At 43.7% G+C, this 71696-nt stretch overlaps 3 protein-coding genes across 4 annotated transcripts in view; 1 reads left to right on the forward strand and 2 right to left on the reverse strand.

Moving 5' to 3' along the window:
* Positions 1–1082, reverse strand: part of Pm20d2 (peptidase M20 domain containing 2) — a 17600-nt gene extending 16518 nt beyond the window's left edge. The window contains exon 1 of the mRNA XM_052176207.1: positions 450–1082. Coding sequence (XP_052032167.1) covers positions 450–899 — 450 coding nt within the window. The 5' untranslated portion in view covers positions 900–1082. The remainder of the gene's footprint in view (positions 1–449) is intronic.
* Positions 1083–20312: 19230 nt separating this feature from the next.
* On the forward strand, positions 20313–43907 carry Srsf12 (serine and arginine rich splicing factor 12). 2 transcript variants are annotated; one of them, XM_052176215.1, is made up of 5 exons: positions 20313–20377; positions 34834–34938; positions 36895–36998; positions 37151–37292; positions 42003–43907. In XM_052176215.1, exons 1-5 carry the CDS (start codon positions 20313–20315, stop codon positions 42370–42372), a joined length of 786 nt encoding a protein of 261 aa, XP_052032175.1. In that variant the 3' UTR covers positions 42373–43907. The 2 variants fall into 2 exon arrangements, with proteins under 2 accessions (XP_052032175.1, XP_052032176.1); XM_052176216.1 differs by having other exon boundaries at positions 42063–43907.
* Positions 43908–55595: 11688 nt separating this feature from the next.
* On the reverse strand, positions 55596–58711 carry Pnrc1 (proline rich nuclear receptor coactivator 1). Its single transcript, XM_052176212.1, has 2 exons — positions 58141–58711; positions 55596–56661 (listed from the first exon to the last, which is right to left on the reverse strand). The coding sequence occupies exons 1-2, from the start codon at positions 58594–58596 to the stop codon at positions 56218–56220; spliced, it is 900 nt and encodes a 299-aa protein (XP_052032172.1). The 5' UTR covers positions 58597–58711; the 3' UTR covers positions 55596–56217.
* Positions 58712–71696: the final 12985 nt, after the last annotated feature.

The raw sequence follows: 71696 nt of genomic DNA on the forward strand, positions 1-71696 counted from the left end.
TACTGCCACTGGGGGGTGAGCCGGGCTGAGTGACAGATGGTTGGTTCTTGGCACAGAATTAAATATACCATCTGAAAGAGTAAACACAAGATCAGACTTGCCTAAGACAGACATGCACGGCATTCTCCTGCTTAAAGAACCGAGACGCCTGTTTAATATGAAATAAAAATGTACACTTAAATATGAACCCATCTACGTAGCAAATGTTTTGTTAGCTTCTCCGTTAGTTTTATTCTTAAAGAGGACTGACAGTCTAAACACTAAACTTACTATACAAATACCAATTACTCAAATCAAAATCTTTTGTTTGTTTGTTGAGTCTACAACATGTATGCCTTCCAGAGATCACACAACTGCTGCTGTTTGCCATCAAAAATAATTGGTACTCGGGCTGGTCTGGCTCTCCGGGGTGGACCCCGCACACGCCGCGCTGGCCGGGCATGGCTCACCTTGACCGGCGGCGGCGCAGCGATGCTCTCCAGCGCAGCCCTGAGGCCGAGCGCCGCAGCCACCCCAACCTCGGCGATGAGGTTGTGGCCGCAGGCGTGGCCCAGGGCTGGCAGCGCGTCGTACTCGCATAGGAAGGCCAGCTGCAGCGCGCGGGGTCCCGCCGCGGCCTCGGGCGGCGCCCACTCGGCACGGAAGGCGGTGGGGAGCCCGAAGTGCGGCTGCACCGCCCACGAGGCGGCCGGCGGCTCGCGCTCGAAGAAGCGCGTGAGCTCGCCGTGCGCGCGGTGCTCCTCGTAGGCCAGCTCGGGCGCGCTCCAGATGGCGCGGCTCAGCGCGCCCAGGCGCTCGGCCGCCTCGTCGATGCGCTCGGCCGCGCGCCGCTTCAGCAGCTCCAGCTCCACGGCGCCGCTCGTGCCCGGCTCGGCCGGCCGCTCCACCACCGGACCCATGGCGCGGGCGTGCTACGGTCTATCCGAGTCGGCCCTCGGCGGCGCTCGGCTGTCTTGCCAGTCTTCGGCAACGCTCGGCGCCGCTCGGCAGTCCCGGCCAGCCCTATGTAACGCTCGCCACCTTGGCAGCGCTTGGCTGCCCTTGGCAACGCTTAGCTGTCCTCGGCAGCCCTCGGCAAGTCTAGGCGCTTCGGCAGCGCTTGGCAATGGCCAGCGCTCGGCTGTCCTTGGCGGCCCTCGGCGGCCGGTGACCAGCGCCCCGCGCTCGCCCACCGTACAGCACAACCCTAACTCTAAACTAGGCCTCTCGGCTCGACGTGGAGCTGGGGCGCGTCAACTCCTCCTAAGAAGAGGAATTGTATATGACAAGTTTTATCCAAAATGTTGATTGACGATAAGCCTAAGTAACATGATTTGCACAGCTCGTGTTTGTATCATAACGGGTCTAAAGTTACCCGATGAAGAAATTCAAGAAGTCATACTCTCCTTTTCCTCCAGAGTGATACAAGTTCAAAAATTGTTATTGATGATACACCCAATAATTAGTGTTCTGAGGTTTTCTTGTATTAAAAGCTTCTGCGGGTTCTTATTCTACCCTCTCTTAAATTGCCACAACTAGGTGAAATAAGATACAGTATAAAATTTTTTAAAAAAGGAGTGCACGCCTCTAATCCCAAACACTTGGGAGGCAGAGGCAGGTCAGTTTGATCTACAGAGTGAGTTCCAGGACAGCCAAAGCTACACAGAGTAAATTCAAGGTGAAGGAGAGGGAGGGGGAGGGAGAGAAGGAGGGATGGTAATCAATTTTTACTAGTTTATACCCTAAAAATGCCAGAGTCCAGGTCATACTCTAACGTGAAAAAAAAAAAACTGTCCTTAGTTAACACCCTAATGGACCAAAACTCAGCCCTAAACACAACAAATGTGATAGAAATTCATGGATGGGCTCACTTCCCTTTTTTAAAACTTTTTTTTTTTTTTTTTACATTTTTTAATGTTATTTGTTTGAGTGCTTTGTCTGAATGTATGCATGTCTGGTGCCTGAAGAGGCCAGAAGAGGGCATCAGATCCCCTGAAACTGGAGTTACACATGATTGGGAGTCACTTTGTGGGTGAATGGGAACTGTAGCCAGGTCCCCTGGCAAGAGCAACAAAATACTCTTAAGGGCTGGAATGTCTTTCCAGCCCCACCCTCAATTTTTTTTAATAAACTTTACTCTTATTTTAAAAATCTATTTGTTATTTATCTGAGCACACCGTAGCTGTCTTCAGACACACCAGAAGAGGGCATCAGATCTCATTTGCAGATGGCTGTGAGTCACCATGTGGTTGCTGGGATTTGAACTCAGGATCTCTGGAAGAGCAGTCAGTGCTCTTAACCACTGAGCCATCTCTCCAGCCCAGTAAACTTTACTCTTGATAACCTTACAGGATTCCTCTAGCATCTATGAGATTCCAGATTATTTTGCTCAGTGAATTAGCTAAAAACCAGAATAACGCTAAAATATTAAGAGCACTTACTCTATACCAATTGTTCTCCCAGATGTTTTAATGTTAATACCTAGTTCTCATCCCAACCTATGAAGTTGTTAATGTGACCATTTATCATCAATTTACAGATGAGTATCCAAGATTACACAGCCCATTAAGTACTGGGCACAACATTCCACAGAAGATATTGTTTAACCATCACACTAGATTGTTTCTGACATCTGAAGTCATAAATGCATCAATTTACAACACAATGGACACAATCATTCTTCTTCAATAAATTTTACAGCAGAACTCTGCCAATAGCAGTGGAAATCCTGTTTGTTTTCATTAGGCAGCAGTAAACAGCTACAGACAGGCCTGTATACAAACTTTAGAGACAAGCCGCTATTTAGATTGCCTGATACAAAGTATTAGTGTTGTCATCTGAGGTGGTGGGAAGATAGGTAATTCTGGGCTGGGTTCCTTGTTGCAGGAAATATTAAAAACGACCCACGTGCTCTCCTGTCCCTGCTGGTGAATACCTCTCGCTTCCTCACAATGCCCCCCACACCCCACAATCTGCCAGCTCATCACCTAATTACCTGGTAGAATCAAGACTCTTAAGGCTTAATTAACCAATCAGATTTATGTATAAATAATATTACAATTTACAAGCGGTCAATACAATAATTTTAGAGCCAATTGATAATGATAAAAAGCTTTATCCCCACATTTCTTTTTTCTTCTTTTTTTTTTTTTTTTTTTTTTTTTTTTTTTTTTGGTTTTTTGGATTTGGTTTTTTCGAGACAGGGTTTCTCTGTGTAGCCCTGGCTGTCCTGGAACTCACTCTGTAGACCAGGCTGGCCTTGAACTCAGAAATCCGCCTGCCTCTGCCTCCCAGAGTGCTGGGACTACAGGCGTGCGCCACCACCGCCCGGCTATCCCCACATTTCTAACCTTATAAAACCATAGCTTCTTGTGGCTGGTAAATGCCACACAGGAACACATCTGAAGCCACCTCTGTTCTTCGTCCTTACCTTTGCACCCTCCCTCTCTTTCCTACTCTTATCTCCATCCTCTCTTCCCCTGTCCAATCACAGACCTTCTCTGCACTAATGTAATTGGACAGGAAAATCCTGCAACATATCACCCTTTCTGTTTAATTAAAGAAAACTTTCTCTCAAAATAAAATTTGAGCACAACTATTACCATTTTGTAAATTATATGGTATAAGTCAGACCTAACACCCAGTCCAACATTTTTGCCAATAAAATTGAACACTGTCCTCTATCCTAACTTAAAAGACTATAGTTCTGCACCTGGCTATGTCTTGGCTTTAGACTGAATGCCATCTGAAAAACATCCTCTCAAATCTGTTCCTCTCGAAGTAAAAGGCTTCAGTTGGCTAGGAGACTATGTAGTTTTTCAACCCCATCAGAAATCCAAGAATGAGTGATATTAATTGAAAATATATAGGAAGCTTAACACAGCTTCCAAAACTTAGCCAACTTATAGAGACCACTGATCACCTGGACAGTCCCTTGCTTCAACATGTTGGAGCATTGGTCTTCAGCCTTCAGGCCCAAGAACATCTGACAGGTGTCAGAGAAACAGGAATATTAAGGACTAACCTACTTTGTCTCCACAGAATCAAGCTGTCCTAAACCTGCAATTGTGTCCTTTCTTTGGACAGTGTTATGTCTGTACATGAAAAGAGGCAATTCTTGCCTCTCTCACCACAAATCCTGCAACAGTTCCTCCTGAGTATATATGCCCCCCATATATATATACATATATATGTGTATATATATATGTATATATATATACACATATATATATATATATATGTTCAGTTTCTACTTTTGACATCATGAATTTCTTGCGCATGGTAATTTATATTCTTGAATCTCTTTATAAATTGTGATGATGTGTTTGAATGGGTATCTTCTCTTCAGTCTTCATACTTTTTTGTTCAATTTTCTAGCACCTAACAGCATATATCATATATCCCTTGTGGTAGTTTGAATAAGAATGGTCACTGTAGACTCCTATATTTGAATGCTTGATCATCAGGGAGAGACACTACTTGTAAGGAATTAGGTATGGTCTTGTTGGTGGAAGTGTGTCACTGGGGGTGGGGTGGGGTGGTTTAAAAGCCAGGGCCAGTGTCTTTCTCTTCCTGCTTCTTGTGGATTGGATGTAAAACATTGAGGTACTTCTTTAGCATCATGTCTGCCTACATGATACTGTGTTTCCTGTCGTGATGATAATGGATTAAACCTATGAAACTGAAAGACAGTCCCAATAAATGCTTTTCTTTTATAAGATCTGCCATGGACACAGTGTCTTTTCATGGCAATAGAATACTGACTAAAACATCCTTCCTCTGTGACAGTAAATATTTTTGGCTAATTATTATTCTTGACTCTCATGGTAGTATTACACAGCCATACCCAGCTTTTTACATGGGCAGTGGGGATTTGAATTTATACTTGCAGAGCAGTGTTTTTACATTTTCAGCCATCTTCCCAGCTCAAGAATATCTTCCTAGAGCTGAGCTAGACGAGGCATTCTTGAACGACAGGCAACTCAGTGTCTATCTATCTATCTATCTATCTATCTATCTATCTATCTATCTATGTATCTATCTACCTTTCTTTCTTTCTTTCTTTCTTTCTTTCTTTCTTTCTTTCTTTCTTTCTTTCTTTCTTTCTTTCTTTCTAACTCAGTATCTTTTAACTATTTTATATACAACTGTCTGCACTATCTATGATGCCACTAAGGACACTGAAAAACCTCTCTTCCTTACCTGGGGCTGGAATTAAAAATACAAAATGTACTATTAAGTGGGATTTTTTTGTTGAAGGAGGCTGGTTGGGTTTTGTTTTTTTGTTTCCTTTTTGGAGGGAAGTAGTTCTACATGATGAATAGTTTTAAAGTATAAATATGTCTTTCTTCCCAGGTTACTCACAAAACAAGCTCCCATTACTGGGGATAATTACTTTGAAGCAGGAAATTCCTGATAAATGGATACTTTGTTGGAACAAAAGGGGGAAGCTTGGTTACTTCGGAAAACAGCTGAAATAGCACATCATACTACATATTATTTCAGCTTTCAGATTCAGACCTCCTTTTGACAAATGACAGGCTTCAGTAAGGTTTATATTTTTGGGGTAGGATAAAAATAATCCTGTAATGAGATCCCCAACACAGACCAACAAAACGTGACCTACATGAGATCAGAAACAGTGGAACAGAATGGGGCATTTAAAGGGAGAGTAAAGGAAACTAGAAATCCTGGTGGGGAAGAATGTGTAGGAGAGAAAAATATCTGGCTCATGGAGAAAATACAGTTGTGTCACCCAAAACAAAATAGGAAATAAAATGTTTCCAAATGTAAAAGGAACCTTCCATTGCAGTTACAATGTTTGAACCTGAACAATTCTGTCTAGCACAAAGCAGGACCATGGCATGATCTGGGGGCTGCTACTATCTGGATGCAGAAAGAGAAATACTGTGTCATTACAGAGTATTATCCGTAAAATCTTCCCAAGCAATCCTCAGAGCACATTGTTATCTCTAGAATGGCAAGCTGAAATAAGCCAGTAACATGCGAGTAAGAAACTCAGGTGGGCTGAGGTGTTGAAAGAGCTAGCTGCCACATAATAGAAAGGAAATGCCTAAGGGAGTAGGTCAGAAGAAAGGTGAACTTTGATTAGGGGTGGAAGGGTGTCTTAGGCACTGTTCTCATTCTGTGAAGAGACACTGTAGCCAAGGCAACTCTGAGAAAGTAATTAATTGGAGGCTTGCTTACAGTATTAGAGATTTAATCTACTATCATCATGGTAGAGAGCATGGTAGAATGCATGGTTCTGGAGCAGTAAGGAGAAACTACATCTCTACTGCTTGGGATCTTGTGTGGGAGTGGGGGCTTTGTAGAGGCAAGCAGATTAACAGAAGCTAAGATAAGCTGTTAGCTGAAAGGTGGCAAGAACATCTAAGAAGAGATGAGAAGGCACATTGGAAGTGCATTTTTCTGTACTGACTATGCAAAATGGTATACCCAGAGGGGAAGCAAAGAATCCAGGGAGTAAAAAAATCAGGAAGGAAAAACTTGAGCTGAGAAAGCAACCCTGGAAAATGCAAAATACCTCACAGACCCATGCTTATATGGGGCAGGGGGTCTGTGTCCTAATTAGGGCACTATGATAAAACAACATGACCAAAAGCAAGTTGAGAAAGAAAGGGTTTATTTGGTTTACACTTCTACATCATAATCCATCACTGAACAGAATCAAAGACAGAAATCCAGGTAGGGTGCTGCTTACTGGCTTGCTCATCATGGCTTGTTCAGCCTACTTTCTTATAGAATCCAGGACCACTTTCCCTGGATGGATGTCACCACTCATGATGGACTGGACTCTTTCAAGTCAATCACTAATTAAGAAAATGCCCTACAGGCAGATCTTATGGAGACATTTCCTCACTGAAGTCCCCTCCTTTCAGATAACACTAGCTTGTGTCAGGTTGACATAAAACTAGCCATTACAGGGCTGGAGAGATGGCTCAGTGGTTAAGAGTACTGACTGTTCTTCTAGAGGTCCTGAGTTCAATTCCCAGCAACCACATGGTGGCTCACAACCATCTGCAGTAGGATCAGATGCCCTCTTCTGGTGTGTCTGAAGAGAGCAATGGTGAATACATATTTTTTTTTTTTTTTAAAAAAAAGGTTTAAAAAGAAAAAAAACAAACAAACCCAGCCAATACAGTTTGTTACTGCTTGTTTTCAAGTCCTGTACAGATTTCCTCCAATGACCTACAAAAGGGAGGCAGCTATTTCAAATCCCTGGCTGACCCCATGCTCCATGACTTCCTTCTCTCCTGCCAAGTGAGATTAGCTGCTCTGCTTGCCACAGCCATTCCTGGAAATGAGGGCATCAAAGGCCTCTCTAGGGACAGGCCTCTCTATGCTGATCCTCCATGACCAACAAACAAACACTTGATTGTGGTAGATAAGCTTTCTCTGCTAAAGGTCAGGAGCAGAGAATGTCAGCTGCTCCTTGTCCCATTGATACAATGTAAAACCTGCCTGCAAACAGCACAGAAAGGACCTGTGACAGCTCTCAAACAATGTATAAGCCTTTAAACAACTCTTGCATTGGTTTATGGTGTGTGTGTGTGTGTGTGTGTGTTAGAAAGCACACGCATGCACATGCACATGCACATGATCATATAACTAAGTGCAGGCATGCACATGCTACAGTACATGTGGGCAGGTTAGAGGAAAAACTCTGGTGACTGGCTGTCCTTACCTTCTACTTTTCTTGAGACATCTGTTCACCGTGGCATCTGCTAGGCTATCTGGCCCATGAGCTATTCAGGGCCAGAAACATTCAGAGACTTGAAACATTCTAGCAGAAAGTTAGGAAGCCCACTGACACAATAGAGTCCTGGGAAGAGGAGTATCCTCTCTAAGAAGCTTCCAAGTAAAAGAACAAGTAACAACAGAAAGGTAATAGCATCACATTGGAGCTTATGAGCATTATGACCTTTAGGTCAGCAAGCTGAGTTTCCCATCCAGTGTCCCATCTGGTGAGGCTTCCAAGTTACAGAGCAAATGGCAGCAGACAGAAGCAGACAGCAGCCGACAGAGAATTCATCTACAAATCTAGTGCTCACTGGGCAGCTGAGACAGCTTAGTAGGTAGCATGCTGCCAAGCCTAACACCCGGAGCTTGATTGCTGGGTGGTAGAGGATGAAACATAGAACATGCGCACACCATACACTCATTCACATTCACATATACATACACATACATACATTCACATATAAACACATACACACTCACACCAAGTAGTTCCTATCTTAGCTTAAGCAATGGCTAAGAACATTTAAATATCAAGGGTTACAGGTATAAATTATACCTGAGTGTGATTCTTTTTTATCCTTCACTGCTGATATCAAAGGAAGAACATGCTCACTGTAGACAGGGGGAGGCCATGCACACAGTAGGCAGAGAGAGGCCATGCACACAGTGAGGGAGGGGAAGGCCTTGCATACAGTAGGCAGGGGGAAGGCCATGCACCTACCTAGTAGACAGACTACACTGCTGAGCTGCTTCCCAGTTCCCTTACGGCTGCATTTCCAAAACAAATTTCTAACTTGTGTATTCTCTATTAATATAGTAATAGGAGTTAGGAATCTTATTTTTGGTTTGGTTTGGTTTGGGGATTTTGGGAGGTTGTTTATTGTTTATGTTTTTTTGGTTTGACTTGGTTTTGGTTTGGGGACACGGATTCTCTGTGTAGCTCTGGCTGTCTGGAACTCACTATATAGACCATCAGGCCTCTAAATCAATCCTCCTGCCTCTGCCTCATAGGTGTCATCAATGTCCAGCTAGAGTTAAGAATCTTATCCTGGCCAGATACAGCCAGTACCTCCTCACCTAAGTTAGGTTCCCTTTTTTCTTTAATTTGAATTTGCACAGTAAATGTATAAAGATATGGAAAATTACATAAGATAAAGATAGGGATTTTAAAAAGTGTATTCTAGATTTGGTTTATGGTGTCCCTGTGTGTGCTTGTGAACAAGCTTCTCACCCACATTTTAACGCTTTGTTCTTTTTCTACCCTCTCAGTTATTTTTGTAATACTAGGAGTTGAATCTAGGGCTTTATGCTTGCTAGACAAGCGTGCCTTGGCTGCATACTCAGTTTCATTTTTTTCTCAATGTTTTCTTTTTTTAATTTTCTATTTTAAAAGATAATATTTCAAGACTTCCGGTTAAAATGGCAGACTTCCTCCATGTGGCCCACCATAGAAATGCCAGTATCAGAAAGAAAAAAATGGACTCTATTCCAAAAGGAAGAGGAGACAGAAAGCTTCAGGAAACCCACAAAAGTGAGAGGACAGTTGGCAAGTGTGACATTCAACCGGCAATGCACCAGCAAGGAGAAAACTGAACTGAACACAACAATCCCAGTGTGGCTCTCCAGGACAGGAGGGGAGCCTTATCCAAAAGATGCTCCAGGTGGTCCTGGTGGAAAGAGACTGCTGGATCCAGCTGTAAGACAAGGCTACAGCTCTCAGGAGCCAGAGGGGAGAATTGGCTTCTTAGCAGGATACAGATTTTGCTGGAGCCACGTTCTAACTACACAAAGAGCTCATAGGTACTCAGAGCCCTGCTGTGCAAAGAGACAGGCTTGCTGCTCAGAGGAAGGCAGAGAGAGGCAGACAATAGAAGCTGCCTGCCTCCCACAGTCAGATAAACAAAGGCACAGAGATAGAAGGGAGATTAAATGAAAAAAAAATGCTTTAAAGAAAAATTGAAAAGGTCTATGCCAGGGCAAATACTTGGATTCTTTGGAACATGGTCTACATGGGAATTCTGGGATTCTTCAGCCTGGCATGACAAAACCAGAGCCTGGATATAAACTTATACAATAAGTAAAAGGGAATTTAATTAAAATTAAATACATAGATGAATAAATAATCGAGGCTTTTGATCTTAAATTATAGGACAAAGAGCAGGAGATAAATGGAAAAAACTTAGATAAAGAAATGTATGTTAATTCAAATTATATAAAGAGAAGGGGATATATGTACCCACAGAGATATTAACCTCCATAGAAGGGAGGATTTAAATATACATAGACTGTCCTGACTTGCAGGACAGTCAACAGGGTCCCTGGACCACCTAAGAGAGGATGGGGACAAGAGTCACAAGAGACAGACAGCAAGACAGTATTCTGATCAAGCTGTCAAATTTTATTTTTTACACATGGCAATATAAAAGAAAGCAAGCAAGGTATAGGGAGGGGTAAAGGGGGCAAGACATTGTTTTGGGGGAACAATCTCAGGGGGCAAGCATTGTTTCTCGGGAACAGTATCTCAGAATTGTCTCTCAGCCAGGGAAAAGCTGGCTATCGCTGCAGAAAATTGACACAATAAATTGACCACGAGGAGGTGAGGTGGAAAGGAGTTGCTATGGTAACCTAACCACAGGTGAGCTCTGTTTGTTCTAGTCCACTCAGGAGAGCTCTGTATGTACTGACCATATGGCTACTTGGCTAATCTTAAAAGCTAATATTTTTTCCTTCTAAAAGCAGGCTTGAAATGGCTGAAAGGAAGTTGTGAGATCTATGTGAGAATGGCTCCTGGCAATAGACAAATAATTGAGACTTTTGATCTTAAATTATAGGTCTAAAGCAGGAGATCAGGAGTCTAACCTATTTCAGATAATAGAAACTTAGGCCTTGATCTCACTATTAAAAATTAATTGTGTAAGAACAAAACAGGAGATAGTGGGGGAGCACTATATTGACAGATAATATTTGTTGAGGTTGCTTTAATTGCTTTGAGTTGTTTTAATTATGAAAATGAAGATTATAAATTTGGTGGTATTTATGATATTAAAAATCCTCTGGGAAGAGGTCAAGATATTAATTTAATTCATTCTATACCTTTCCAGTTAATGGACCAAGGACGTGCTATTTTGGTAGACAAGCTCTGTATTTATGTTGACAGGAAAGGAAAAAAAAACTTTGGATCCCTTCCAGAATGAGATGGATCAGATATGACAGGGGAAAATCCCATGAAGATCTTAGCTACAGAAAAGACAAATTCGAGAAAAATCAAACAGGACTTAGTAACTTAATCTGCTGATTCCTTAACATGGAAACAGCCTAATAACTGGCTTAGACACAAAAGTGTCTGCAGCCAAAACTTCAGCTAAATGTAGACAATAAATCTTGTTGTTTATGGAATCCTTAAGATTCTTCGTGCCCTCCTTCATATGGAGGAGATTTATTATAATTGGTTATTGATCAAATTAACTCATAAAAGAATAATTGTCCTTCACCTGCTCAAAGAAGAAATAAAATTCATCCTTAACTGATCTGTGTACCTTGCACAATCCATATAAATATCTTAATAGTACTAAAATTTTGGTTGTGAGATTCATATATTACAGAATATACAGCTTTGGCAAGATTCATTCTCATGAATCTGAAATGACCTGTTGTTCCAGACCCTTGCTTCCTAATGCTATCTAGAGACTTGCTTCCAGAACAGCTTCAGGAATCACTGCTGATTTCTGATGGACTTGATTCATGTAACCTTTCAGAAGAATCCGGTCAGAACTTCTTTCAGTCAAGCCCTGAGCCTTCTAAGCATACAGAGACTGGATAACAGATACTAAAGCTAGCTTTCTTAAGTCTAACCAAATTTTATAATTTTCCTACCCCTCCCCACCCCTTTAAAGAATTTTTGTTGCCCCCAATCAGCAGGAAGAAATTATAGAGAGTCGTCATCTCAATCCTGTGGGTTTGGATGTCTGGTTATTGTTATTTTATAAATTTTAGATTGTTGTCATTTGAAGGGATAATTTGGAAATGGTCATAATTTTGAATAGGAAGAAAATAGATGGGATAGATTACTAAATTAATTCTTAAGTAGAGCATTATATAGCTACAATCTTACACTGATACAAATTGAAGTTATAATTTTACATCAGTACAGAATTTATAGATTAAGGAAGATTAAGGGTTTTTATTGATATAAATGTTTTATATTGATACAAAATTAATATTACTTTTAGATAGGCATTGTGCCTATTCAACTCAAATAAGAATACAAGACTTAGACCAGTCCTTCTAATAACCGCTATTATAAACTGTTTAGGATGATTAAATAATGTAAGTTAAGGGCCAGATAGTAAACTCATAGTTATATTATATTCTGATCTAATTATAGTAAAGTGCTTTCTATAATACTCAAATAGAAATAGCTAAGAGTAGCAAAGGCTTAACAATCAGATATACTTTATACAGATAGATAGTCTTCAAAAACATCAGAAATCCACAAAATATGACATTTAATATTAATTCACTATTAAAGATCATTTAACTAGAGACATGCCTGCTCTTGACAATTCCCCCTTCTTGGTTCAAAGAAGAGATTGAATATCAAAACTTCCATTTGTAGTTGCACCAGATTTGGCAAGATAGCCACTGGACAAAAATTGCCCTATTCATCTACAGACAAAAGTACTGTCCAGTAAAGGACACACAATATGGGATAGTCAACAGTTTAGCTCTGCCAAGACAAAGTAAACTAGTTCCTCCTTCATTTCAAGGTCTGCCAGATGGTTCTAGGCCAGAATGCTAAAGACAGATGCTCTGACATTTTGAGAAATAGGGGATTTCTGACAGGGTTGAAGACTAGTTATAGTTTCATAATCAAACTCAAGTTGTTTAGCATTGAGAGAGATGATACAGATTTGAAAGAATAGTTTTTAGATGATAATGCAAGCTAAAATCACAACATAATTCAGATATAGAATTGTAAATTCTTTAAGTCAGGATAGATGGTAGGGTACTTTATCTTATTGACAGATGTGATAGACTGGATGTTAAGTATATATCATGCTTTGTAATTTACAAAATTGTTATGGTTTTGCTCAATTTATATCTGACAGAAGAACATTTTTTGGTTTTTGTTTTGTTTTTTTTGTTTTTTCTTGTTTCATTTTGTTTGTGTTGTTTTGGGTTTGGACAGAAAGGTAATGTTAGAAGATGGTTGTAATGCTTTGTCTTAATTTGACTCCCAAAAATCTGTGCTTCCACATGTTGAGGGTCCCTGCCCCCAGCTGGCTTTGATTGGTGATAAAGAACTCCATACAGCCAATGGCTGGGCAGAAAGACGGAGGCGGGACTTTTAGGTTACTTGGACAAGGGACCAGAGGGGGAGAACAGAGGAGAATCGCCATGATGGGGGAACAAGGAAAGCAGACGTAAAGTCCCTTTGACATGTAAGATTCTGGGAAAGCGGCCATAGGGGACACTCCTGCGATTATGTCTGGGGTAGCAGGGATGTAATATAGATTTTAAAAGATGTTAACTCAGGAGCACCAGAGGGGACTGTGTGCTAGCCAAGGGGAGGTTTAGAAGTGCCCAGCCATTGAGCTAGTCAAGGCATATCAAAATTAGCTGTGTGTCTTTCATTTGGGAGTTCAGAGAACTCTGGTGGGTGGAGGTCTAATCACCCACTAGGAGGGAGCTCAAAGCCAGTTAACCAATTCACCTCTGCAGTCAGCCATGGAGAGGAGCTCCCAGACCTCTGAGGGCTGTGGCTGGCGCCGTAGTGACATGAAATCTACTGTTTGAAATGGGAGCTGGGAGCTGTGCTAGGGATTTGAGATCAGGGACGAGTCACCAGTCAGTCAGCCTGAATTCAACCTGCCTCAGACCCAGGGGGACAGAGGGCTCTGGGAGGAGGTTCTGATGAGCACATGAGCTGACATGTATGTACTTCTCACAAGCTAAGAAGTACAAGCAAGAAACAGCTAGGCCCAGGCAGAGACATTACAGGGGTAAGGGACCCCCAGCCTCAGTGTCCAAGAGCAGAGCTCATCAAAGGGCGTTAATGTGGAGCTTGATAATTCTGAGCCTGAGATGTGTCACTACTATGAGACTCACCTGACATACAACTGAAGAATTCTGAGGTTGCATGGTATCCTCAACCGCATGCGTCCAATACTTAGAAGGTATTGAAGGTATGGAACCTGGGGCTGGAGAGATGGCTCAGCAATTAAGAGCACTGGCTGCTCTTCCAGAGGTCCTGAGTTCAATTCCCAGCAACCACATGGTGGCTTACAACCATCTGTAATGGGATCTGATGCCCTCTTCTGGTATGTCTGAAGATAGGTACAGTGTACTTACATTAAGCAAATAGTAGTAGTAGTAGTAGTAGTAGTTAATAGTAGTAGTAGTAGTAGTTAATAGTAGTAGTAGTAGTAGTATGAAACCAAGTCCTCCTATTCAGATTTTGGAACCATGGCTGTTTTCCACATTCCCAACACACCTGAGAGGAACCCTCATGCTAATTCATTAGCTACCTCAGGAGGTATAAACTGGAGGATTAGGAATATGGGAGAATCTGCCGGGCCTACATGTTGCAATGATAAGTGAGGTCCGTAGAAGCTCTGTATCCAAGCTATCTCTGGTAGACATTGGACGCTTGGCCAATAGAGACTTAGCAACTGCATAAATCATAGGATGCACGAGAGTCCACAACATCAAATGGCCCTTTTCCCTGCATACGCCTAACACTCATCTTAAGGAAAAGCTATGATGTGTGGTGGCATACATCTTTAATGCCAACACTCAAAAGGCAGAAGCAGGAAGATCTCTGTCCTTTTGAGGTGAGACTGTTCTACGTAGTGAGTTCCAGGACAGCCAAGGCTAGTGAGACCTTGCCTCAAAAAATAAATAGAGAGCTGGAGAGATGGTTAAGCGGTTAAGAGCACTGACTGCTCTTTCAAAGGCCCTGAGCTCAATACCCAGCAACCACATGGTGGCTCACAACCATCTATAGTAGGATCTGAAACCCTCTTCTGGTATGTCTGAAGACAGTTAAAATGTAGTTATATAAATAAAATAAATAAATCTTTAAAAATATATTAGATAGATAGATAGGTATGAAATTCAGTAACATTTACTCAAAAACCAAAATAACACATAATTTAGCAAGATAGAATTTTACATAAAAGATGTCTCACATTAGCTACAAGTTTACTGCCATCAAGGATAAAGCAGTATTCAGTCCTGCTGTCACTGGTCTGTGTTTTCTTCCTCGAGGAACCCTTTTGAGTCCAAGACACTCACAGAATTCCAGCTACCAATCCAAACACCATGCAAAAAGCTGAATAAAATTGCTTCCAGGTGCTATTCTTCACCTGTTCTATTTCTGTTCACATGCATTTGGCCAGAATACAGTCAGTTTGACACCTCTGCAAGGGAGGCTGGGAGATGAAGTCTCTTAGGATAGGTAGTGTGGCTTCTACAACAGGCCTCCGTAAGCAAGTGGGCGAGTGGAGATGAAGTAGAAAATTGGAAGTTAAGCACTTCCAAACTACCAGGGGAAAAAAAGGGAAAGAAAGAAAACCTCTTGACAGCTAGAGCCACCTGTAATTTTGAATAAAGTAAATCAACCCTAAAGATTTGGCAAATCAAGAAGAAATGCCCACATCCAATTCATTCAAGAGCTCAGCTCACATTAGGCAATATAGTCATGGACTTCTGAAAGAGAGTGACTTAACTCTTCCTGCTTAGGTTATCATAGAATGGGACTTTACGTATTTCCTACCCACGGCATAAGTGTAAAGTTCATAATATATTCTCCATTCATATATTCTTAGCTGTATGTAATGGTGTCTTACAAACAATGTGTGTGTGTGCTGGGGAAGGATTTATAATTCATTCTGTATGCATCTCCTATCAGCTGAGGATATGGTCTGTGGGAGAGCATTTGACTGGCATCACAAGGCCTCAGGCTCAATCCTACTACCAAACACACCCAACAACTATACCAGCAAAAACAAAATCAGCAAACAAAACCAAGCTTCCCTACCATCTTCCACTTCACGGTTATGACCTGGTTAGTTTAGGGCTGCTCTCACTAGCGGAGGGTTACCGCCCTCTGCTGGGGAGCTGCAACATTAATCCTTCAAATTACCACATAAGCTTCAAGTCACATGCACAGGACCAAGCACAACGTAATCTTGCAATTAGTTTTAGTTCTCCTCTGACACTCAAAAAAGCCAGATAATTAATCTAGTTAACGTATGATAATTTGACGTGAGTGGTAACACACGTCTGTAGGTAGGTATTTGAAAGGCTGAGACAGGACAGTATCTGACAGTACTCTGGTACAGGGTCAGCCTGGATTATATAGCAAGTCAGTCTCTGTCTGTCTGTCTGTCTCTCTCTGAGTGTGTGTGTGTGTGTTCCTCCCTCCCTCTCTCTTTTCTTCTCCATTTCACCCCTTCTGTTTTATGATTTGACTTCTTGATAATACTAATTAGATTCATTGAAGAAATGGAAAAAAAGCTAGTTATCTTACACAGCCACATGCATTATTATTTTATTTCAGAATAATAAAAATGTACTACTCAGTCTTGTAAACACCCTTGGCACCTTTTAAAATCAGGACTACTCCCCGTGCTAAAGTGCTTCTAAGGAAGCATGAGGACTGAGTTCCAGTACTCAGTACCCACATAAATACCCATGCCACTCCAACACTGAAGATTCTTGGAGCTTGCTGACCCACAAACCTAGCTGAATCAGTGAGCTCCAGGTGCTCTACGAGACCATCTCTCGAAAAATAAGGCAGGAAATGATTGAGGAGGACACCTGATCTCTAGTCTCCACACACATGTGCACACATACGTGCTACAGACATGTAAAAACATATATCACACACACATACTCACATACTTTTAGATTTTAAACTTTACTAACAACCTAGAAAGAATTTTCTCCTCTCATGCTCTTCTTCCCAAAAGCTAGTGATGAGACTGAGACTCAGTTTGGCGTGGTCCTATGCCATCACCTCCTTCTAGATAAACCTCCATCTTAGAAGGAAGCTCCTTATTAAGACACAGTATGTTCCAAGAGGAGGTGAAATTCTGACCTGCAGAGAAGCTCCTTATGTTCAGGAAGTGGACAGCTCGAAGGCTTCCGGAAGTCCCTGAAACTGACCTGATATACAGAGACCCTCCTTCTCTTGCACATACAAGCTGTGAAGAGATCAGAGGGACACTATGGGACAACCTAAGCTGCCTGGAAGATGCTCAGACCAGCTGAGTTGTGGAAGATGCTCAGACCAGGCCACCTGAGTTGTCTGGAAGATGCTTTCCAATTTGTTGAGCTACTTGTAGGTTGCTCAGTGAGCTAGCCCCAGCTTTCCTGAGCTATTAAAGATGCCAGAGCGAGCCTGGGCAATGCCCGAGTTATTTCCACTCCTGTAAGTAACCAGTCATCCATATTCCTGTAAGAAACCCTAACAAAACTCAACCATTTACCAAGCTGAACTTTGGTGGTATCTGTACTTTGGTCTGTTATGAGTACATATTTGTTCATATACCCCTAAGAATAGTGTCACACCACACAAGGTGGCTTATAGATTATAACCCTAGTACTTGAAGAGGTTCTCTGGAGTGACAGAGTATAAGATGGGCAAACAGAATGAGCAGGAAAGTCTTAGGCAATCCTAGATTCCAAATAACAACCACTGCTCCTAGCTATTTTTCCAGAGATGAGTCTTAGGAGTCAATGCCCAAACATCAGATATCACTTCCTATATGCCTTTGCTTTCTTTTTTAATATTGTAATTATGGGTTACTGGTTTGTGCGTGTTTGTGCGTGTGGCATATATATGCCACTTTGTACATGTGAAGCTAAGAGAACAACCATTGGAGTCTGTTCTCTGCTTCCCCCATGTAGGTCCTTGGAATCTGTGTCTGGGTGTCAGGCTTGCTGGCAAGCACCTTTATCTACTGAACCCTCTCAACAGCCCATCTACTTGCAATGTAACATACATGATGATTTAAGAAGTTTGTCCAGGAAGACAAGCTTTAACAATTGAAAGGGATTCTGACCTTTGTCTTTTCCCAATATTCTTTATAGACCTGTAATTTATTTCTTCCTCTTCCTCTTCCTCTTCCTCCTCCTCTTCCTCCTCCTCCTCTTCTTCCTCTTCCTCCTCGTGGACTGTTACAGTGCTGGCACTCAAACCCAAGGCCTCACGCTCACTAGTGCCCTGCCCTGGAGCTACATCCCTGCTCTGTGGCAGAGATTTCAATTACAACTTTTTATAAGCATGGTAGTCCATGCCTGTAATTCCAGTGCTACAGAGGCAGATACAGGAGGATTACTGTAACTGCAAGCCTACCTGGGGCTACAACCAAGAGTAGTAAACCAGCCAATGCTACAAAATGAGACCCTGTCTCTAAGGGGAGAAAATGTAAAAATAAATAAACAAATAAACAAATAAATAAATAAATAAATAAAATTAAAGTATCTCAATGAGAAAAGATGCAAGGGTATCTTAAAATACTTTTAAGATAGAGGTCCTGTTTTGGGGAGAAAAATAAGAATCATGAGATAGAACAAAAACTTTCAGCAGATCTCGCTAGCCACGCTGTCACACTAGGCTAACTTTTTATTCTTTTAATTTAAAATGTTTCTAGTTTAAGGAAGAGGGGGAGGGAAGGGAGTCACGCTTGTGTGACATGTGCCGGAAGAAACTGCACGGTGACTTCCACTCCACAACTCCACAAGTATGTCTTCTCCCCAAGTGGAGAGACCAGAGACAGATTCTGAGGGCCTCCATGGGGGAAGGAGAGAACAGACTCCAACAGTTGTTCTCTTTGCTTCACATGTCCAAAGGGGTGCACTCATGCCACATGCACACACAGGCACAAACCACTAACCTGTAATTACAATATTAAAAAAGAAAGCAGAGGCATTCTCCCTCACTAAAACTGAAGATTTGGACCTCTCCATTTCTCCAGGGATTGCTGGCCAGTGGGCTTCTAGGATTCACCTGTCTCTGACCTCGCAATGCTGGGGTCACAGGTGTGTGGCTATGCCCAAGACTTACACATGGGTGCTGGGTACAGTGACTCAGGGACTCATGTTTGCACTGAAAGCACTCTTAAATACTGAGCCTTCTTCCCAGCCACTAGGCTCTTCACACGCCTCTGAACTCTGTGTAGTATCACCTGATGCTTTGAAGAAATGAGTCAAAAACCAGTACTTTTGGTTATAAAGCCTAGAACTTTGGATAAATATGATTTTTTTTAAATCTAGGACATGGAGGGCTTTTAGTCTGGACCCTTAGGAGTACCAGAAAAAAAAAATTCGAAGAGCAATAGTACATAGCTATATTAGTCACTGAACGTAGTTAAGACACTGGCCAAACTTAATGCAGTATTCCTCCCCCCCCCCAACTATTGTTTGCCTGCGGGTATGCATGTGCACTGCTTGTGTGTCTTGCAGCCCACAGAGGCCAGAAGAGGGTGTTGGACACCCTGGAACTGTAAGCCACCACGTGGACGCTGGGAAAGGAACCTTGGTCCACTGCAAGAACAGCCAGCGCTCTTGACTGCTGAGCCTTCGCTCCAGCCCCCACCTCGAACCTACCCCGGGTGTAATATTATTTAGTCACCTGCACTTGAAAATGTTCCTGCCTCGGGCCTTAGACAGAAAGCTGTTATACTAAAGGAAGTACTTAGCTGCTTCTAAACAGATCTGGAAATTTTAATTGTAGATGATCTATGTATGCACTATCAGTAATGACAGGTCTCACTTAGTTGGCTGACCTCCAGCTCCTCTATAGTAGATAACCTTTGATCTTCCTGGCATCACTCCCCAGTCCCCAGACGCTCTGGGATTACAGGTTCTGCCACAGTCTCTGCTCGGGTACTGGAACAGCGCACATCCTGCAGGCTAGACAACCACTCTTCCATTGAGCTACACCCCCAGTCTTTTTAAAGATAAATTCCATTAAGCCACCAAATGTGTGGCATTGTTCCAGCAGCCTCACTAACCAATACACAGTACTCTTGATTTTCCTATTATTAAACCCAAGCTGATGTGGAGCCCACTACAAAAGGAATTCTAGGCCTGAGCAAACTAGTAAGCAAACAAAAGACCCCAGCCTACTCTCCTGTCTGGGTTTCTTTGATGCTTACCCTCAAAGGCCTCAAGGCCTTTATGCCTAAGCTGCAGTACTGCAGCAGTTCTTCCCCTACACCCGTGTTCAGTCGTTCTTCCCTGAGCCTAGAGTTAATCTCTTTAGGGGGAAAGCTATGGCTAAGCTTGCATGGCCACAAGTGGCGCCCTGACCCTGCACATGGCTCTTTCGAAGCCCTGTCATGAGATCGTTTCTGGGGCTGTTTGGGAGAGGCACGTCTCCCTAGGAGCACCTAGCTGGCCTGCAGCGGTGGGGATCGGATCTATTCCCTAGAGGCCCGGGCAGTGGCCAGGTCTGTGCTCGCGCGGCCGCGCAGGCCCCGCGCCCCCCGCCCGCGTCTGCGGCTGCGCGGCCGGCCCGGGAGGGGGCGCGGCGGGCGGCTGGGAGCGGGGCCGCGAGCGGCATGTCTCGCTACACCAGGCCCCCCAACACCTCCCTGTTCGTCAGGAACGTCGCAGACGCCACCAGGTGAGAAAGGACGGGACCCCGCGGGTGTACCGGCCGGGGCGCCGGGTTGTCAGGGTGAGGGCTGGGCAGTGGGGGGCTGTCTGGATATCGATGCCGCCCGGGTGCCCTGGGTGCCGAGATGCAGGCTGTCGGGGTGCCATCCGGGTGTCGGGGTACCGGTCTTGTGTTGGGGTGCTGGGGCCGGGTGTTGGGAATGCTGGCCAGGTGTCATAGGGGTGTCACTGCGGGCTGTTGGGGTGTGTGGGTTTGGGGGTGCGGGTCAGGTGTTGGGGTGCGGTCGTGATATCAAAGTGTTGGCCGGGTGTCAAGGTGCGGGCTGCGTGGCTCGGCCGTGCTGGCAGTGCTGGCCCTGGCTCTGGTGTCCCTGCACGCTGCAGGCGCCGCCCACTAACCTTCCGGAGGAACTGGGGCTGTCTCCTCCTCAGGATGCGCACCTTAGGCCTTGCAATTTCCTCTGCACTGTTCAGACATTGCTTGTGGCCCAAATTTAATATACACAAGACCAGTCAGTTCGATTTATATGGTTTTCTTTGAGTCCTGGGAACAGTCTTAGGGTTCACCATGGTTAAGGAGTCAATTTCAAGGCTGGAAGTCTTTATTTCCTCCATCCCTCTTTGAAAATTCTGTCCAGATGGTTGCCAGGCATTAATCTGAAGAACCCACCCCCCCACCTTTTGTTTCATATAGCACGTTTTCCTTTAATAGAAGCCAGAGAGAATGGGAGGCGTGACATTAATAGACACCTTAATTTTCATCGGAATTTCTTAACCCCCCCTTCTAGTTCTGCGATCTTGTCCACCTAAGGAAAAGTTAAAGTTCAAGGGTTTTAAGGAGTTACCTGGACCTAAACAGGCACAAATGTACGCAGCTCCATCACTTGCTAGTTATCTGGAGTAATCATAATGTATGTTTTGTTTTGAGAGAGAGAGTGTGTATCTAGTCCAGGCTGGCTTCAAATTCCCTACACAGGCAAATGACCTTGAACTTCTGACCCTGTTACCTTCACCTCCCTCCCGAGTTCTGGGATTACAGGTGAGCCCCACCGCCAAGCTGATGATTTACTTTTAGGAGAACTAAGTACTTTAAATGTAATCACTGTAAATATATGTCACCAGTATAGATTGTGAATTAATAGAATTTTAAAAGATGCCTGGGTTTTAAGGTTCTTCTCTTAGCCTGTTTATCAAGACATTATTACATAGGAAGCAAAATTAATATTTGGGTACATTAAAAAAAATCAGTTAAACAACTTAAACAGTAAGCACAAGGTCTTTCGTGGCATGTTTACAAAAGAAACCCTAGAGATTCCCAACTCCAGTGGCCACAAGAGTGAGGCAGAGCAATACGGACAGTGGGGGTTCCAGCTTGTCAGACATAATAGAAGGGTGCGGCTGTGGCAGATGAGGTGTGCCGTCCAATGGGAAGCCAGGCTGCCACTCTTTTCAGTTCTACAGACTCAAACCCAGAGACTGTACATTCTGGGCTCCCTACAGAGCTGCAGCTACTGGGACATCGGCTCGATTTTGTAGCCTAACCAGGACTTGGCTTTTCTCTCTTCCTCCTTCAGCCTCCCCCATAGCTGCGATGATGAGCACATTCCACACCCACCAACCCCTGCCGCAACCTGCCTCAACTTACTTTCTTTTTTTTTTTTTTTAATTTTTATTTATTAATATGTAAGTACACTGTAGCTGACTTCAGACACACCTGAAGAGGGCGTCAGATCTCATTACGTACGAATGGTTGTGAGTCGCCATGTGTTTGCTGGGATTTGAACTTAGGACCTTCAGAAGAGCAGTCGGTGCTCTTAACACTGAGCCGTCTATCCAGCCCCTCAACTTACTTTCAAGAGAAGTCAAAAACCTGGATTTTCATGTACATTGAACGAATTTTAAAACATTAGCATGACTAGTTACGTAAGAGGCCAGCACGGTGTCTTCATGGGTAAAGATACAGGCCTGAGGGTCTGAGTTCTATCCCTGGGACCTACATGGTGGAAGAAGAGAATAACTCCCTCAGGTTGTCCTCTGACCTCACATAAGCCACATCCACACACACCATAACTAAATAAAGATGTATTAAGTTGGATAATGTGAATTTCCATTTTTGTAGATCTAGAAACTATAAAATATTGGCTGTTTCATAGTTTTCAGATGTTCAAACATTATGCATACTAAAAACATATCTGAGCATGTCGCTCAGTAGCAGATTGCTCTCCTTAAATGCAGGAGGCCTTGGCTTCCATAAAGTGAAACAAACAAATAAGAATGTGTCTTCGTGTGACTACCAACCTTGGGTCCAGGTAGTCCTCCACCAAGTGCAGAGACTGATAACTGAGAGTTTCTAATTCTATTTTCTGTTCTTTTGTCACTTTTTAGCTTGCCACTGGAGAGGTAATCAGAACTGAGACTACCTTGTATTAAGAGAATAATAGTTCCTAGAATTTATTAATAGTCACTGTGTGACAGGTCCTTTGTGAAGACCTTTGAATAAGCCAGGGAAGTGGTTCAGCAGGCTCAAATACTGTGGCCAAGCCGGACAACCTCAGCTTAATCCCTAAGGTAAAGAAGGCAGTAGAGTCCTTCATGTTGTCCTTGGAGCTCCACATGGGCATGTGACACGTGTGTACACACACACACACACACACAGAGACACACATGCATAAAATAAATGTAATTTTTAAAAACGTTGCATGTATTACCTTACTTAGTTTTTGACATCCTGTATGTCTTAGTTAGGGTTATCATTGCTGTAATAAAACACCATGACCAAAACAACTTGGGGAGGAAGGGTTTGTTTGGCTTATGCTTTCACACCACAGTCCATCATTGAAGGAAGTCAGGACAGGAACTCAAGCAGGGTGGGAACCTGGAGGCAGGAGCTGATGCAGAGGCTGTGGAGGGGTGCTGCTTACTGGCTTGCTCCACATGGCTTGCTCAGCCTGCTTTCTTATAGAACCCAGGACCACAGCCCAGGGGTGCCCTATCCACAATGGACTGGGCCCCCTCCCACATCAATCAGTGGTTGATTAAAATAAATGCCCTACAGCTTACCCACAGCCTGATCTTATTTTCTCAGTTGAGGTTCCCTCCTTTCTACTGGCTCTAGCTTGTCAACATAAAGCTAACCAATACACTGTATGTACATTTGAATTTTATTTCAGTTTTTGGAGATAGAATGCCGTCATGCGGTGTAGGCTACACTTAAACTCATGGCCATCCGTCAGCTGTAGTCTCCTGAGACTATATATGGTGTGAGTTTGTTCGCTTGCTTGTTTTCAAAAAAGGAGTCATGGAGCCTGGGTCTGCCTGGGACACTCTATATAGATAAGGATAATATTGAACTCCTGATCCTTCTGTCCTTCCTGAGTAGTGGAATGACACCCTCTGCCACTTAACCCAGTTTAGAATCTGTGTGTTCTTTATTAACCCCATTTACAGATATGAAACTAAGGCTTATGGGGTTGTTCTAGTTAGGATTTCCTTTGCTGTGAAGAGACACTGTGACCAAGGCAACTCTTATAAGAACATTAAATTGGGGCTGGCTTTACTGGTTCTGAGGTCCAGTCCATTATCGTCAAGGCAGGAAGCATGGCAGCGCCTAGGCAAGCATGGCACTTGAGGAGCTGAAAGATGTTCTGAAAGCAAACAGAAGACTGTCTTCCAGTGAGCTAGAAGGAGGGTCTCAAAGACCACCTCGACAGTGACACACTTCCTCCAAGAAGGCCACACCTACTTCAACAAGGCCACACCTTCTAATAGTGCTACTACCTGGGCCAAGCATTTTATAAACCACCACAGTAAGTAGCTTACCTAAAATTGTATAGGAGGTGAATGGTGTTGTAGCAGAACCGTCATAGAAAACCTGTATCAACAATTATATGTACAATGTTTATCTAAGTTAATTAACAATGTTACTTTGACAGTTTTGTTAGCTTTGAAATATCAGTATACCTATGAAGAAAATAATTATACATATAATATGATTTAAATGTAATATGATTTAAATTATACATATACATGTATATACATATGCACATATACATATGACTATATAATGACACTGGAAGCAGAGTGGAGGTCCATCCCAGCACTTGGGAAACAGTAGGATCCAGAGTTCAGTCCCATCTGGGCCACATGAGGCCCTGTCTTTTTTTTTTTTTTTTTTTGCTTGTTTGTTTTTTGTAGTTGGGGAGTGTGAGGGTAAGGCAGGGTCTTATTATAGATCCCCGATTGTTCTTATAGACACATGAAACCACACCTTTAAATATCTTGTCTCAAAATGAAAGAAAGAAGATAGGAGAAAGAGAAGAAAAATAAAATGAGATTGTAAAGAATTGTGTTTGGCTGGTTTTCTTTCTTCATATGTTTTTTTAAGTGTGTGTGTATGGGGGTCAGGTGTGTATGTATGGGGGTTGGGTATGTATATATAGCTAGGGGTAGGGGTCAGGGGTCTTCCTCTACTATTCTCTACCTTGTTTTTAAAGACAGGGTTTCTTACTGAACCCAAAGCTCACTAGTTCAGCTAGACTATCTGTTCAGCAAGCCCAGGGGTCCCATGTCCTGGAGCAGGACTATTTTGTTTATTGTCCTATTGCTATGAAGAAAAACAATGACCAGTGCATCTTATAAAAGAAAGCATTTAATTGGGAGCTTGTTTACAGTTTCAGAGGCTGGCTCATGATTATCTTCGTGGGGAGCATGGCAGCAGGCAGGGTGCTGAAGCAGTAGCCGAGAGCTCACATCCTGACCCACAGCACCAGGCACAGAGAGTGAGACTTGGCCTGGTGTGGGCTTAGGAAAACCCAAAGCTCACCCCCAGGGGCACACTTCCTCCAACAAAGCCTTGCCTCCTAACTCTTACTCAACAGCCCACCAAATGGGAACTAAGCATTCAAATATAGAAGCCTATGGGAGCCATTCTCGTTCAATTACAACGAGACCTTTATCCAACTTGTAAAAACATAGTTGGCTACATCTGTAACATTTCTGCCATGCCTTACCTCTGGGTGTACTGTTGCAGCCAGGTTGGTTCTAGAGCGTAACTAATGGCATGGCAGTGGCCTGTAATGCTTTATGTATGGGGTGGGTGTTTGGACTGTGAGATCCCATTGGCCAGTAACTCAGAAAGGGGTAACCTATTCTTGGTAGTGAGGGTTTTATTTAGTAGTTTATGGTGTCTGCTTGGCATATCTCCTCCCCTGTTATAGGGTAAATCCACTTAAACTCCTTTTGTGGATGTATACATTTTAGGAAATCCTACTGTAGCAGGTAGGTTTTCATGCCGCTTTGTCAGACAGCCTTTGGTGTTACTTATCCCCCCTCAGATTCTCTCCTGCCCCTGCCCCTCCCTTTCCCATCTAATCCTTCCTGGTCCATTTCCCCCTTTATTCCTTTATAAAATGATATTCTATTTCCCTTCCTTAAAATTCCCCTCGTCCCCCGCAGCCCCTGACTAATTGCATAGCCTCTGTTGGAATTCCAAGTGACTTACACATATCTAAAAATTCAAAGCTAATATCCATGTATGAGAGAAAACATTTAATGCTTACTTTCTGAGTCTGGATTACCTCACTCAGGATGATTGTTTCCCAGTTCATTTGTTTATGGGCAAATTGCTTTTATCTTTTTTTCTCTTGTTGAAAATACATTTCTTCACATTAATACATTCTGATTATGGTTTTCCCCTTCTCTATTCCTTCCAGCTCCTGCCTACCTTTTCCCCCATCCAGATCCATCCTTTATCTGTCTCTCACTGGAAAACAGATAGGCTTCTTTTCTTTTTTTGTTTTTGTTTTGTTTTTTGGATTTGGTTTTTCGAGACAGCGTTTCTCTGTATAGCCCTGGCTATCCTGGAACTCACTCTGTAGACCAGGCTGGCCTCGAACTCAGAACTCTGCCTGCCTCTGCCTCCCAGAGTGCTGGGATTACAGGCGTGCACCACCACCACCGGCTACAGATAGGTTTCTTACTAACAAGTGTAATAATAAAATCTCCTCTGCCTCTGGCTGTGCTCCCCCATATATCTGCCATAAACCTTCTCCTCCATCACACCTAGGAGCAGTCCTGTTTCTTTCCTTTCTATTTCTTTTTTTCATTCAGATGGAACCCGTTCCTGGTTTTAGAAGCTTCGTTTGGTGACAAGAGATGTCCAGCTGGAGCTCTGTCTCCATCAGTATTTGGCAGTTTCATTTAGATCTTCTTCCTCTCCCTCTCCCTCTCCCTCTCCCTCTCCCTCTCCCTCTCCCTCTCCCTCTCCCTCTCCCTCTCCCTCTCCCTCTACCTCTCCCTCTCCCTCTCTCTCTCTCTCCCTCTCTCCCTCTCTCTCTCTCTCTCTCTCTCTCTCTCTCTCTCTCTCTGTGTGTGTGTGTGTTAGAAGACTCTTCTGGTTTTATTTTTCTTAACGGCCAAATGATATTCATTATCCTTTCCTCGGTAAATGGACATCTAGGCTGCTTGCACTTCCTGGCCACTGTGACTAGAGCAGCACTGGACATGGGTCCTCTGTTATCTCCATAGTAGGATGCAGTCTTTTGTCTCTATGCCCAAGAGTGGTGCAGCTAGATGTTGAGACAGATCAATTCTCAGCTGCTTGACGAACCCCCACTGATCTCCACAGTGGCTGCGACAGTTTGCACTCCAGTCAGCCGTGACTAAGAGTTCCCCTTCCTCTGACTCCTCGCCAGCGTCTGCTGTCATTTTTTTTTTTCAATCTTAGCCGTTCTGACTGGTGTAACATAAAACCTCAGAGCCATTCTAATTTGCACTTCCCTGATGGCTAAGGGTGTTGAACATCTCTTAAACTGTTGCTCAGTAGTCTGTGTTTCATCTCTCAGCCACCCTCTGTTTAGTTCTGTACCCCAATTTTTAATTGGGTTATTTGTTTTCTTGATAGGTAGGGTTTTTTAGTTCTTTGCAAATCATAGATATTAACCATCTCTTAGATATGCGATTGGTAAATCTTTTTTTCCGTTTTGTTGGCTGCCTCTTCACTGGAATGATGGTGTCCTGTGCTGTACAGAAGCTTTTCTGTGTAATGAGGTCTCATTTGTCAGTAGTTGGGTCCTGTCCAGAAAGGCTCCTCCTGTGCCTATAAGATCAACCATATTGCAACTTTTTCCTCTAAAAGACTCAGGGTATCAGCTCTCTTGTTGAGACCCTTGATCTTTGAGTTGAGTTTTGTCTGCAAACTAGAGATCTAGTATCATTCTTCTACATGCAGTGAATCCAGTTTGACCAGGACCATTTGTTGAAGATATTGTCTTTATTTTCGTGTGTGTGTGTGTGTGTGTGTGTGTGTGTGTGTGTATGTTTGGCCTCTTTGTCAAAAATCAGGTATTTATAGTTAGGTGGGCTTAATATCTGAGTCCTCAATTCTGTTTATCTCCCTTGATGCCAATACCACACTACTTTTATTTCTATAGCTGTACAGTAAAAATTAAAATCAGAAATGGTGATGCAGTCGGGAGTTCTTTTATTGTTAAAGGTTGCTTTAGGAGTTTGGAGAAATGGCTTGGCATTTAAGAGTATAGTTACTCTTCCAGAAGACCCAAGTTCAATTCCTAGTACCCACTGACTGTTCACAAACATCTATAAGTACAGTTCTAGGAGATCCAATGCCCTCTTCTGACCTCTGCTGTCACCAGGGATGCACACGGCACACAGACAACATGCAGGTATAACATCCATACACATAAAATAATAATTTTAAAAAATGTTATAGGTTGCTCTAGTTTTTACAGATTTCCATATGAAGTTTGATACATGTTGTTCAGTCCTGTGAGGAATTGTGCTGGGATTGTGTGACTATGTAGATGGCTTTTGATAGGATAGCCATCTTACAATATTAATTTACCAATTTATAAACATAGAAGATATTTTCTCATAGTATCTTCTTCAATTTCTTAAAGTTTTAAAGTATTTCACTTCCTTAGATTTATCTGAGGATTTCTTTTAAGTTTTTGTTTTTATTTTATGTGTACAAGTGTTTTGCCTACATGTATGTCTGTGCACTGTGTGCATGCCTGGTGCCCAAGGAGATCAAAAGAGGGCATCAGATCCCCTGGAACTGAAGTCATGGACAATTGTGAGCTGCCACGTGGACCCGAGAATGAACCAAGGACCTCTATTAAAACAAGTGACCTTGACCCCTTCCCTGTCTCTCCAGCCCTCCCAAGACATTTTCCTTTATTTCCTATTTCCTTTATTTCTCCGTCAGTGTATTTGTTTGTAATAGGAAGGCTGCTGGTTTTCATGCAGTTTTGTACCCTGCTCCTTCACTAGATGTATTAGCTGTAGAAGGTTCCTGTGGATTATACTTAGGGTCCTTTATTTATAAAATTATTGGTAAAAAGGATATTTTGACTTCTTCCTTTTGTATTTGTATCCTGTTTATCATCTTCGTTTGCCTCAGAACAGTAATGGAGAGAGAATATAAGCTTACCTTGGTCCTGATTTTAGTGGAAATGCTTTGACTTTGAGTGTTGCTTGTGGCTTTTTCTAAACTTTATCATTACATTGTTAATATGTGAGCACTCCATCTTCTGGATGTAGGCACCTAATGTGATACACCTTCCTCTTAGGAAGACCTTCACTGTCTACAGATGCTGTATTATTTGCTTTCACTTAATTCTAGGAAGTTGTTTATTTCCTTGATTTCTCCCTTGACCCAGTTTTCATTAAGTAGTGTGTTGTTTAGTTTCCATGAGTTTGTGTCCTTTCTGCCATTCCTATTATTGTTGATATACTACAGCCTATTCTTTGGTGGGTTGATTGGACGGGGGATGTTATTTCAGTTTCCCTATAGTTGTTGAGACCTTGCCTTGTATCCTAATATGTGGTCAGTTTTGGAGAAATTTCCATGGGCTGCTGAGAAGAATGTGCATTCTTTAGTGTTTGGGTGAGTGTGCTGTAGATTATGCTAGATCTATTTACTCTGTGATGCCTTTAACTACAGAGTGTCTCCTTTTAGTTTTTGTCTAGATGGACTGTCTTTTGGTGACACTTGGGTACTAAAGTCACCCACTATTGCTGTGTGAGGGTCAGTATGTGACTTTAGACCTAATTTATGAAGCAGATTGCAGTGCATTTGGTACCTATATATTTAGGATTGGAATATTTGTTGGCAGATTTTCCTTGAGTGAACATAGAGTACCCCTCATTACCTCTTCTGACTAATTTTGGTTTGAAGTCAATTTGGTCAGATATTAAAATATCTGCACTTGGTTGCTTCTTGGTCCCCTCTACTTGTGAATATCTTTTATCCTTTTACCATAAGGTGGTATCTGTTCTAGTTGGTGTGGTGTTTTTGGAGGTAGTACAAAGATGGATCATGTTAGTTTGTAACCTTTTACTGGAAAACTGAGAACATTAACATTGAGAACTGTTATTGAGCAATGTTTATTAATTCTTGTTATCATGGTGCTGTTTTCTTAGACTTCTTAGATTTCGTGCCTTCTTGGGAGCGTTCGATCGTCTTTTCATGCTAAAGCATTCCTTCTGTTATCCTTTGTAGAGCGGGTTTACCTCTAGATTTAAGGTAAATGCCTCAAATCTGTTTTTATCGTGAAATAGTTTTCTTTCTCCATTAAGTACAACTCATGTTTTGCTGAGTTTAGAGGGCTGGGTCTTTCAGACCTTGTAGAGCATCAGTTCAGGGCCTTCTTGATTTTGTGGTCTCCATGGAATAGTCAAGTGCTGGTGGCTAGCGAGATGGTTCAGCAGTTAAGAGTTCTCGATGCTTTTCCAGATGGCCTGCGTTCAATTCCCAGCATCCATGTGACGGCTCACAGTTGTCTCTAACTCCACTTTCAGGGGATCTGAAGCCCTCTGCTGGCTTCACTGAGAACTAGACACACAAGCAACGCACCTACAGGCAAAACACTTCTACACAGAAAGTCAAAGTAAATTAAAAAAAAAAAAAATCCCTCCGGAGGCAGAGGCAGGTGGGTCTCTCTGAGTTCAAGGCCATCCTGGTCTACAAACTGAGATCCAGGACAGCCAGGATGACTAAGCAAAGAAACCCTGTCTCCAACAAACAAACAAACAAGCGGAAAGAGAAAATCTTAAAAACGTACTGTAATTCTGATGTAATTCTTTATATGTGACTTGATCTTTCTCTCTTGAAGCTGTTGGTGCCCCCTTTAAAAACCCTTTACATTTAGTGTTTTAATTATTATATGTTGAGGGGAGGGTCTTATCTGATCCTATTTGGCGTTCTGTATGCTTCTTGTACCTAGATAGGCCCCTCCTTTTTTAGATTGAGGAGGTTTTCATCTGTGGTTTCATGGAAAATACTTCCTGAGCCCTTGACCTGCTTTCTCCCCCCTCTTTTACATCTGCACTTTGTAGGTTTGGTCTTTCCATAGTGTCCCAGATTTCCTGGGTATTGTGCTCTTAGTTGGTTTGTTTTAGATTTAGTGTTTTCTTGGCTGAGCAATCCGTTTCTTTACCTTCTCTTCTGCTTGATCAAATCTCTTGGTGATATTTTTCTGTTCGACTTCTTGAGATTTTTTTTTTTTTTTTACTTATTTTCTTTGGCCTTTCTTCAAAGATTTTTTTCTCCCTATTAGCTTCTGTTTCATATCTGGAATTGTGCTTATTTTTTCCAACTAGTCTCTTTTTTTCTTTTTTAAGACTAATTTACTTGTTTTATGTAAGTACACTGTAGCTGTCTTCAGACACACCAGAAGAGGGCATTGGATCCCATTACAGATGGCTGTGAGCCACCATGTGGTTGCTGGGAATTGAACTCAGGACCTCTGGAAGAGCAGTCAGTGCTCTTAACCACTGAACCACCTCTCCAGCCCCTATATATAATCTTTTGAGTACCTCAAACATATTTATAACTGCCATGTAAGTCCTTATCTTATGGACAAGCTAAGTGCCTTTCCTCAGTGAACACTGCAGTGGGGTGCTGGCTTCTGGAGGAGACGTGCTGTCATGGCTGACGTGCTGTCATGGCTGACGTGCTGTCCGTGGTGTCGGTGCTTTGCACCGGGATGGAGGCATGCAGGGGAAGGTTGTTTGTGGTGTTTCTTGGCATGCATCTCTGGTCTCACTTTTGTAGAGCAGGTGTTTGGAACCTGGCTTGCTGTCACCACACCTTGTAGAGCAGCTGAACAAGGCTTGGTTTTTAGACTTGGGGCCACTCTAGGTTTCACGGTGGCGATCCCCATGGTCTGTGGGAGAGCATCGGGCGAGATACACAGGTACACAGGAGCCATATTTTTTTTAGAAGACCCATTTCTTCTGAGTTATTGAATGAAGAAAGGAAAAGGACATTGTCACGCTAATAGAGGATTTGAGAAGACAGCCAAACGACATTAAATAAAGTGTGCCATAAAATAGGCACTGCCTGGGGCATAGAGTGATGCCTAGTAATGTCAGATCGATCTTTATGTCAGTACAGAAGCCGCTAGCCTTAGTTACTGATAGACTGGGCTATCAAGATGGCGCGTCAGAAAAAGGCACTCGGATCCAACCGTGAAAGAGGAGAACTAACTCTTTTTTTTTTTTTTTTTCCATTTTCGAGACAGGGTTTCTCTGTGTAGCCCTGGCCATCCTAGAACACTCTCTGTAGACCAGGCTTGCCTCAAAATCAGAAATCCACCTGCCTCTGCCTCCCAAGTGCTGGGATTAAAGGTATGCAGCCACTACTGTCTGGTGTGAACTAACTCTTTTTTTTTTTTCAAGACTAATTTTTTAAAAGATTTATTTATTTATTTTCTGTATATGAGTACCCTGTAGCTGTACAGATGGTTGTGAGCCATCATGTAGTTGCTGGGAATTGAACTCAGGACCTCTGCTCGCTCCAGCGCAAAGATTTATTATTATATGTAAGTACACTGTAGCTGTCTTCAGACACCCCAGAAGAGGGTGTCAGATCTCATTATGGATGGTTGTGAGCCACCATGTGGTTGTTGGGATTTGAACTCAGGACCTTCAGAAGAGGAGCTGGTGCTCTTAACCGCTCTTAACCACCGAGCCATGTCTCCAGCACCCCCCCCCCCCCAACTAACTGTTAAAAGCTGTCTACTGACCTCCACATGATGCCTTGGCAGGTGCATGCCCAGATTCACAAACTCACATCATATACACAAACATCCAATAATATTAAATTAAAATTGTCAAATTTAATTAAAAATCAGACATACTATTGTGTAGTCTTAAGAGAAATTGGTTAATAGCGCTCGCATACCCCCAGGCTTTCTGAATGCTGCCTTATATCTCACTCCTTGTCCCTGCGCCAGGAAGCATGTCCGTCCGTCTGTTCGTCCGTCCATCTCTCTGTCTTTCGCCAAGCTCTTTTCTAATGTCTAACTCCTGTTACTGACAGCAGCCTCCTTCCGTTTGCTGGAGGCGGAGCAGACCTTTGAGCCTTCCTCTGCTGCGCTGTTCTGATACACTCTTCTTTCTTCTGAGCCGTGCTTTGACCTGTGAGCTCCCTGAGGCTGTATGCTACAGAGATTAATAAGAGACTAGTGATTGATCCCATCGCCATCACTTGCTAGCTCAGTGACCTCACAGACAGAATAATCTGTCTACAAGCAACCACAGAGTTAGATTAAATCGGCTGCAGATGAGCACTCCTTGTGTGTATGACTGCCGCCCAGCCCTGCTAAACTTGTTGCACTTCAGCTAAATTGTAGCTCTGCAAAGACAGATGCTGCTATTGTCGGGTACAAAGGAAACTCCAAAGGCAGTCTAAATAAGCATCTGGAAACCAGTGGGTTCCCCACCCCAAAAAATTCCCTCCAGCTCACAGCCCCCCCACCACCAACAGCTACCCATTCTCCCTATAACCCTGCTATCCTATCTATGTGCTCTCTCTCTCTCTCTCTCTCTCTCTCTCTCTCTCTCTCTCTCGCTCTCTTTCTCTCTCTCCTATCTTTTCTTTAGGTAAAGTCCCATGCTATAATGGTAGAAGATATACTGGAGGCTCAAAATACCATCAAATATAAGAATAAAGTAGTTACTTTGCTTTTGGTTATATGGAGAAACACATTTTTCTTTTGTTAGAGACTAAGAAATAATTTTGAGACTCCTGTAGATTCTAATCCTTCCTTTCTGAAAACAAAATTAGAATAAGCATGAAGTTATAGAGAGGCAAGTGAGTGTGTTCTTAAATGAAACCATCAAGTCTTGTGATAGAAGTAACTTTTAAAGGTAGAATGCACTGGGTCAGGCTTTTTGAGCTTGAGCAAATTTAACAACCACCTGGAGTGTCTATAAAAAGTATGGACTCCCAGGTCACTAATCCAAACTCCCTGAACCAGGGTCTCCAAGATCAAGAGGACTGAGAGTGGTCTTGTTTTGATGTTCTTTTCCTTTCAAAACTGCATATGAAGTAGGCACGAGGTACAACCTGCAATCCTAGCACTTGGAGGGCTGAGGCTGAACTGTGAGTTCGATGCTAACCTGGTCTACATAGCTAGACTTAGTTCCTGTACTCTACCATACCCCCCAAAAGAAACAAATGTAGATAATTGTTATGAGAGACAGTTTTAGATAAGGGAAGTTTAGATAATACACTTCCTTTTTAATTTTTTAACATTCATTTGTGTGTGTCTCTGTGTTCCTCCTCCTCCTCTTCCTATGACTTGGTGCTTGAAGATTAAAGGACAACTTGTAAAAGATGGTTCTCTCTTTCCACCATGGGATGCAGGTTTTGAACTCAGGTCTTTAGGCTTAGCCTCATGTAGTGACAATTTTAGAATTTTTGTTTCTTTAAAACACACACACACACACACACACACACACACACAGAGAGAGAGAGAGAGAGAGAGAGAGAGAGAGAGAAATATTATAAGAAGATGTTTCCGTTTTAATCCCAGGTATAGAATATGGGAATCCTTCAGACTGTCCACAGCAGCTGACTAGGATTTGCCTCATGCTCTAGCAGGGGCATGATTTTTACGAGCTGCAGATGGCTTCTGCAATTGTGTGACATTTGGAATTCTGGGACTTTTCAGAGGACTCATAAATCCTAGGGCCCTGAGAAGTATGGTGGGATGTGGGCTGTTTGTTGTTGGTCGAAGTTTGTTAAATAGTTGTGCACTATTTAACAAGAATAAGAAGCAATCACATAACCTGATAGCAAAGACCAAATTTATCCCCAGGAACCGGATGTTTCTAATCAACAGGAAGTAGTCTAGCGATAATGTCGCCCCCTTTCTGACACCTGACTTTACTCAGGGATCTCTTCTCTTTCCTCTCTATCCTTTCTTCTCTCTTATCTAGTGTTAGAGGATCGAAGGGTAAGGGGTGAAGAAGAGTGGAAGAGAACCCATCTAGAAGCCGAAGCCCAGTTACAGCCTCATACACCCTCACCCACTGAGCTGAGCCCCTCACTGACCCAGCAATACACTATTTTGGACATTTCAATTGGATTTCTGTAGACAAAGTGTTTATTCCAAATTTTTTATATTTCTTTGCCTTATTTCTATAACACTCCAGGCCCGAGGACTTGCGTCGTGAGTTTGGCCGATATGGGCCCATAGTAGACGTTTATATCCCACTGGACTTCTACAGTCGCCGCCCCCGAGGATTTGCTTATGTTCAATATCCTTCATTTTATGTGTGCACGCAAATACACTACAGACTGGGCTTATATACATGTACTTAGGAACAAATGAGCTCAACATTGTCTAATTAAACATGTTTGTTTCTTTATCTCAGAAAATCTGAGGCAGTCCACAGCACCTGGTGAGCGCCTCCCTAGCTAGCTAAATGTAAGGCAAGCAGTCAAAGCAAAAGGTGCCTGCGTTCAGCAGCAAGGAGTGAAGAGGCCGGGTGGGCACCATGGACGACCCCGAAGAAGGAAGCCTTTATCAAGCAAAGAACAAAGCAATCTTTGAGACCGGCTTTCTTACGCTGATACACAGTTCTGGAGTCAAACCCAAGTCTGATTTTTATTGGATTTATAAAGTCCACTTTACAAGTCCTAATGGGAAAAGATCGAGGTTCAAGAGGTTGTTGCCAGTCTCCTTTTATACGATATGCATTTTTTGAGCTTCCTTGTTTGTTTATTCGCTACTTTAAGAAAACTAGTAAACAGAGCCCAGCATGGTGGCTCATACCTTCAATCCAAACTTATGGAAAGCAGAGGGATCTCTGTGAGTTCAGTGACAGCCTGGTCCACATAAGGAGCGTGGCCAGCCAGAGCTACAAAACAAGACCCTGTCCGAGAGAGAGAGAGAGAGAGAGAGAGAGAGAGAGAGAGAGAGAGAGAGAGCTGGTCAACAGCCTCTTGAAATACCGATATTTACATTTTCACACAGCTACTATCCATTATAGTAAGGCTTGCGGTCAAATGCTTTGGATTACGAAGTTCCGTGGAGCATTTCAAACCAGTGGACGTGATTCCAGATGTTTGCAGATTCTTTTTGAATGAAAAATGAGGACATAACTGTTCCTAGGTATGGTTGAGGACAAGTTTTGTTGTAGATATGATAAGAAAACAGACAACAGGCATCCTCAAGAGTTCAGATTGAAATAGGCCATGGTAGGAGGTGGGGTGGGGTGGGGTGGGGGTGGGGATGGACTAGGAGCCAAGAGGTCAAGAGCATCAAGACAGCATGGAGTCAAAATGGCTGGAATATATAGGGAAGGAAGCCTGGGTAAGGGAAGGGAAGGGACACCAGCCACCTCCGGGACTGATTAGGGTAGGGTGTCCCAGTGGTCAGCCAGGATGACTCTGCAGCAGATCCTTGCAACACTGAGAGACTGGTGTCAGCAGCCTCCACTTTGATATGTTAATTAAAAAAAGGACATTTATAATAGGCACCTCAGCCATTTGTCTCCAGTTTCTTTGAGCCCCTAACGGTTAGTTTTCCTGTTTGAAAGGAAACAGCAGGACAGTTTTCCTGTTTGAAGCAGAAGAAAAGATTCCTCTGCTTTCCAAATGTTTGGATTGAAGGTATGAGCCACCATGCTGGGCTCTGTTTACTAGTTTTCTTAAAGTAGCAAATAAACAAACAAGGAAGCTCAAAAAATGCATATTGTATAAAAGGAGACCAGCATACATACATCCCAAGTAGTAACCCACACCTTCCTTAAACGACCAAAGTAGCCTGCCGTCTTACCTTACTTTTACTGTTGAGGTTTTGTTTGAGTCATTTCTCCTAAATTTCATAACTAAAAAATGACAGAGTACTTTTACTTGCAGAATAAAAGCTTCTGCATGCTGATATTTCTAGGGAGAACGTGATGGATCCTTACTCTGAAAAGCAAGAGCAGGCCCTCAAAGTTTATCTTATAATGCTGGCCAATTTGGGATTAATTGTTTTCTCATGCTTCAAATTATTCTGCTACATTGTATCTACTGATTATCTTATATTCACGTTTCTAATCACAAGAGGGTATTGTTTCCATAATAAAATACAAGAGCTTTTTTGGCTATTCATATTAAAGCCACAACTTGGTTTTTCTTGTTGACTTAATTTCACATGTAAATAATATCCCAGAAATGTTTTCATTTCCTGTCTGATGTCCGAAGTGCCCTTAACAACTGGTCATGTTTGAAGATGTTCGGGACGCTGAAGATGCGCTTTACAACCTCAACAGGAAGTGGGTATGTGGCCGGCAAATTGAAATACAGTTTGCACAAGGCGACCGAAAAAGTAAGTGTGAGCGACCCAACCGTTAGCCCTTGCCTACCTAGCAGAGTGAGCTTCAGCTGCGAGATCTTTGACTTAGAGTCCTTCAGAAAATGATATGGACCCAGTGGCAGCTACCGCGGGTTTCAGGTAGCGAACTGTTCTTCATATTCCAGCACCAGGCCAAATGAAGTCAAAAGAACGTCACCTGTGCTCCCCCAGCGACCACAGGCGATCCCGAAGCCCCAGCCAGAGGAGATCGCGGAGCCGGAGTTCTTCGTGGGGAAGAGACCGGAGGCGCTCGGACAGCCTGAAGGAGTAAGTACAGAAAGAACCGGTGGGCGACCTCATTTTCTACGGTTTCTGGCAAGCATTTTAAAGAATTACTGCGGACGTGTAGGGGCAGGGTGCTTGGGTGATTTTGTTTACTATGCATAAAGTAACTTTTGCAGAAAGATAAGTTCTTCTCTATCATATATTGTTTTTCCGGACACTGGGCTTGAACTCAGGACTGGGCACATGCTAACAGCACTCTACTCTAACCCTACTATATACCCCTCCCCTTTAAACTTTTTTATCTTTAGACAGGGTCTTGTTATTGTCATTTAGATTGTGTGCATTATAAGAACATGTTCGTTTGTGCACATGTATTCATGTGCATGCATGTGTGTGGTTAGAGGTTCATATCAGGTCTTGATCACTCTGTACCTTAGTGTTTGGTAACAGGGCCTTTCACTTAAACTGAAGCGCTATCATTTAAGCCAGTCTGACTGGCCAGTGACCTGAGCTCTACCATTCTCCAGTCCACCACACCCCTCAGTGCTGGGTTTACAGAAGTACCACTGACCCCTAAAGAATCCAGGCTGGCCTTGAACACAGGATTTAACCCAAGTCAGGCTCAAATTTGAAAAGATCCTTCATCCTCAGCCTCCCAAGTACTGGGATTACAGGCATATACCACCATACCTAGCCCATACATTGTTATTCAATCTGGATTTGTTTGGCTATGTGCCAGTGCCTTTAATTGGTTGTTTTAAGTCTCAGGGGACTATGACTTAACTTTAACTTGTTAAGTAGATGGATACCTTGTAGCTGGTCATACTGGCACACACCCGTAATCCCTGTAATTGGGAGGCAGAAACTGTCTCAGCCTCTTCTCCCCAAAAGAAAAGACTTACACATAAAAAAGATAATATATACCTCCCCGCCCCAAGTGCGGGCTGCACAGTACGCTTCTACCCCCTAAAGAAACACACAAAATAATATATGCTAAACAACCAAGCTTAGGAGTTTTAGATAAGTGAAATTTTCCTAAAGGAACCCAATCATTCAGAATCTCGACTTCTGCAAGGGAGTAAACTTGAAAGAACTGATCTCGTGGTTTATGAAAGGGGGGGGATGGTGAAATTAAATCAATTTGCTTGTCTATTTTGCATTTCAAGACAGGGTTGCTCTGTGAAGCTTTGGGTGTCCTGGAACTTGCTTTGTAGACCAGGTTGGCCTTGAACTCAGAGATCCACGTGCCTCGGCCTTTTATTCTGCAATATATTCTTATAAGTTGATGATGTATTATTATTAAGGACCATTTACACCTGTGCTCATATTATATAGAAAGGAGACAAAAAATAGTACATTTGTTAAGAAAAGACCTTTGCAAGATGTCTATTTTTCTACTTAGGAATTGGTATTTATTTTATTAGAGAATACTAAATCACAGTGGAAATTAGATGGTGATACTATTGAAACAGTCATTGAAACCGAATTGTCCTGCCCAGATTCACTTAAATATTTATGGTTTAGTGCTTTAACTTTTTCATAGGCATGTGGAGTTTTAAAGTGAATTCTGATCTTAAAGAATGATCTGAATAGCTGAATGTGGTGGTGATGAAGAAAAGGTAGAGGGAGAAGGTTCAGGAATTTGAGGTCACCATCAGCAACATGTAGAGTTCAAGACCAGCCAGGGCCACATATGTCCCAGGCTGAAAAATCAAACAAAAAGAAGAAAGGGGGAAAAAAAAGAAAAACACAACAATTATAGAGTCAGGTAGGTGGTTCCCCCACACCATGCCAAAGCCGGGCACGCTGCCTGGTGCCTCAAACCCCAGCACAGAGGACGAAGAGACTGGCACATATCCCTGTAGCTTGCTGGTCAGCCGGCCTAGCCAGTTACTGAGATCTGAATTCAGAGAGAAACCCTGGCTCAAGGAAAAAAGTGGAAAGCCATCGAGTAAGACCCTCAGTGTCTCCATCTGGCCCCATGCACATGAGCCCTATAATCTTAGCTATTCAGGACGATAAGGCAGGAGATCAAGAGTTCAAGGCCTGTCTTGGCAACTTAGTGAGACCCTGTTTAAAAATAAAAGAAACACAAAGAAAAAAAAAGCTGCTGATAAAGATCGGTGGCCAAGTACTTGCCTAGTGTATACAGATCCCTTGTTTCGATCCCCAGTACCACGGAAAAAAAGAAAAGGGAAAATGAAAAACACGTAGGCTGTTACCTTTATTTATTTACCTCACTTATTCACCTTTATTTAGAACGTTTCTTAACCTTTTAGAAGGTTAAAATTTAGAAGCCAGAACCCCGGTTTCTGTCCCTAGCACTGTGTCTTTTAAATTTTAAGTTCAGTGCTTGAATTTTTCAATTGCTGTTCTCTTTTTACTGATCTCTTGGAGTCTTATCCGATGCACTGACAATTTAAAGAAAGTTAATCATCACTGAGCAGTAGACAAAGACACCTGATGTCCTCCATTAGCCTCTGCATGCCAGCACATGAGTGCAACCCCTGCCTCTAACGTCATATTCATATACACATGCACATACATATACACATACACATACATATACATCTCTCCCTCTTCACACACACACACACACACAGAGAGAGAGAGAGAGAGAGAGAGAGAGAGAGAGAGAGAGAGAGAGAGAGAGAGAGAGAGTTAAATATAAAGACAGCCAATCACTTCAGGAGAATAGGAGAATTTGTAGTCATATTTTAGGAATTGGTCTACAATACCATAAGTCCCTGCTGTTTTGGTATCTTTGAACTTTGAGGATTTTAACTCAGGTTCTGCTTATGTTGATTGATTTCTAATGCCTTCAGATTATAAACGCTGTGAGGAAGGCTTTGTTTTTCTCTTGATAGATAGATTTGTAGGCCTGGGTCTTAAGATCATCCTGCTTCAGCCTCTCAGAATGCTGGGACTATAGGCATTCGCTGTCATACCACGTCATAAGCTGCCACTGCTCTTACAAGTATTATTTATGAACTGTAAACAATTTGTTTTTCTGTTCCTATGTATAAGTTTAATTTCTTCTGATTTTTATACTTGTTAACAGCTGTTTAACCCAGCTGGGTGTTGGGTGCATTCCCATAATTCCAGCACTTGAGAGGTTGAACAGAATAATTACAAATTAGACCTGGTCTCAAAAAGACAAGTGTGTGTGTGTGTGTGTGTGTGTGTTGTGTGTGTGTGTGTTGTGTGTGTGTGTGTGTGTGAGAGAGAGAGAGAGAGAGAGAATATGAATGCAAATGCTTAATCTAGTCTAAGTATACAGAACTTTGTGCAGAACTAAGGTGTACAATATAGAATCGTTCTGAACATATGTTCTAGTATAATAGATATTACGTATGTGCTACTTATCTTTGAACCAGAAGCATGAATGATAAAGTTAAAGGTATAGGTTGGTGGTAGGACATTCATCTAGTTAGCACACAGGCCTGGGTTCCAGCCCCAGTGCTGCAAAAAAAAAAAAAAAAAAAAAAAAGGGAAAAAAGTGTCTTGTCATTAATAACTCATTAATTAAAACACGTCCTGCTAATCAGACATCCCATCATATGATAAACATGCACAAGAAGAACTTAGGGAGGAAAGACTGCTCAGCTCCATGAGAGGCTGCACCCATCGCTGTGGGCCTGAGGTGAGGCACACTATCTATCACGCCCGGGGAGTTCATGGTAAGGTCACTCAGTTCATGGCAGACAGTAAGCTGGGAGAGAACAGGTGATAGGAAACAAAAACAAACACAAAGACAGTTCCTTCCTTCTGTCCCTCCTTTCGCTCCTCTTCTTTCTTTTTTTATTTTTTCTTTTTTTTTATAATATTTATTTATCTTATATATGTAAGTACACTGTCGCTGTGTTCAGACACTCCAGAAGAGGGCATCAGATCTCATTATGGATGGTTATGAGGCACCATGTGGTTGCTGGGATTTGAACTCAGGACCTTTGGAAGAGCAGTCAGTTCTCTTAACCACTGAGCTGTCTCTCCAGGCCCCCTTTTTCTTTCTTTTCTTTTTTCTTTCCTTTCTTTCTTTCTTTCTTTCTTTCTTTCTTTCTTTCTTTCTTTCTTTCTTTCTTTCTTTCTTTCTTTCTTTCTTTCTTTCTTTCTTTCTTTCTCAGTTTTCTTTGACAGGGTTTCTCTGTGTAGCCTTTACTGTCCTGGAACTTGCTCTATAGATCAGGCTGGCCTTGAACTCAGAGATCTCTTGCCTCTGCCTCCTGAGCCAGGATTAAAGACATGCACCACCACCAGCCTGATGAAAGAAAGCGCTTTCAAAGCAGCCCAGTGACCCACTTCCTCTAAGAAGGTCTCACCTCCCACCTTTCACCTTCACCTGATAATGCCATATACAATGAGCCCATCAAGGGGTCAATCGACTGGTTAGGTCAAAGCCCTCAGAATCTAGTACCGCCCCTAAGACCCTCAGACTTGAATCTGAGGAGGATTTTTTTTCCATTTTATCAGTATGGGTCTTTTACCTGTGTGTGTGTCATTGACTCAAGTGTGTGCAGGACTTTCAGAGGCCAGAAGGTGCCAGAGTCTCTGGAACTGTGTGACCTACCATGTGGGTGCTAGGATCCTCTGGAAACCCAGATCCTCTGGAAAAACAGCAAATGCCCTGGGGGTATGTTTCACATTCAAACCATAGCACAGGTTTAGTGTCATATAGAGCAAACCGTCAGGGAGTGCTGTCTTAACCCGCTGTTCTGTGTAAAGCTCATGTTCTAATGGTGTGCGTGCTTTCAGGTCTCGTCACAGGCGATCTTCTTACAGTCAGTCTAAATCTCGTTCCAAATCACTACCCAGGCAGTCTACCTCCACGAGGCAGTCAAGAACGCCGAGAAGGAATTCCGGATCTAGAGGACGGTCGAGATCCAAGTCCTTACCCAAGAGGTCCAAGTCGATAGAAAAATCACAGTCACGCTCACCTCAAAGGCAGACTGGCTCCGGAGCGAAATCCAGATCCCACGGACGACACTGTGACTCCATAGCGAGATCCCCGTGCAAGTCTCCCAGAGGGTACGCCAGCTCCGGATCGAAGTCACAGACAGCAAAACATTCCCATTTCCAGTCACACTCCAGGTCTCGGAGTTACCATCATAAAAACAGTTGGTGAAAAGCAGCGTACAGCAGAGCCACAAAGGCCTGCTACAAGTTCTCACACCTCACTGTGGTTGAAGTTCTTCAAGGCCTGTAGAAATGCGACCCGGCATTAGTTACTTCGGGCATGTGGAAGGAATAAAATCACCCTAGCTTTGGTTAATAAATGATTTTATCTCGAATTAAGGGCTCATCCACAACTCACTCACTGTGTGCATTGTCGCCATCGCAGAGCCCGTACCTGGTTCACACGGCAGCGAGGGGTACGTTCCGAAAGAGATTGGTAAAATGGAACCAACACAAAAATTCTACTTAGGTATTCAATATTGTTAATAATATCCTCTACCAAAATATTTTTTATTCTAAAGTACTTTTCACATAAAAAATAATCGTGACTATATGTAATTGAATAGGCCAGACTTAAACCGTTTTGACATCTGTGTCTTTCTTGTGACTTCTGTTTAAGCTTGAACAGAAGTATCCCGGTTGATACCGGTTCAAATTGCAGCATTCTGAAATCTCAAAAGGTAAAATTTATATGGAGATTTCATAGCCGCTTAAAAGATAGCTAAAAGGTGTTTAAAAGATAACTCAAAGAACATTTCATTGTTTTTTAACACAACAGCACAGACCAGTTGACATGAAATTGTTATCCATGTTTGCTTAAACTGCTTATACAAAGCCAGGTGTGGTGGCCCACGCCTGTGACCCCAGTCCTTGGGAGGTGAGGTAGAAGAGGTAAAACCAGCATGGACTGGGCTACATGAGACCCTGTCTAAGGAAACTAAATGAATGCTTTTAAAAAAAAAAAAGTGAAACCATCTTAGAAGTTCTAGATTTTTGAATGGCTTGAGACTATAAAAATCATGGTGTGGGACACTCGGAATCCACAAAAACTCATGTTAAGCCTTACATATTTGAAGTATAGTACATTTTGTATAAATTCATATTTATACCATTATTTCTATATAGCTATTTTCATCTGCATTTTTTTCTTTTTAGAGCTCTAGTTCAATATCCTTATTATATAAAAGTCTTTTAAAAAATAAACACAGTACATTATATCAAGAAGTTCTAGCTAACAAGATGGCCTGGTGGGTAAACCTACTCACCATCCAAACCTGGCAACTGAGAGCTAGCTGGGCAGTCTGAGAACAAACCCTGGAACCTGCAAGGGGCCCGCAGGTTCCCTCTGACTTCTACAATTGTGCTATGGCATGTGTGCACATGCAGACACACACACACACACACACATGCAGACACACACACATACACACACACACACACACACACACACACACACACACACACACACGCATGCACGCACGCACACATGTGCACATTAAATGTATGCAAAACATTTCAGGTCAGAACTACATCTTCAAGCCTGATAGGCAGCATGTGCTTGCCAGCCCAGAAGCACTCGGGAAGCTGAGGCAGGAATTTGAGGCCAGCCTGGGAAATTTTGAGACCCATCACACTTGCACACGTGCGTGCATACATACACACACACAGACTAGAAAGAGAGGGGTGGAAGGAAAGAGAGAAAAGAGAAAGAAAGAAAGAAAGAAAGAAAGAAAGAAAGAAAGAAAGAAAGAAAGAAAGAAAGAAAGAAAAAGAGAGAGAAAAAGAGAGAAAGAAAGGTCTTCATAAAACAGCTTTAAGATGTTTGACTTTTACTCTACATTTTTAAGCCAAATAACTTTGTTGACAATTGTTGCTTTTGTATTGTAACTTAGAATTTCTTTTACAATGTGTTTTGAGGTTTACATTCAGAGAGTTTTAGTAGATCTGTGATTAAAAAAATGGTTTGCATATAACTGTCAAAGAGATATGTTTACAGATTTACTCTGTTAGATCTCATTACTGAAACACACTGTTGGTCCTTACAGCTAATATTTATGCCTGGAATACCTAAGAAACCTGTCTTACATTTTCAGTATTTGGAGCCATGTTGCTTCTATTAATTTCTAATACAAAGTTCCATTTTTCTTTGCATTTTAAAATCCTTTATGCGAGAAGCAACTTTACAAAATGATTTGTACATTGGTGATATTTGGAGAAGTACCACAAATTAATGTATATGATACTCACTGAATATATTTTCTCTATTTAACCATAGCAAAAGTTATTTATTTCAAAAGTTCACTTTGGTGTTCCTCTGTAATAAAGCAATTATACTGGAGAGTTTGGCGTGCTGTCCTGACAAGTGCATGTGTGTATGCAGTGATCTTCAGTGATGACTGCATACGTGAAGACTTGGGTTCTTCCGTCCAGCACCGTAGGAGCAGGGGCTTGGGGGGGGGCAAGGAATTAACTGTACTTTTACAGCATCTTTACACTTATAGATCTTTTCCTCACGGGATCATTATCCCAAAGGTGTATGACTTTTCCTGGGGAATTTGAATAAACTTCTAATCGCCACAGAAAGGATGCTAACAACAAACCAAAAAATATTGTTCTACCTGAGTCTAGCTTGCTGAAAAGACAAGTTCAATTAGGCTTACTTTCAGAAGAATGGGCAGCTTGAAGGCTGCTATACTATGGAAGAAAAGCCTCCCTTAACAAGTATGTAGTATGTTCTATGTTCTATGTTGTATGTTGTATGTCCTGTCTCACGAGGCCGCCTCCCCTTTCTCCAGGGAATGTTAGTGGCCTCTGAGCAGTTCATGAGGGTCCTATGGCATAACCATGCCTTCTCTGATTTCAACATGGCTCTGGCCACATCATGCCCAGATAACAGCATTCCATTAACACTTAGGGGAAACGTTCATATATTCCTAAACATTTTTAAAATGTTCACTTAGTTTTGTCATGGTTTTTCATTATAATACTGTCTCCTAAAGATTTGAGGAGAAAGACCACTGACCCAAATCATCATGGCCAATTAAAGCAAGCAATTAATTAAAGCAAGGCTTTTTTTCTTTCATGTACATGTACTGTCTCCACCTGAAAGTGGGCTTTAAGAGATCATTTCTGGGCATGAGGAAGACAAGGCTTTTAAAGCTCAAGGGTAGGGGTTTTGCAAAGGGGGGATTTGACAGGCAAACAGGGTTATAGAAGCAGAACATAAGCCTGCCAAATTACTCATAACAACCTCCTGAAACAAAGCATGGTTGCAAGGTGTTTGTAACAAGGTAGTTACAACAACAGGTAGTGGTTACAAGGTAGTTCTAGGTGGTCAAAATAACCTTTTGAAACAAAGGCACAGTTGCCATTTCCTGGAACAGACAGTACAGAGCCATTTGTGTTAAGGATACACGTGGGGCACAGCCCAATCTTTGAGAAACAAGAGGTTTAATCATAAATAGAATTAAATCTCGTTTGTCTTCTTTAAGATGGCTTTTAAATCCAAGATGGAGGCAGGATGACTTATCAGTACCTAATGCTGGGGAGAATCCTGTTCATTTTGGTGGAAATGTAGAATGATCGTAGCTTAAATAATTTTTTATTATATGTGTCTTAGTCAGGGTTTCTATTTATCCCTGCACAAAACATTATGACCAAGAAGCAAGTTGGGGAGGAAAGGGTTTATTCAGATTACACTTCTTCATGGCTGTTCATCACCAAAGGAAGTCAGGACAGGAACTCACACAGGGCAGGAGCTGATGCAGAAGCCATGGAGAAGTGCTGCTTACTGGCTTGCTTCTCCTGACTTGCTCAGCTTGCTTTCTTATAGAACCCAAGACTACCAGTTCAGGGATGGCACCACCCACAGTGGGCCCTCATACCCTTGATCACTAATTCAGAAAATGCCTTACAGCTGGATCTCATGGAGGCATTTCCTCAAGGGAGGCTCCTTTCTTTGTGATAACTCTATCTTGTGTCAAGTTGACAAACAAAACCAGCTAGTACAATATGTATGAGTATTTTGCCTGCATGTATGTCTGTGTCCCTTGTGTACCAGGTGACCACAGATGTCAGAAGAGGGTGTTGGATCCCTGAAGCTTGAGTTATATATGGTTGTAAGCCACCATGTGGGTGCTGGGAATTGAATCTGAGTTCCCAAGAAGAGCATTCCATGCAGATAACCACTGAACCATCTCTCTAGTCTCTTAAATTATTGTTATTATTTTTTTAAGAGGTGGGGTTTACCAAGACACAGTCCGTCATGGTAGGGAAATCATGGAGGCAGAAGCTTGAAGCTCCTTGTTAACACGGCACTCAAAGTCAAGAAGTAGAAGGAAATGAATGACTGCTCATGATCAGCTAGTTTTCTCGGTTTTTTTATAGAGTCTAAACCCAAGACTAGGGGATGGAACCACACACTGCTAGTGCTGGCCTTTGTCTTAGGTAAGGTTCCTACTGCACTAACAAAACACATGACCAAGGCAACTTTTTGTTTGAAACAGTGACTCTCTGTGTAGTTCTGGCTGTCCTGAAGCCTGCTGTGTAGACCATGCTGGCCTCCAAAAGAGATCTGCCTACTTCTGCCTGCCAAGTGCTAGAATTAAAGCCATGTGCCACTAGGCCTTAACCATAGACACTTTTAAAAGAAGGAATTTAAATGGGGGCTTGCTTACAGTTTCAGAGGGTTAGTCCATAATCATAACGGTGGGTAGCATGGTGGCAGGCAGGCAGCAGGCAGCAGGAAGCAGGAAGGCAGGCAGCAGGCAGGCAGGCAGCAGGCAGCAGGCAGCAGGCAAGCAGGCAGGCAGGCAGGCAGCAGGCAGCAGGCAGCAGGCAGCAGGCAGGCAGGCACCAGGTAGCAGGCAGGCAGCAGGTAGCAGGCAGGCAGCAGGCAGAAGGCTGGCAGGCAGGCAGCAGGCAAACAATGGAGCAGCAGCAGTTCATGACTCATGTGAAAGTTGCAGGCAGAGAGGGGGTGCAAAGACTGGACCTAGCTTGGGCTTTCTAAACCTCAAAGCTCACCCTCAGCAACACACTTCAGGAAAGGCCACACCTAATTCTTCCTATGAACTAGTCCACCAGTTGGGAACCAAACATTCAAATATATGAGCCTTTGAATGATTTTCATTCAGACCACCACATCCCACTCCCCGACCCTCATTGACTCTTGGCCATATCATAGTGAAAAATGTATTTAGTTCAACTTCAAAAGTCCCCATAGTCCTTCACAGTCTCAACACTGCTTAAAAGTTCAAGATCTCTTCCTAGTCCCAAGACAATCTCTTAAGTGTAAGCCCCTGTAAAATAAAAAAGCAGATTACATGCTCCTATCATACAATGGCACACAGTATGTATTACCCTTCCAAAAGGGACAAAAAGTGCAGAATAAGGAAACATTGTGCCAAAGCAAAACTAAAGCCCAGCAGGGCAAACTCCAAATCTAGCTCGTCCATGACCCAATGTCGAAAACCTTATTAGATGTTCCTTCATCTCTCCCATTCCTTTCAGCTTTGCTGAGTACAACACACCTCACCCTCTAGGACTGGTTCCCTGATCCTCCTGCATCCAACTCCTGCCACCATAGTCCCTGCTACGCTGGCATGGACTCACCCTCTGAAACTGAAGCAAGCCCCCAGTTAAGTGCTGTCTTCTAAAAGTTGCCTTGTCATGGTGCTTTGTCACAGCTAGAATAATCCTCCCTGAGACAGAAGTGGCAGCTTACCCTGCGGCCTGCATTTCCCTGATTCCATGTAGCCCTAGGCTTTCCTTTAAATTTCTCATCTACTTGAACACAGGACTTGGTCCTAACACATTTCCTGGTGTTATTTTCTCTTCAACCTGTACCTTTTGTTTATCGTTTTGCTCTACTTGATCTTTTCATTGTAGAGCTGCGTAAGCGTAACCACCAATAACCACATGCATAGTCAATACTAGGCTGTCTTGAAATGTCCCCTGCCAATGACATCAGTCCAAAACTTTAGGCAGATTTGTTTTTGGGGACAAGGGCAAAAAAAAGCAGACATAGTCTTTGCCAAAATGTGACAAGAATGGTCTCTAATATCCTTCTCTCAAGCCTTCACCTTGCTCTCAGCACTATTCTCTTTCATGCTCCAACTAGGGTAGCCCAGTAAGCCCTGCTTACGATGCTCAACCACTTTTCCAGTCCACTGTCCCAAGGTTTTCTGTATTCCCCCAATATGAGCTTACACAGTAATACCCTACTCCTGGTACCAACTTCTGTCTTAGTTACTGTTAATTATCACTGTGACAAAACACTTTCAAAAGTGTTTTGAAAAATTAGCATTTAATTGGGGACTTGCTTACCATTTCAGAGGGTAAGTCCATGACCACAATGGTGAGGAGCAAGATGGCAGGCGGGCAGGCGGGCAGGCAGGCAGGCATGGCACTGGAGCAGTGACTGAGAGCTCACGTCTAGTCTGAAAGTTACACGTAGAGAAGTAAGACTGAGCCTGGCTTGGGTTTTTGAAATCCCAAAGCCTACTCCCAGTGACACACCTCCTCTCACAAGGCCACACCTCCTAATCCTTCCCAAATAGTCTACCAACTGGGAATCAAACATTCAAATATGAGCTAGTGGGCAAGGGGACATTCTAATCCAAACCACTACACTCTCCCCACCTCAACCTAATAAACACCATTCTGGACTGATGTGTCACCAGCTAAATAATCCCTAATAGATATGCTAAGAGGATTTTCTCCTAAGAGATTCCTTCAATTATGTTTTGACCGTTACTGTGTGCTTGGAACTGTTCTCTTTGAGTTTTAATGTATTCATTCATGTATTTAACCATGTCTACATGATAAAATGACACGATTCCAAATAAAGAGGCTAAGATGCAAAAGGATTGGTTATGAGGCACACAGTCACAACTAGAGAGCTGAGGGGAGGTTTGCTTAGAATTCTTTCCCTGAGCACTGTGCCATGTCCTTTGCAAAAGCATCATTTGTGAGTTCCAGGACAGGCAGGGCTACACAGTAAAAGTCTTATCTCAAGATGAGACAAAATAACAATGAAAAAATAACCTTAAAACTGGGACCCATGTCATCCCTCTGGGTTACAGCTGAGTCAGAACCCCCAGCACCCAGAGGTACCCAATTCCAGATGCCTTTCCCAATATGAAAATAAACTGGTACCAAAGGTATGGGGGGGGAGGGGGGAGGGGGAAGATATAACCTTAAAACTAAGATAATGTCTAGAGGAAACTAAAGAACTGAATTGGGAAAAATATGGGGGGGGGGGGTCACAACAGGATGGTTCAGTGGGCAAAGTACTTGTGCATGACTGGTGACCTGAGTTCAGTACTTGGGACCCATATAAAGAAAACTGTCTCCAAAAATTCGTCCTCTGACCTCCAGAAACACATTGTGATGTACCTGTACATAAATAAACAATTTTAAACATTTCTGAGCTTCAGTGGGGGCACGGCCTTGGGTGAAAGTTGGTGGTGTATCATGGAGAGTTGCCTCCTAGGAATAACTTTACACTTCATTATAGATTGTATCTTAGGGTGAAGCATGGTGGCTGTATCAGTCAGAATTCTATTGCTGTGAAGAGACACCATGACCAAAGCAACTCTTATAAGGGAAAGCATTTAACTGAGGCTTGCTTACAGTCTCAGAGGTTTTGTCCATGGTCATCTAGACAGGAAGGATTATTATCCTGATGAGGAGTATGGAATCATGCAGGCAGACTCAGGACTGATCTGAAAGGTAGCTGAGAGTTCTGCATCTGGATCGGCATCAGGAAGAGACACTTGGACTGGCTTGGCCTTTTGAAACCCCAATGCCCACCCCAGTGACACACTTTCTCCAAGAACACCAGACTTACTCAAATAAGGCCACACCTCCCAATCCTTCTCAAGTAGTGCCATTCCCTGATAACCAAGCATTCAAATATATGATCCTATAGTAGTTATTTTTATTTAAAGCACCACAGTGGTTCATGCCTATAATCCAAGCACTTGAGAGGTAGAAGCAGTTCACAGTTATCTTCAGCCACCTTCAGAGTTTTAGGTTATCCTGGGTAACATGAAACTCAATTAAAATCAAAACCAAAAGAGAAGTAAAATATATACAAGCTTAAGGATACTGGTGTGAATGCACAATGGCTCTAAGCCATGGAAGGTGGAGGAAGGGACAACTCTTTCTCTTTGAGACTGGTCTCTGCTGTCATTTAAAAGCAGCGCAATATTTGAAGACTAAGGTTAATTTGTTCACCTTTGTATGGAACCAGTGCGAGTCCTTGTTTCATAACAAGAAAACCCTAACTGTAACTTGCCCAAGGTTTTGGGGAGGGGGAGTGTGTTAGTTTGATTTGTGTAATGCTAAAGAATAAACCTAGGGCCTTGTATAAGTTAGAAAACAATTATACCACGGAGCATATTTTTTTGTTTATTTCTAATTCTAGTCAGTTATGTCATCTAGGGAGGCCCTGATCTCCTGCCTCGTCCTCCAGAGGATACAGGGTTACAGAAATAAGCGGCCACATCCAGCCTTGACAGGATCAAGACCAAAGCCCTCTATGATTTCATGTTTTCAAGTAAATGCCAAAATATCTTCCTGCTCATGTGGGTGTGGTGGTCTATAATACCCACTTGGGGTGCACAGCAATACTCTATCACAAAAATTAAAACAAAACAAAAACCCAAACCAAACCAAACAAAGAACATCAAAAAAAAAAAACCACCATCACCAACCCCACCCCCAAATGTACTGTTTGAATACCTTGGGCCCCTCCCATGGGCTTGGGGGGTGAGAGGCGTGTGTAGAGGACACTGCAGGGATTAACCTCGGGCCTTGCACAGGCTAGGGAAGCACCCTACAGCTGAACTGTGTTGGAGAGAACCAAGAATCACGAAAGTGTTCGTGAAAGGGAAAAACCAAGCACTGTGGTTCACGCCAGCAAGCCTAGTACCTGAGAGGCAGGGGCAGAAGGATCATGAGTTGGAGGCCAGTGTTGGCTACAGGAGCCCCTGTCAATAAAGAAATAAATGAACAAATAAGAAAAAAGCTGTAAAACACAAATCTGATTACTTTTTAAAAAAATCTGAAAACAAAAATGCAAGGGTAGAAGCTTTTGTTACTTAGAAAAACAAAAATAAAACTGAAAATAACCAGGCATGGGGACATGCCTGTAATCCAGAAATCAGAAAGTGGGGGTAGGAGGTCCACCACTTCCAAGCCAACTTGGACAATGAGAACCTGTTAAACACCACTACCGACAGACATACATTCTCACAGACACACACTCACACACACACAGATACATATATACACACACAAACACACATACATATGCATACACATATACACATACATATGTATACACATACACACACATACTCTCTCACAAACACGTATACATACATACACACATGCACACATAAACAAACACACACATATGAATACACATACTCAAATACATATACGCACATATATACAAGTGCGCGCACGCACACACATACACACACACATACACACACACACACACACACACACACACACATACACGCAGGAGCACAGGCACACACATCAAACAAACAAAAAACCCCAGGGGCTGGAGAGATGGTCCAGTGGTTAGGGCTCCTCCTCCTCCGGAGCAGATTCTATTCCTAGCATCCACCTGGCAGCTCACTGACATCTGGAACTGTAGTTCCAGGGTGATCTGACTCCCTTTTCTGGCCTCTGTGGGCAACAGGCATACACACGGTACACAGACATTAGATATAGACAAACCCATACACAAAAACTAAGAGTTTTTAAAAACTGAAAAAAAAAGATTCTGAAGATGAAAGGAAACTATTTTTGACCCACTATCTTTTCTCGCCAATCAGAAGACTGCCAAGAACACACCTGTAACTCATTTTTTGACAGTCAGGTTAGCGAGTTCCAATCTTGGGGTATTCTCTGTAACTTGAAATACCTGTGGACACACACACAGAAGCAGCTCTGGAGGACTGCCTGTAGCATTTGCAGGCACTTTTTCATTAGTGATGGGAGTCTGACCTGATAAACCCATTTTAAACAGAAAATGTAAGTTGAAAATTCATAGTGTGTATGTGTAAGAGGGAAGAGGTTAAGACAGGTCTGGAGAAGGAGCCCCAGTTGGCGTCAAATCATGGAGATGAAAGCACACATCACTTCGAATGGCAAAGAATTCAGTGGTTCTTACATTTTTTTCAGTATGAGAAATTGAAACTAGAGCCTCTTGTTTGCAAGGTAGGCAGGAACTCTAGCATTGAACTATATTCCCAGCCCTGATAATCTACTTAATACATCCCAACATTTGGGAGGCAGGAGGACCACACACTCAAGGCTGTCCGGTCTTGGTAGAAAGACATGTCTCAAACTGAAAAATCACAGTGGGGGTTGGCATATAACTCAATAGCAGCACGCCTGCTTTCATGCCAAAGTCCAGCATGCACTCTTCATTCAGTACCACATACACAGCCCCCAAAGGATTGTCTTTTAGAGCTGGGCATGGTGATGCATGCCCAATCCCAACATTCATGAGGCTGAGGCAGGCATCATCCTTAACTCCTGGGATACAGTAATGTGGGAGATCATGGCTTAAAACCAAACAAAAATAGTGACTTTGTGTGTGAGGGCTGTGTGCAGAAGACATTAATAATGACACGTGACAAAGCAGGCAGCCAAAGTCCTTCTCCACCTTCCAGAGGTCAGAGATGGAAACTTGAGGAAATTCTGTTTAGGCTGAGTTGGAGCAGGGTCTGCATCATAGCAGCTGCCGGAGGTTGACTGAAAGAGTCTCAACTGAGGGCCTTGTGGCTAGTCTGTGAGAGATTATCTTGATTGATAAGATAGAGCCCAGCCCACTGTCAATATCAGTCCTAAGCAGGTGATCTTGGTTGTGTAAGAACGGGAACTAAGCAAGTTACGGGCAGCAAGCAGGAAACTGTGCTCCCAAAGGGTCTCTGCCTCAGTTCCTGCCTCAGGTGGCTTGCCTTGAATTCCCTCAGAGACTGATTGTCACTGTGGATTTTAAGATTAAAATGAATCCCTCCCCAAGTGACTTTTGAGACATGCATTCCTGCCTGGCCTAAAACTTGCTATGTAGACCATGTTGGCCTTAAAACCCACCAAGATCCACCTGCCTCCTGATTGCTGGCAAAGTTTGTGCCGCCAAGCCTAGCCCCAAGTTATTTTTTTGGTCATGGTATTTATTACAGCCACAGAAGCTAACTCCCCACTTGGCTGGCAAAGCTGGTCTCCCTTTCTGTAATCTCACATTAATTACCCTGCTTCTCACCAATGCTGCATTTTCAATTAGGAACAGGGCTGTGGTTGTTGTCTTTGCAGCACAACCAGAACCAGGAATCTCATCAGTCGGCCACAGCCACACGATAGGGTCTTAAACACAGAGCGGGTGTTTAGTTCTTCTACCCCTTCCCAGGCCTGTTCTGGGCTATGGTGCTAAGGGGACAGAAACGCTGCAGTGGCAGTTTGGATTTGTTTCTCCACAGCATGAAAATTTAGGGTTCAAAATTTGTTGTATTAAAAAGCATGACCAAAAGTAATTGGAGAGCTTGTTTCCAGACAGGGCCTGGGGTAGCCTTGAACCCACAGAGATTTGCCTGCCTCCGTCTCCCCAGTACTGGGATTAAAAGTGGTGGTCACCATACCTGGCTTACAGCCTACCTTTGAGGGAAATCAAACCAGAGAGGTTTTCACAGAGAGGCTGACTATGAAAACACTGAGTGATTAATTTGCGGCCTCTGGTCTGTGAGGGGCTGAAAGACAAGCTGTTCCGATTAGCTAGGATCATTCAGAGAAAACTGCCTCACAGGGGAGTGCCTCCTGAGGGCACTGGGACAGGGGAGTATCTCAAGATCAGCTGCCACAAGCTGTGGTCTGAGGGGACCAAGACTGTAGGTCCCACTATCTTTGTCTTCGGAATTTTGATAGGGCTGGGGTCACTGAAGTGCTAGCCATGACCCGGTTTTGAAATAAGAATTTCCAACTTGTACGAGACACAGGTAAGTACGCATCACTAAGTTAAACTCAAAACTGTGTGTGGTGACACACACACACACACAGACACACATACCGTGGCTTACTCTGTGGCTCCCTACTTTACTACCATGTGTGCATATGTAGTGGGTGGTGTAGCACAGCCAAGCGCATCGGCAGAACCTTTCCAGTTCTCTCCTACACCTGCTGATTCATCACAGCATCCCCGACCGACAGACCCGAGGCTCTGATTCCTGGGTGGCCGCCAGTGAGCCTTGGAATCCTTTTGTCTTTCCTTTCCCAGCTCCAGGGTTACAGGCTCTGTCGATGGGGGTGCAGGTTTAGGTGCTCATGCTTGCAAAGCCATCTCCCCCAACCCCTCAAATGTTTGTAGTGGAAGGTGGTGCCTGAGAAGTCACTGGGCAACTTGCATCTAGCTCTGTCTACCTTATGGTTTCCAGGACTTCAAGCTGGTGCCACGAGCCTTTACCCACTGAGTTGTGTATTTGCTGAGTGCTAAAAAGTTTTACAAGCCTTAGCTTTGTGTAACATAAGCAAATCCCCCACAGGAAGAGCTCTTTTACATTTCTCCACTGTAAGTATCACACACAGAGACTATTGGCATTTTTGATCATCTCTATGGTTCCAGGGATCAAGCCCAAGCTCCTTTACCCTCTGAGCCATCCTCCCCATCCCTTAACTCACTGACAAATGTAGAGGCGGGAGAGATGCCCTTCAGAGTTCAGTTCCCAGCCCACAGCGACTGTAACTCCAGGGATCTGATCCCTCCAGCCTCCAAGGGCATCATACTCACATGCACATAATGTAAGTCAGGCAGCAACAGTTCATACAGAAGGAAATTCTAAGTGAGGTGTGAGAGTTTGCCTGGAATCCCAATTCCTCAGTCAAATAGATTATACATTCCAGCCCAGCTTGGACCATGAGACAAAATAAACGACAGCCTGGGACACTCAGAAATAATTATCTCAAAATAATTATGAGGAATTATGTATTCTAGAGCTAGAGCTATAGTCTATTGGCACAGTGCTTGATCCCAGCCCCACTTAGGCAGGGGTGGTGTATGCCGGGAACCCCAGCACTGGAGTGGGGGCAGGAGAAGCAGAAGGGTTATCTCAACTCCACAGCTGAATTGGCTCAAGATCCCGCCATAATTTTCCATATTTATAACAACCAGCTTCACTTGTATTCACATTCATTTCTATTTCTAAGATGGAAAGTTCTCTCAGAGCTAGGTTAAATTATTAAATTTTGTAGTAAGATTGTTATTTCAGCATAGTCAAAGACCCAAAGACGACAAATGTTCCAAGTCCAGTCACACAGTCACCTGCTTACACATTCATTTAGACAGCAGTCACACACAAAAAAGCCAAGACTACCTTAAAAGGGGGGGGAGGCCAAATTATTATTATTGATTTAAAATTTGATTACAACCAATTTTGTTGGTATTTAAAATTAGAGGTGTTTTAAATCTCAATAATGGCAATATACCAATATCCATAAATGAAGTTTGGTAAAAATGGGAAGCTTTCTAGTAATTGCAGATTAAAAATAAAGTCAATTTAGAGAAACACAAACGCCATGTTTACAGTGATTGTGCCAGATTTAACCCTCAGTAGTACATAAGTAAATTGTTCACATTTAGATCTTCACTTTTGAGATTTGACAGCCGTTCTTAAAAAAATTTCGGTACCTGTGCAAATAAACAGTCTTCCGTGTGCCTTAGCACCCACTTAAAATATCTCCACTGTATATATACAAAACACCCACCACATCTGCAGGGCAAAATACATACTTTCATAACAAAACTATAATGTACCTCTCAAATATGAACAATATACACATAATACATGGTATACAGTATTTACAAAATATAAAATATAATACAAGCTGCTTGTGTGACTTAAACTCATTGTGTTGGATGCTGCAACTGCTGTATCCATTTCCTTTAGAGTCCAAAGATCTGGGGGAAATCTGTTTAATACACACTGCAGACTGAAACCTAGGTGTGCACTTTGAGGAGCGTTTTCAAGTGCACTGCCATCAGCTCCCGGCTCTCGCTGGGGTCCTCAGTGGTGCTTCCCATCCAGTGCCTCGGTGGCTTGGGGAGAACACTCGGGGAAGGTGGGTCGCTGAACTTTGCTCCGGCGTAATTTTCCTTTTGGCTCACTTCTGTTAGAAATGCTGATTTCTTCAAATGGTTACTTTTAATGTTCTCAGTATTTTTAAAAGGCTTTTTTTCCGGCTTCTGCATTCTATCAGAGGAAGCAGAATCTTGCCAAAAGTCATTTTCATTCCTTTTTGCAGAGGTGATCTTGGTTAGTGGAAAATTATATTTGCTTTTCTGTCTGTTTATCTTTGGTTGTTCACACAAGTGTATACCATGCACAAGCTGGCTGTGGGGAAGGGCAATTTTCTCCGATTTTCCCATCTTTGATTTTAAAACCTACAAAGGAACACAAAAGTTAACAATTTTCAAGGTAAAATAACCTTTACATATATTTTACAAATTTGCTTTTAAATTCCTCTAGAATTTAATCCAGTTTTAAATAAATACTGATGTGTGGGATCACACCAGCTTACTACTTGATATTCAAATGTGCATGCCTCTTATGTTGCTATCGGAATTGATGCTATTAATTGCAGAATATGTGTAACTTATATACAGTAAAATATCACTTAAAAAACTCAAGGTCCATCTTTTCTAGCTGTAAACAACAGTAAGGAGCAAGTGTCCTCTATAGGTTAGAGAAAACGTTCCAGTCTGCCTTTCAGAGTCAGCAACTTCATGGATAATCTTCTAAACTCAGCCAAAAGGCCTATAAGGCAGAAGCAGAAAGGTAGATTCCAGGCCAGCCTGGGCTACTTGGTTATAATCTTGTAAACTCAGCCCCACTCCTTAACAAACAGACCAAAAAACTTTTACACTCTAGTAACTTTCCCAGCCAAAAGTATAATCTACAGAAATTTGCACCAAATGAAAACTCCACCCTTAGATCACTGCCCCTCTGATGTTTGCACGGTAATAGTAAGGACACAAAACTGAAATCGAAGTACAAGGTCACACTGTCTTTCCCGTTCAATACTGCCTTTGAAAAATAGAATCTTCTCCGATGTACTTAGCGTCTAAGCTAATGCAAATGTCTGCTTGAAAAACAAAAACAAAAACCACTTCAGGATCTAAATTTTTATTCCTCTCCATGGGCACACCTTGATCAAGTACAATTTCAGTACAATGGCTGCTTTTCGTGTCATTCTTCAAAAAAGACATTCTTCAAATGGTATGAAAAAGGTTGTTTTTAGGGTTTTTTTTGTTTGTTTGTTTTGCTAAGACACCTCTCAAATCCTTTAGCCCCGACCAAATTTTATCCATTATCATTCAGATCAGTTAACAGTGGAGTCCATTTTATAACTTCTAAAAAACTCATTCAAGGCGCCGCTATAAAGCCCCTTCAGCGAGGCAGGCACAGCTCAGATAGCACGGGGACTGGGGAACATTCATGGCGTGCATCAGCCCGAGACTCCGGCCAACTTCCAAACCCCAGTCCGGTTTCAGTGGGCCAGGCCGTGCGTGGGTCGGGCCCGGGTGGCCCACTGGGCACCGCGCCTGCGCCTCCGCCCTCGCCCAGCACCGCCTTCATGAGCGCCCCAGAGCGCCGCACGTAGCGGGCTGACGTCAGCTCTCCGCAGGTCTGTGAGCCCCGAACGCCGAAACCCCCTGGATCGCCGCCAACCTTCTAAATGCAGGCTGTTGCTGGGCCGCAGCCGCTGCTCCCATTGGCTGGCTCCGGGGCCAATGGGCGGCGCCAGCGCAGCCGCCCAGCCCCTCCCCCCCCCCCCCCCCCGCTTCCGCCCCACGACTCCAGCGAGCGTCACGGAAACTTCCCTCCCGAGTAAACAGCCGCCCCGCCCCCACCGGCCCTACCTCCTTCGCGAGTGGGGGCTGTCTGTGTAGCAGGGCAGTGGCCGCTGGACCTCGCTCGTCCTGTGCTGCGATTGGCCCCAGCGCCGGGCTGCGGCCACCCTCCAGGCTCAGCCGGTGCTGCTGGAACTGGTGGAAGCGGCTGGGGAGCTGCCCAGCCGGGCTGGCCCGCACCTTCTTCTTCCGCCGCTTCTTGGGAGCCGCCCGCGGGGCAGCCGCCGGGGCCAAGCTGCAGCCGGACGGCGCAGCGGTGCGAGGTGCGGGCGCGGGCGCTAGGCACGGCCCGTCCCCGCCGAGGAAGTGCGGCAGGAAGAGGGTGGGTGGCAGCGCGCGAGGGTCCGGAAGGCGCGGCAAGGGCGGCGGGGCCGGGTTCACCATCGGGAGGGCCCCGAGGAACCCGAGCGGCGCTAGGCGGCCGCCCAGAGCGAGATCTCGCTGTGGAACGGAGACGACGGTCATGGCGAGGGGCTCGGCAGACGACGGGGAGCAGGCGTCACGGGGCGGCGGCGGAGGCTGCTGCTGGAAGGTTCGGGGCAAGGACCATGACTCGGGTGAGGCGGCGCAGCAACAAATAGAGCTGGCCACCGCGGCCAGTGTTGTTACCCGAGGCCCCGCCCCGTGCCCGCCCACCTCCCTGTAGCGATCCAATCCGAATGCACCTGTCAGGCCACTCCCTCGGCTCCGCCTCCGCCCCGAGGCAAGACACAAACAAGCAGCCTGCTGCAGCCCCTCACAAAGAGCACACGTTGCGCAGGCGCGTCCAACGGGCTCTTCGGGAGAGTGTCCCGTGAACAATGAAGTTCGACTTCTGCCTCACCTCCCTTGCCGCAACCCTTTGGGGTAGCCTGGGGTTGGGGCGGGGTAGGAGGAGGAGAGAGGCGGTGGAGGAACTAGGAAGCTGCTGACCTCTAGAAAGGACTGCTTTGTGGGTTTTCGATTTCAGCTCGACCTAAAAATTTTAAGAGATTTCGGAGAACACTAAGGATTTATTTCATAGCGTTGGTGAAGATCTTCCTCCGTTTAACCTACAGTGAAATGTGGCTATGTGATTTCTCATTCGGTTTTCTGACAATTAACTCTGGTAGTGAAAATAAAAAAAAAAAAAAGGTTTACTGATGGATTCCTCGGTTTACCAAAAGTACTCTATAATCTCGAAAATGGGCCTTAAAATTCTTACTGCTTTTATAGCTAAAGATCTGGGAGGCCCCTGAGATCTCACATTCTCACATTGCCCCTGAAACTTGATGCTGCTGCAAACCAATGGGCCTTTGCTCCATACCGAGAAAACCAGTATTGCTACAATTTGCTGGCTAACTGGGTTAGCAGAATTCTCACAGTTTAATACAGAAAAGAACTGTAGCCACCAGTTACCAAACAAGGAGGAACTCAGAACTAATTCTGTAATTCATCTTGTTTGAAACATACTTCTTTAATGATTAGGGTCTTATTTATTTAGTTTCTTTTTTTTCTTTCTTGCTTGGAGATGGTGTAACTGTTTAGCCCAGGCTGTCCTCTCTGTTCTCGATCTGTAGACCAGGCTGGCCTTGAACACAGAGATACACCTGCCTCTGCCTCCCTAGCGCTGGGATTAAATGCCCATGCCACCACTGTCCAGTAATTGGGTTTTGTTGTTGTTTTGTTTTGTTTTTCTATCATTTTACAGCAAGGCATACAGTGGCTAAAGAATTAAACATAAATAATTAAAAAATTAACAGAAGAATCTGAACTCCAGTTTAGGTATGGCAAGATCAAGACCTGTAACACTAGCTCCTGGAGAGGCTAGGGTAGAGGATGGGAAATTTCTAGTGTAGGGAATGTAATGAGACTGTCTCAAAATAATAAAAAGAGCGGGGCATCTGGATGGATCACCGGGTAAAGTGCTTGCTACCTAAGCTTGGCAGCCCGAGTCCCATCCCTATAAGCCACGTAAAAATGAGAGAGACCGAAAACCCATACACAGTGATGAGAACAGAAGGTGGGGATGAGCTAGGAGGTTCAGAGGCAGGGAACAGTCCCCTTGTCTTTGGCCAGCAGTAAGGATGTCTAGCCTGGTCTCAGGCTAGAGATCCTAGAAGGGAGCTCTGACAGCTTATTTCTTCCTAAACAGCCACTCAGTCCATACATTAATTCTTTGATGGTGGACAGATTTAAAATAGAGTCTCTGGCTTTGAGGGAAGTAGGGAATGCCCATTCCTGATTTCAGCCCTTCTTGTGAATGATTTTAGGGTTACCTCTTCTGAAGTGGGAGTGTTGCAGTTCCCTTGATCTGGGCTCTGTTGAGGCACATCAAGAGAAAGCGATCTCCTAGTCAAAGAATGGAAGCTACCTCTTGCCACGAATGGAAGAATGACCTTTTGGTAACTTCCTTTTTTGTCTCTTTTCCTTTCAGATACTGGCCCTGGGCATGCTTTCCCGGACACTCTGGGATGGTTCACTCTGCTCTGAAGCTGTCTAACCCCTTTCTGCTCTGTGGCTGCTTACAGAAAGACAGCTCTCCCTCTTTTCCGTCTTTTCTCTCTATGCAGCTGCTGAGATTTACACCATGACTGTTTTATGGTCTTTGGAAAAGACAAAAATCTAATAAATTTATTCTTTAGCTTCTGTTCTAAATTATCTTATTATTGAAACTAAGAACCCTGAGCAAGGACTTCAATTTCCCTGGTAGTGTGTGATACCCCAAAAATGACTCCTCAAAATTTCATTAGGTAAAAACAAATAAATTTTAAAAATTTTATACAGAGTCTTGCTACATAGCCCCCCCCTCCCCCCCCCCCCGCCTGGAATTCACAATGTAACCCAGACTAGCCTTGAACTCATGGAGAGCTTCCTGCCTTTGTCTCCCCAGTGGTGGGATTAAAAGTGTGAGTCATCATGCTGGAAAGTCTCTGGCTTCAATGCTGAGATAGGCACTTCCTCCCTTAGAAGCACAGATTTGGCCACAGGTGTGGTGGCACATGACTTTAATCCAAGTACTCAGGAGACAGAGGCAGGTGCATCTCTGAGGGTTCGAGGCCAGCCTGACCAACAGTGAGTTCTGGGACATCCAGAGCTACATAGTGTCTTGGAAAATGCAAAACAACAACAATAACAAAACACACCACAAAGCACAGCTTTGATGATTTTTACCTGTATTATCTGCCATACTATGTTACTGTGTTTTGTTTTCATTTTAGTTCTTTGAGGGTCTAGCTAGCTTGGAACTCAATATATAACCAAGTATGATCTTGAACTCCTGATCTTACTGTCTTTCTCCCAAATGCTGGCATTAGGGGTCTGAGCCATCATCATTGACTGATAGGTGATTGACAGTTTTAGAAAGCCACAGCCTTACTCCGCTCTTAGCCTTACACACCTGTTTCCAATCATTCTTAAACTAGGTAGTAGCAAACAGTGCCTAAAACATTTTGTTACTGCCAGCAAGGTTGATCCTGCTGACCATACAGAGTGGTGCCTGACTACACAACTGTTTACACTTCATTCCGATTAATTGCTGGGCTTTGTCATTTCTGTAGACTTTACTGGTTTTCATGTTTTCAGTTCGTGGTAGGTGATCATGTCCATTGGATGAATGGGAATCAGAGATCCAGAACTGGAAAAGCTCTTACAAAGCCTTTAATTCACATCTCTGATAGTCAGGTGTGGTGGCTTCGTGAAAGTCTGAGACTTCGTCGATCTGCACATAGAGTTCCAAGTTAGACAGTGCTAAAGAATGACACCATTTCCAAAAAGCAGAAATAAGAGTCAGCAAGCAAGTCTTCCAGCCTGTGAACTGGATTCGATTCAGCAACCTGTGAGGTGAGAGGCCTAGACACAGCCGGTGTAAAAGAACAAGCAGAAACCATGGGCTAGATCCCTCACAGGTGTGCCTCCATTTCTGGATGTTAGTTCCTTCCAGATGTAGCCAAGCTGACAGCTAAGAATAGCCAAGGAAGCTTTTGCTCTTTGCTTGCTCTCACCTTGCGAGCAAGTTTATTCATTCACTGGCATTGGAGCCTACTGCTTAGGATTCCAGTGTATACTGAGGACCAGCTGAGACAGCCAGCCTTGTGGACTGAACAGCTACTGGATACCTGAACTTTCTGACAAAGAGTCAGTTTCAATTAGAAAGTTTACAGCCAGCTTGTACTGTAGGAGACCCTGTTTCAAACATAGGAAACTATGGCTGAGGATTTAAGTCAGTGGTGTTCAACCTATGGGGAGCAACCTCTTTGGGGTGGAGGTGGGGGTGTGCGTGTGCCAAACGGCCCTTTTGCAGGGGTCACCTAAGATCATTGGAAAACACAGATATTTACATTAGATTCATAACAGTAGAAAACTTACAGTTATGAAGTAGCAACAAAAATAATTTTATGACTGGGGTCACTACAATATGAGGAACTGTATTAAAGGACCAAAGCATTAGGGAGGCCGAGAACCACCGATTTAAGTAGTAAAGTAATTGCCTGGGCTCATTCTCTAGTGTCACAAAAAAGATTAAAATAAAGCAAGTTAACTATAGGAAATGGAGTAATACACATCCTGCCAATCTTGCTTATTTTCCTGATCTTAAAACATTCAGTTCAATCTTTTCTCCTAGTTAGCTAAAATCTGTGAACTCAGAAAACTCAGAAAACAAAACCAGGGCCAGCGAGATGGCTCAGTTGCCTGCTGTTGGAACCCTAACTACTTGAGTTCGGTCCCTAGCCTAGCGTGTAAAGGTAGAAGGATGCGCCCTTCCCCCAGCCTTGAGCAGGCTAAACAGACCTTAAGTGTTTGCCACAGTGGGTCTTCCTCCAACCTAGGTGGAGTCTTCCACCTTACCTCATCTGCAGTTTCCTACAGGAGCAGACTGCCTGCTGAGCTTGCTTTGCAGCATAATCCAGTTGAAACAATGGGGTCTGTGGACTGTAAATACAGTACTGACTGTTAAACTTTGAGCCTTGAGCAGAAAGTTGTCTTGGCCTCGTCCTTCTCTCACCGCCCTAACTTTTTCATCTCCAGCCCCCTTTCAGGTAACCCAGCTCATCCATGGCTGCTGGACAGCTATAGAAGGAGGCAGTCCACGCCACAAAGTTGCTCTCTGACCTACGCAATTGCAGCAGGGCATAAAGATCCCTCCCCCACCAAGAGCAATAAATAAAAATGAACTAGTAAATTAATAAATTTTCTGTTATATCATTTAAAACACACACACACACACACAAGAGCTGGGTATTGTGGCACATGCCTGTAATCCTAGCCACTTGGGAGACAAAAACAGGAAAATGACAAGTTCCAGGTCATCCCTGGCTACATGACAAGTTCAATACCAGCCTGGGTTATATGAAACCCTGTCTCAAGCAACAACACAAATCCAACCGAACACAGAGAGACCAACAAAGCAGCTTAGAGAGCTAAAGACCAAATGAAACCTCGATCGGGAGACTCAGGAGGAGCTGCTCATACTGGTGTTCTGCCAAGTCATGTCTCAGTATTGGCGATGACTCACTGCAGGGTCTAAAATGATGTAATCATCACTGTGAGGCTCAGGAGAGAACAACTAGAGTTCAGCTTAACCAGCAAGTTAGCGTGTTACAGTTATTCCTAACGTGCAGGTGTACAACATATGATTAATTTACATTCTGATGCTAATATTTCCTTCTTTGATAAAAGATCTCACTATTATGGGATCGATATCTGCCTTTTGAAACAGAGTCTAGCTCAGGCTGGCCTGGATGTTTAATCCTCCAGCATGAGCCCTCCAAGTGCTGGCATTAGAGCACACCACCATACCTGACTATATTTCCTTTACTTCTTCTATCCTTTAATAATGTTCTCTGAGTCACAATGTCCTGGGTTCTCTAAGCCTAGTCAAATTATCCATCCTTTTGTGACTTCCACTAGGTTAATAATTCATGCTTTCTACACAAAGTCTACAATCAGAGTCTATCTGTCTCTCTACCTGCCCGGCCCCCTTCTAATTTTTTAAAAAACAGGTCTCCTTATGTAGCTCCATATGTGGCCTAGAATTCGCTATACAGCCCAAGTTGGCCTTAAACTCTTGATACTCCTGCCTCGGCCTCCCAACTGCTGCCATTATAGGTATACTCTATCATGCTCAGCTGGGTCGTTGAGGGCTGAATAGTAATGGAAGGAATTTGAAAGGCAAGGAAACAGAAACAGGAGCTCCTTTGTATCAGCTCTTGTCACCGTGACAAAACATACACTTAGAGAAAACACACCTGTACAGAAGAAAGGTTCATTTGGCTCATGGTTTCAGTTCCTGATCACCTGTGGTGGCACAAAGCATCAGAGCAAGAGTATATGTCTGCAGAAGCCAGAGAGAGAGATGGAGAGAGAGGGGGAGGGGGAGCGAAAGAGGGAGGGGTGGGAGAGGGAGCAGGGACCATTACCCTCTTAAGAGCATGCCCTCATAATCTACCTTCTTTCACCTAGGGCCCTACCCCTAGAGATTCCACTTCCCAACAGCACCACAGGTTGTGGACCAAGCCTTCGACATCCAGGTCTCTGGGAGGATATTTAGGATCCTAGCTGTAATGCACTCTGATGAATTATCTCAGCGTATCAAGAGCGTAGTAGATGAGGAACATGCATCTCTAGGCTGAAAGCACACAAGTTGTTCCGCACACTAGTTGGAAATATCCCTATATCAAGAAGCATAATGTTCAGAAATGAGACGAACATTAAAACCCTTCCAGAGAAAAATAAGTTTCATATGAAGCATTAAAACCTGGGTGGTGTCGTCACTGAACCTAGGAACTAGAAGCCAATGCGAACGTGATTTCAACATTCCAGAAGAAAGTGAACACCAACACAGAAGAGTGCTTCTCCCAAACTGTCGACAAAGGGGCAGAATCAAGCTTTGTCAAATACATAAAGCCTAAGAACTCTGCTCTCCTTCAGTTGTTCTTAGGAAGCTATTCTTTGCAGAGATCAACCCTGAAAGAGAAAGGATGCTGTTCCTCTCAGGAAATGAGTGAAGGGAATTATGGGTAAGACACTGAGAGGTGATCTTAGTGTAAAGGCTGTGCAAATGGCCTAGAGAGCAACTAGGCCAGACTGCAGCAGAACTGATGGTTGCTAGGGTAGGGATTCAAAGAGAAAGATCAACTGTACTATGTTTGAAGGACTTGAGAGGAAATGTATTCTTCTGTCAGAGAGTTCTGGGATAAAGAAATGATGGTCAGATGAAAAGTAAAATCAAGGAAAAGGAGCAAGGAAATTATTAATATTTAAGACAGGGTCTCACGTATCCCAGATTAGCCTCAAACTGAGGATCCCTTTGAAAGGTTCCAGATCTTTCCCTCTCCACCTCCAAGCACTAGGATTACAGGCATGCTCTACAGATACACCTGCCTCAACGCAGTACTATGGACCATACCTAGGCCTTCATACAAGCTAGGCCAACACTCCACCAACTGAACTACATCTCCAGCCACATTTATTAATTTGAAAGGAAGGTAGTAGTGTGAGGTAGTAAGTAGAAATGGGTAGAGGAGGACAAGTACATGCATGTATTCCCTACATGTTCACTAAGAACTCCAGAATGAATCAATCCTTCCTTCCTTCCTTCCTTCCTTCCTTCCTTCCTTCCTTCCTTTTGTTTTGAGACACTGTGTAGCTCTTGGTAGACTACCCTGGAATTTGCTTTGTAAAGCAGGCTGCCCTTGAAGTCACAAAGATCTGCCTTCCTCCATGTTCTGAGTGCTGGGATTAAAGACACGCACCACCATTTTATAAATGTCCACTCACTAAAACTTCATGAATACTAAACACTATAGCACACTTGAGATCTGCTGGGTTAGACATGGATGGCATTCATGGTCCCAGGATGCTTTTTTATGAAAAGATGTTATTTTTATATTTTACTCCTGATATGGATTCTAGAATCAAGTTCAAGTCCTCTAGAAGAGCAGCAAGTGCTCTTAATCACTGAGCTAGCCCATCTCTTGAGCTAGCCCATCTCTCCGGCCTTGGGCCCAAGACACTTAAGTAGCCATGTTGAGCAGTGATGCAAACCCTATCCTATCAGTATCAAATGCAGTAGCTACAGTCCTTTCCTTAGCATTCATGAGAAAGCCTCAGAAGCGTCTGAGGACAAAGGCTGTACTGTCTATTTACTGAGATGCTCCCCCGAGGCTAAGGACTGGCTCCTTCCCAGACACCCGAGAGCAGGTCGACCTTCCTTGCCTGTTTTCTTTGTCCAGTGCAAACACTGGCACTGAGGTGGATTTGTTGAGTTTAACCTGTATGGCGGGGTGGGGTGGGGGAAGGGCTGATAGCCAGGACCTCACACAAGTCCAGTACCACTGAGCTGCACTGTCCCATACTCACACAGCTTTACTCTGTCTGCTCTGCTTACTGATAATATATGATGTGATTTTTGTTACTGGAATCTCTCTCATACCCCCCTCCCCCAGTCCCTTGTAATCTCTGGAAACAACTCAGACACAGAATGTGGTGGGGAAAACAGGCAAAGGTCATTGAAAAGTACACGCAGTACACTTTCAAAGATAACAGAGGACAATGGCCAAAGAGACCACACTGCCCCAACCAACACATCAGACAGAGTCTGTACTAGTTTCTCTTTTCTCATGAGAACAGAGACCTTCCTTTCAGGTCAGAGTCCCTCCGAGTGACTGACAGGTCTGTTTGGCTCTTACAGAAAGGAGCTCAGTGATGCTTCTCATAGACTCACAGATGTGTTTCACCAGAAGGCCTCTGGCTCCACAACAATCTCACGGGGTTCAGCACCTCACGGAGCCTGGATCAAATGGCTATCAATAATCTTTCAGGTAGCTCAGGAGACTGGGTCAGTCTGGAGGCCACTTTTCCATCCATCGTCAGAAGATGACTCAGGCCTGTGCATCACGAGGGTTTGCACAAATTAAGCAAAAGCTGGGAGTTGCGAGAGAAGCCAGGATTCTAGCCTGATTTTAAGAGGCTGGGGTAAAGCAGGGTTGCCAAGAAGCCAGAAGAGGGCACTGAGGCTGGACCTGCCACGACAGGTGGTGTGCCACTGGAAACGGAATTCAGGTCTTCCACAACAGCAGCCAGGGCTCTTGACCACTTGTTTTGTTTCGGTCTTTCTGAGGGGTGGTGGTACTTTTGGTTTCGGATTTTTGAGACCTGGCTCATACAGGCCTGGCTATCCTGAAACATGCTTATGTAAGCTTGGCTGGCCTTCAATTCGTGAAGATTCACCAGTCTCTGCCCTGATTCTTGCGATTAAAGGTGTGTGCTACCATGCCTACCTCCTGTAGCCCTGGCTGACACCGATTCAGTATGGAAACCAGACTTAGGTTGATCTTCCAGCCTCTGCCTCTTGTGCTGGGCTTACAAGCAAATGCTTGTCTACGTTCTATTATTAACGTGTTCTTTTCTCACACAGACCTGGGAGGGAAGCTACCCTAAACCCGATTCTGAAATCACTGTTTTAGGCCTATGAACTTTTGGGCACAAATGCCTCGAGTACTGCTATGTGACCTTGCCCCTTAGTTTAAAAGTATTGGTTCAATAAAGATGCCGACAGCCCACAGCTGGGCAGAAGAGAAGTAGGTGGGGCTTTGGTTCCTGGACTCCGGGTCTGAGGAGACCACAAGGGAAAAGAGGAAAGGTGGAGAGAGGAGAAGGCACGATGGGGTAGGTGAGTTGTGAAAACATGGCCGTGAGGGCTGGCCAGTCGGAATTAAGAGCGGCCCAGATGGAACACGGCTAGTCATGTCTCAGGGTTACTGGCAGGGAGGTAGACACAATAACAGAGGGGAGCTATCTGCCCAGGTCTGGTGCTTTAGAGGCTTTGTACAAATACAAAGTTTTGCATCTTTTATGTGGGAACTGAATGATCAAAGGTAGGATAGAAACCCCCGACTGAGATTAAATAATTACTAAAACAGGGGCTCAATCCCCAGCAATGCCAAAAAAAGAGGAAAGATAAATAGAATAACTGAGACCGGAGAATAGGCTCTGTGGTAAAGGCGTTCTGAGCATGTGAAGACAGGACTTGGGATCCCCAGACACAGGTGAAACTGCCTAGGAGGCCAGTGCTTATCACCACAGGTTCCCTCAGAGCTGAGGGAAGGCAGGAGACTCCTGGCTGCTCCTGCCAGCCAGCCTGTCTTATGTTGCAGCAAACAACAGAAGAGAGACCCTGCCTAAAGGTAAAAGGCAAGTGTTGACACCCAGCAATGTCCCCTGGCTTCCACACACCTCCTGTAGCTCTTGTACACACACACACACACACACACACATGCATGTACACACGTGTACTCACACACACATATGTGCACATGCATGCATAAATGTGTACTCACACACATACATACACACACATGAAATAATACAATCTATATGCTTTAGGAATGGCTCTGTACACCTGCGTTTCTAGCATCTGAGAGGCTGAGGCAGGAGGATTTCAAGTTCAAGGCCAGCCTGAGCTACATAGTGAGACCCAATCTCAAAACAAAACAACAAAACACAAACCTGAAAGAATTACTAAATTCTTACTTAATTTGTTCCATATTTTTATGACAAACATTTTTGTGTCAAAATGTAGTTATAATTCCCTTTCCATGGAAGTGATACCAAAAGAAGAGACACTAGTAAGGTTTTTGCCGAAGACCTCTGAGTAGCATTCCCTGCTCTAAGCCTGTCTATCTCTCCATCTAGGACAGCCAGGGCCTGAGCTGCTTACAGAAGACCTGAGTTTGGTTCCTAGCGTCTATTTTGATTAGCTCATAACTGCCTCTAACTCCAGTTTCAGGGTATCTGACACCCTTTTCTGGTCTCTGCAGGTAGCTGCCCATACCCACACACGATTCACACATAATTAAAAGTAAATCTTTAAAATAACAATAATAAAATCCCCCCCACCCCCCACCCCACCCCCCACCCCGATAAAACAACACCAGCGATAAAACACTGACTCAGTCCTGAGAGGCCTGTAACCACATCTGGGTGTGTGCACTCCTTTCTTTAAGCTCATTTAAAAACTTTAAACAGGGGAGTGTGTGTGTGTGTGTGTGTGTGTGTGTGGGTGTACTGACTGGTTTTGTGTGTCAACTTGGCACAAGCTGAAGTTATCATAGAGAAAGGAGCCTCCCTTGAGGAAATGCCTCCATGAGATCCAGCTGTAAGGCATTTTCTCAGCGACCAAGGAGGAGGGCCTGGCCCATTGTGGGGCCATCCCTGGGCTAGTAGTCCTTTAATTGAGCAAGCCAGGGGAAGCAGGCCGGTAAGTAGCACCCCTCCATGGCCTCTGCATCGGCTCCTGCCTCTGAGTTCCTGCCCTTTGCTTGTTCCTGTCCTGGTTTTCTTTGGTGAACAGCAATGTGGAAGTGTAAGCTGAATAAACCCTTTCCTCCCCAACTTGCTTCTTGGTCATGATGTTTTGTGTAGGAATAGAAACCCTGACTAAGACAGGCACCCTCCTTACCTGCTAATCCATCTCACCCTGTTTTTTTGATTGTTTGGTGTTTTTTTTTTTCCTCTCACTTTTTATTTCCTCCTCCTCCTCCCCTCTTCTTCCCTCTCCTCCTCTTTCTCCTCCTCTTTCCCTCTCCCCCTCAGGTTGTCCAAGCTGACCTCAACATCCCTTTGTAGCAGAGAATAATGTTGAGTCCCTGAGCTTCCTCCTGAGTGTAGGGATTATAGGCATGTGTTACAATGGTTAGCTAAATTTCTTAATAAACGCCAACTCCGCTTAAAAAGAAAAACAGGAACGAGGGAAAAGAGTAAGGGCCAGATGGGGCCCCGGGGGTGGGGGGGGGGGAGAGAGAGAGAGAGAGAGAGAGAGAGACTACACCCAAACTGGAATCTTGAAATGACATATTTGAAATTTAAAGTCAACGTGAAGCTAAATTGGCGGTGATTAGTGATTTTTAGTTGTCAAGAATCTTCTGAGGGCACAGTGAGGAAAGAAAACCCACTGGGAAAGAACTGGGTCACTTCTTACGTGTCTCCAGTGTGAGTTAAACAAACCAGAAGCTAGGCTACTGCACTGCAGGGGATGTCGGCAGCATGCCCAAGGCCAGAAATTTCCTGAATTGCAACACCTCTTGGCCCTTTCCCTTCCTGGCAAAGTCGAGTGTATTGTTACTCAAGTCTCCTTCCCCTCTGCCAGCTGGTGGGATGTGCTTTACCGCTGGGGTGTGGCTACTTTTAATACCAAAGTAGGCAGACAGCTGGAAGACTTGAAGGTTGCTGGCAGGAAAAGGTGGAGCTGAATGTGCATGTGACCTGTCCTGCCAGACTGTCACGCTTCGTCATCACCGTGAATCTGAGGTGTGGCTGAGACGGAGCAGTGACCCGCACGCCCTGTTGGCAGGATTTACGTGGACCCCTGAAAGTCCGAGAGTGGACTGAGTCACAATCCCTATTCAGAGGTTACTTTGTGATCATTATTCATGATGATGAGAAGTCGGTGAATATCGCAGGCTTACACTGTGTTGGGAAACTTAAGAACTGATGCTGATCGGCAGGCTGAAGCGCTTTTAGAACACAGCAGTGGCCGGCCAACACCGAGTCTCCCTCAGACGCCCCGTCATACTTTGCCTTACTCCGTCCAGGAAGCATAGACCCAGTTCTCCCACAGCCTGAGACCTCTGAACTCATGAGTCAATGTGGATTTTTTTTCTTCCTCAGGTTGTTTTACTCCGATGACAACAAAGGTCACTAACATAACAAGTTCAATTGCTAACTGTAATAAGTGATACCAAATTGTCCCATATGTCAATCAAAAGAAATCTTGTAACTGTGGGGGAGAAAATGGGCGGTGCCTAAGACAAGGGAAGAAGCTGCCAGCCATTTTCCAGCCTTTTCTATCCTGGTGCTCGCCTAACCTGCCGGCTTCATGTATTGCCCACCATTTGTTTTGTTTTGTTTTGTTTTGTTTTAGACTCAGGTTTCACTCTATAGTCCAGAATGACTTCAACTTGTGGCAATCCTCTCAGTCCCTCAAATCATGTAGGACCAACCACCCCACCTGGTTCCCATGAGGCTTCTGAACTTATGGCGTCTGGAGCCACACCTCTGAGAAGCCCTCCAGACTTCATACCCTGGCTCTTCCTAGTATCACCTGAGGTGGGACAATTTTTCTAGGGTGTCTCGTTTGACTTGTCCCTCTTTTCCTGCTATTACATGCCACAGTTGACTTCGGGCCTCTATAGCATCTTATGGTGACTTTGGAGTAACCTTACAGGATGTCCCCTATTGGAAACTTATCTGTCTGTGATTTTCATTTTACTCTTTTTGTTTCCTGGTTTTGAAACAGGCTTTCAATATACAGCCCTGTGGCCCGTGGACTTGACAGGTACGCTGGGATAGCTTCAAACTCATGCCAAGTCTTTTGCCTTTGCCTCTTAAATGCTAGGATCACAAGTTTGCACATGGCACCCAGATATATTTTCTCTTTTTTCTATTTAATTTTAATTTATGTTGGGGATTTGTTTTATTTTGTTTTGAGATAGAATCTCAGATAGCTCAGATAGGATCTCAGGTTGACTTTGAACTCCTGACCTTTCTGTCTCTGTTTTCCAAGGGGTAGTATTACAGGCATGCACCACCACATCCAAGTTGTCTTT

Source organism: Apodemus sylvaticus, chromosome 3 (genome assembly GCF_947179515.1).
Source record: "Apodemus sylvaticus chromosome 3, mApoSyl1.1, whole genome shotgun sequence".
Taxonomy (NCBI): domain Eukaryota; kingdom Metazoa; phylum Chordata; class Mammalia; order Rodentia; family Muridae; genus Apodemus; species Apodemus sylvaticus.

What these genes read in the sequence shown, in the direction of transcription:
- Srsf12 (XM_052176215.1), top strand. Translation starts at nt 20,313, where the DNA reads ATGTCTCGCTACACCAGGCCCCCCAACACCTCCCTGTTCGTCAGGAAC. An exon ending in AACGTCGCAGACGCCACCAG is followed by an intron (nt 20,378 to 34,833) that starts GTGAGAAAGGAC and finishes ATAACACTCCAG; the next exon opens with GCCCGAGGACTTGCGTCGTG. An exon ending in TGCACAAGGCGACCGAAAAA is followed by an intron (nt 36,999 to 37,150) that starts GTAAGTGTGAGC and finishes TTCATATTCCAG; the next exon opens with CACCAGGCCAAATGAAGTCA.
- Pnrc1 (XM_052176212.1), bottom strand. Translation starts at nt 58,596, where the DNA reads ATGACCGTCGTCTCCGTTCCACAGCGAGATCTCGCTCTGGGCGGCCGC. An exon ending in AGCCCCCACTCGCGAAGGAG is followed by an intron (nt 56,662 to 58,140) that starts GTAGGGCCGGTG and finishes GTTCCTTTGTAG; the next exon opens with GTTTTAAAATCAAAGATGGG.